The sequence below is a fragment of the Cyprinus carpio genome, chromosome A14, assembly GCF_018340385.1.
Source record: "Cyprinus carpio isolate SPL01 chromosome A14, ASM1834038v1, whole genome shotgun sequence".
Classification (NCBI taxonomy): domain Eukaryota; kingdom Metazoa; phylum Chordata; class Actinopteri; order Cypriniformes; family Cyprinidae; genus Cyprinus; species Cyprinus carpio.
Window position 1 is genome coordinate 15,170,476 of NC_056585.1, and position 72,089 is coordinate 15,242,564.

At 38.7% G+C, this 72,089-nt stretch overlaps 1 long non-coding RNA gene and 1 pseudogene across 1 annotated transcript; both read right to left on the minus strand.

The window, feature by feature from the left end:
- Nucleotides 1-41,351: 41,351 nt before the first annotated feature.
- LOC122147515 lies at nucleotides 41,352-42,663 on the minus strand (annotated as a pseudogene).
- A 7,012-nt stretch (nucleotides 42,664-49,675) lies between these two features.
- On the minus strand, nucleotides 49,676-56,837 carry LOC122147430. Its single transcript, XR_006161618.1, has 4 exons — nucleotides 56,299-56,837; nucleotides 54,622-54,707; nucleotides 53,746-53,883; nucleotides 49,676-49,791 (listed from the first exon to the last, which is right to left on the minus strand). It is a non-coding gene; the product is annotated as an uncharacterized LOC122147430 (long non-coding RNA).
- Between the last annotated feature and the right edge of the window lie 15,252 nt (nucleotides 56,838-72,089).

Genomic DNA, 72,089 nt, shown 5'->3' on the forward strand with positions numbered 1-72,089 from the left:
ATTGCTTCCATGACTATTCTTTAGAGATTACTGTTTGAGAAGATTGACACTAAATTTGAGAGAGAGATTTCTTGGACATTTGGTGTAATGAATGTGCATAGAGACGAGAGAGATGAGGAGAGAGAGAGAGAAATAAATATAAAGAAATCCCATGAAGCCCTGAGCTTCTTTCTCTTCCTCAGCAGGAACTGGAAAAAAAAGGATGAAAAGGTACAAAACAAAAGAAAAATTAAACACATCAGTGCACATCTCTCCCATTACTTTCAAGAGGTCATATGCAATGCAATGTTGTCATGCTCACCGAGGGAGAAGAGAGCAGATGGAATGGGCCTATCCATGACAATTCATCAGTAAATCTTTTATTTAACCACCTGCTTAACCAAAACTCACTTGCCCAGGGCTTGTATTGATTTTTGTGATGTTAGATGCTAATGTGCTTTAAAAGAAATAACGCTGGATGCTTCCGATCCCATAGGGCAATGGACGTCATCTAAAATTTGATATAAAAACTAATATGCTACACAGCCAAAGGTCAGGTTCAAGTGCTCTACACTATCATTTACATATTAGATGCCTTATTCTAAAATATTAGCTAATGCACAAAAGTCGTGTATAAAAGAAAAGAAAATAGATGTAGGCATATGGGACTGTGGGCGTTGAGTCATCCACAGTGAAAACAGCTGATTACAAATGTAATCACTGATCAGTTGGTCCATGTTCTTAAATTAAATATTTTAAAGTTGTTGTTTTTTTTGTCTACATAAACTAAAAAATCCTGTTAATCAATGAATCAAAAAAAAAAAAATAAAAAATCAAGATTATCCAATAAAAATAGTTCGAGCTCTAGTTTAATTAGGTACTAAGAATTAACCTAGGAATTTGGAATCAGACATCAGACAATACATTTATACACCTCATTATCACAGGAACTGAGGAGTTCTAAATAGCATTTCCACAGCCAGACACAAACGTTTTGTGATGCCTTTTAAATTCAACATGCTTTGAAATGAGTAAAACACCCTCATTTGGAAACATCACTGTTTGTGACTTTTATCCTGCACCACCCAAATAGACACTTTTGATGGTATTTTCAACTGGTTTTAGAGCACTGCCAGTTTACCCAAGGCTAAACTTCTAGGGTTAAATGATAATTCTATTATCATTTTCGCAGTTTTTGAACTACATGATTTTCCAAAAGCCATGGAAAACAAATAGTTTTATACAGAATGACAAAAGCTGCTCTTTTTCAAATTAAAAACTGATTTTTAATGGCAGGCTCTAAAAATGATGGAAAATTACAAAAGACCATAAAAAGTACCATAAATGTGGTGCAGTCTTCTTTTGTGCTATATTCAAAGCCTTCTGAAGCCCATATAATTATGTCAACAGACTATTTGCCCACCATCTGGCTTAGAGCCATTTGGGTCACTTTTAATGTGCTTTTCAGCTATACATTAAATTATAATGACTGTACAGTCAGAGGAACAAAAATATCTCTAAAGCAGTATATTTAAAATATGAATACAATAAAACATCAGGTTTGAAGCAACTTTCCAATTTTGTGTCCTTCACCACCAATGTATTGGTGGCACTGGATAACAGCTGCTACAGCAACGCTTTCTTTATGAAACTACCTTTTAATGACATTGAAATATCAGGAAAACAAGAATGATAATATCACGCAAGTAGTAATTAAAAGGTGTGCATGCTGGCGTTTCTGTGTAACTTGTTAATAACGTGTTTTGGTAGACAATGTGTTAAATTGAGGGAAAGAAAGAAAAAGAATGATTAATCTTAGAGAGGATCAGGCCTCACATGAAGTCAATCCCTTCCCCTCCACATCGCTCAACAGGAAGCCACCATAATGTGATATAACACTTCAAAGAAAATGTTACTGCCTCAAAATTCAATTCTAGTCCAAGGGAACACTTTCAAGCTAAGAGCACTGAAGCTCAAGGTTTTTTTTTCTTTCTCACAAGATAGATTCATGCTGAGAACCAGAGTCCCACAGAGATGAGCAGTGTCAAACATGAATGAACATGACCCTTCGACCTGTGCCTGAGAAAAAGTTTCTTCCTTCAGCACTAAGCTGCTTTAAAATGTTTTCTTAAAGGCACAGGTCACCAATAGTTTCTTCTGTATAACACAAAAGCAGAAGTTCTGTAGAATATCCTGGCCAATCATTCAAAATAATGAAAGTTAAAAAAGGACTGGAGATGTGAAGTTCACCACAGTAGTCATCATGTCTATTTGGTTAACCAGGTGATCCGATTCACAAACCCAGTCTGAATGATTCCTTTATAAACCAAACCTAATGATCCAGTTGCAAAGGTTTTATCAGTAAAAAAACAACTAAAAATGTGGTCTGTTCATCACACACTGTTATCATAAGTATATTTAATTATAGTAATTATAGTAACACTTAATTATAGTCTGCTTGTATCACACTATTATGGCGCTTTTGCATCCTACATAAGTTTGACATCCCCAGTTCCCATTCACTTTAACTATTTAAAAACAAGCATGTTCCAAGTAAAAAGAGAGAGATAGAGAGAGAGAGAGAGAGAGAGAGAGAGAGAGAGAGAGCCATACAGGTTTGAAACCCACAAATTCAGTTTTTTGTACAAACAGCCCAATTCCAGCTGAAATAAATTGTATCTCAACAAAGCAAACCAAAGCATCCAAAATATGATGTGCTGCTGCCTGTTACTGACTGAACCGAAGGCTATATCAATATATATTGATTTTTGTCATCAGAACTGTTCCTTCAGCTAAAATATGATTGATTGTGTGTCAAATTATGTTGATAATATAACACTAGAGGGCAAGACATAACCCCTGGCAATTCAGAGTGAAAAATCAGGCAAATACAGCTCTTAATTTAATGAGTACAGAATGAAATGTCTGTATTTGTTTTTTAATGTGTACTTTTAAATAATTTTAAGCAGCAGGTTATGGCTCTGTCAAAAGATAATTGGCTCTTTTCACTGTAAGACAACTGCCATATTGAGCATTATGATTTCTCCAAATTAATTTTTTAGACAACTGGATAAATGAATAAAATGACAGAAGCATCATGAAAAAACAAAACAAAACAGACTATCTGTTCACTGTGGATAGGTAGTTATCAATCTTATTCACAACGTATCACTGATGAGTGGACTTGGATCAATTTAGCTCTCAAATGCTAGTAGCAGCAATTCTTTTAGATGAGCTACTGAACGGTCAGAGAGAAGATTCATTAAAAGCATCTGGAGCAGCAAAGTGTAAGGACCTAAAGCTCTTAGAAAGAGGCCTTGCTGCACCCAAACAAAGCACTAGGACATACGTAATACCTTCTTTCACTTCATAATTAAGCCTGTTCTCACCTCGCTTGACACAACAACCTTCTGAGTAATATCTCTGCTTAAGTGAGACAATTTCATACAAACTTTAGCATTTGGATAAAAGGCTGCTGAACTTGAATATGCCAACCTTTCATAAGACATTCTTTGAGTCCATTTTATCATCCCTGTTGAAAAGACCAGTAGGGTCATTCCGTGTCAACTCAACCAGAGGTCCCTGGTTCAAAATTTAGATTTTGCTAATATTTTTTTCTGAAAAAAGATAAGCATGTATAGTCATGAAAGCCAAAATATTAAATGCCTATTTTTTACTAAATAGGGGGTCAATATGGATTTTTTTTTTACCTGTGATTCAGAGCCAAATTACAAGGGTGTAAAAATAACTTCAGAAAGGTGGCAGCATCATAATGTTATTTTTAGATAGAGATTGGTAGGTTTGTTAAATAATGTTGAAATTAGAATTTTTAATTTTTTTTTCTCTTTCAAAACAATATGCATAGATATGCATAGTGCTAAAAAATGCACTGAATTGGTCAAGTTGAGGCATATTATACCTTGCTCTCACTTAAGATTCTATTTTTTAATCAGTTTCAGGGAAGTTTGGAAGAAGGGATTTTGTTCATTTTAACAGCTTCTGAAGCTACTGTTATTAAAATTTATTTTTCTTTTTTCTTGTTATAAAGGTGAAGCATAGTAATAGATCAGGTAGTATCTACTGCTAAAGTGCATATTTTGGCAGAATCACTGAAAGCACCTCAAACATTTAAGGTCTCTCACACTTGAAATAATTAACACAGGGTAATTCTAAATGCCAGGTAAATGGGATCCTGGGTAATCTTATTTTAACTAGAGTTAACAGTTAATCCTAGTCATTCATAATCAGATTTTTCACACTGTACATTCCTAAACCCTGAGTTATTGTTGTTATTTGCATTTGTATTGTCAACAGAGATGACTTTGGTTTTTGACCATTGCAAATGGGTAGGATACAACAATTTGGACATGGAGCTGCACTGAGATCTCGATATCTCTGAGACTAAACCATACAGAGCCTTAAAAATGAACATTCCAAAAGAAAACTTTCTTAGGAACCAGATTTTAAAATCATATTAAAGGGTTACTGCACCACAAAATGAAAATTTTGTCCTTAATCACTTACCCCCATGTCGTTCCAAACCCGTAAAAGCTTTGATCATCTTCGGAACACAATTAAGATATTTTGGATGAAAACCAGGAGGCTTGAGACTGTCCCATAGACTGCCAAGTAAATAACAGTGTCAAGGTCCAGGAAAGTATGAAAGTCATCGTCAGAATACTCTATCTGCCATCAGACGTGCAATCTGGGTTATATGAAGCGACAGAAACACTTTTTGTAGCGAATAAAACAAAAATAACGACTTTATTCAACAATTCCTTTGTCAACGGTCTCCTCTGTGTCTCTCTATATCACCGTATGCTGCGTTTGCTCTTCTGTGTCATCTGCGCCACAAGGATACGCTGTTTTCTTTCAAATCAAAGCTAAATACACATAGAAACAGCGCATCCTTGTGGCACGGATGATACAGAATTTTCATTTTGGGGTGGAGTATCCCTTTAATCAGATTATTACCATCGTGTAGGACTTCTCGCCAAATTTTGCCAACAGCATACACGCATGGCAGTGTTCAACCGTTTGACGGCAAATAAAAGAGCTTCAACATCGCCATCACCTGTATGCACATACAAATAATTAACTGCACTTGAAGCTTTCATAAAATAAAAAATGAAACACCCAAAACTGTACATGGCATCATCACAAAGACGAACTATATGTTTATACGTGAAATTCCAGAGGGGACGTCGGATGGTGTCACGTGGGACATAATGAAGTGTGCCATTTATCGAACTATGTACTGTAACATATAAAACAGGAACATGAAAGGAATATTCTAAAAGCAACTCATGTAAACACCATAATCATAATATTGGCTTATTTAGAATAAGGTAAATAATTAGATTACTGATGTCCATGTAAACGTAGTCATTTTGTCGTCATCTTGCTTGTTCACAGGTGTGTCTTGTTAGGTCATTATTGTTTGGCATATATAGCCCTTATGTTTCGTTGTCTCTTGCTTTTTTTGTGCAACTGCTGTTGGTAAGTTTATGTCCATGTAAAGTCAAGTATTTTGTTTATTATCTATTTAGTTTAAATAAAACTGCTCTTGGGTTCTCACTTTGCTCGCCTTCAGTGGACTCATTACAGAAGGCTAGACCAAACATGAACCCAGCAATTTCTCTTGTCGAGCCATTGAAGCTTATGTTGAGGATTTTTGTGAATTTTCTCACCGGGTGGACTTTAATGAGGTGGTGTTAAAGGACATTTTTGAGGTGGGTCCAATTGAGCCCATCTGCTCCCAGCTTCCTGTGGGAAAAATCCACTGGTCCCTTTCCGTATGTATAGACTATGCCTTACTGCTGAGTGGATCACCATTTACTGTGGTCGATGTTACCCATAATCCTGGCAGCACCTATTAAGCCAGAGCCTACTCACATCATGCCTGCCATCCCAAAGTCTCATCACATTATGACTGCCACATCAGAGTTGAGTTCCACATCCGAAACCGTCATGTCAGAATTTATTCATGCCATGTGAATAAATGTGTGTTTGGGCTACACAACACTCTCCAGTCCATGAGTTCACTCCAGAGCCTGCTGTAGTCCATGAATCTGCTCCAAAGCCAGTTCAAGCCCTAGAGCTCAGTCCTGTGTTGATGCCAGCCTGTGAGTTTCCTGCCTGTCCTGTTTTGACCACAGTGGTCACACACGAACCCTCCGCCAGTCCTGTCACGACCAAAGAGGTGGTCTCTGAACTCACAGTCTGCCCTGTCATGGCCAAGGAGGCCATCCCTGAACTCTCTTCCTGTCCTGTTAAAGCCATGGAGGCCATCTCTGAATACCCGGTCTTGTCAAAGAGGCAGTTCTTGAACTCCCTGTCTGCCCTGTTACGGCCACAGGGCCCATTACTAACCTCTCTGTGCTCACTTTGTCAGTTCCAACTGAACCTCCGTGGTGGTCGTCTGCTCTGCCCTAGGGTGCTTCTCATTTATTTGGTGTATCCTCGTTTCCATTCCTTGCATCCTTTTTCCTCGTGTCTTTAGCTCCACCCCTTTAGGATGCGAGGGAAGGACGCAAAGAAAAGTGAGGATGGAGGAACTGAATCAAGTGAAGTGATATCCTCGCTCCTTTTAGTGTCACTTCAAAGTGTCGTCAATTAATGATTACTCTATACCGCTGGATTTAGCTTGCACGTCGGGATTCTTTAACATTAAAGAGAATTTATATTGTAATAGTTTCAACCTCCACAAAATACCACTTATTTTAGCATATATATAGCATATATATTAGCAGTTGGTTTAACAATTAATTATTCCCAGTGATTAACTGTTATTTTTCTTGTTTTATTGTATTGTATTTTTTTTTTTAATTTTCTTGTGCTTTGATGTAATTCTGCACTCTCCTACATTAAAGTCATTCTCTATTAACCAATAAAAGAGGCATTCATTTAAAAATTAAAAGCAGTAAGCCATTAAAATCAAGAGACATAATTAAAACTGTGCTGAAAAGTACATTATACTGTACATCAAAATTAAAGGCACTGTCAAAACATTACCCACATTTACAATAACTTCATGCTTAATACTCACATTTATGTGTGTTTGTATTTTTTTTCTGCCATGATTAGCACTTGGTGTAGATGTGAAGGAGGGGGGACAATTTATATGTGCGTCATGTTTAGTTGATAAAACACTTCTGTAAAGGATACACCTGTGTATCCTCGCAGTGCAATTATAGAATTGATATGTCAAACAAGATAGCTGAGCTCAGTCGGTTTCCAGGTCATAGGAAGGAGGACGGAGGAGCGAGGAAATGAGGAGGGATCTTGAGAAGCACCCTTGATCTCTGGCTCTGCACTGGGTTGCCACTTTCACCTTATTCTCAAGATCCATCCTGGGTGTGTTTTTCCCAAAACCATAGTTGCTAACTAAGTTAGCAACTTTGTTGGTTGCAATGCAATTTCCCATTGCCAACCAACTAAGTTGCTAACAGGTTAGCAACTATGGTTTTGGGAAACGCACCCCTGGTTGATCCACAGTCCATGGTTTCTTTTTTTTTTTTTTTTGCTGCTCAGTCCATTGCTCCACAGACAAGGTCCACCACTGCTCCAAGGGGAATGGTCTTGCCCTCTGCTCCACGACCCAGGTCCTGTGTTCTCATTGGGTCTTTGTCTTGATTGTTCACAGGTGTGTCTTGTTAGACCATTATTGTTTGCCATATAGCCCTCCATGTTTCATTGTCCTGTCTAGGTTTGTGTAACTGCTGTTGGTGAGTTTGTCCATGCTTATGGTCATGTTTATTCCATGTCAAGCCGAGTATTTGTGTAGTATCCATTCAGTTAATTTCTGTTAAACAAAACTGCGTTTTAGATGCTTTCTGAAAGCTTTTGCCTATCAGTTAGACTGGCCCTATAATATGTCTGTCTCGAAATTTTGTTGATATGTTTAATGCGTTGCACTCAGCAAACTGTTGAGCGTGGATGTTTACAGAGACTCAAAATGTCACAGAAAGTACAAGCAGATTATACCCACATTCACACCGTGTTGTCTATCAAGAGCAAACAGAGAGAAGGGCAGATTAAATATGGGGCTGAATCTTGAATTAACACACTACAGCTTGAATCTATCATGTGTTCATTCAAAGACCTATCTCTGTTCCTGAAGCTAATCGAACCTCGCTTACCATCTTCTGGCATGTTTTTGATAAAAACACCAGAATCCTCTGCCGCTGGAGCTCTGCTGTAATCTGTGTAGTCAAGGAGAAACTCTTTTCTCACTTGAAGTGGGCTAATCTGATGCATGACCTTATTGCAGGGGTCAACTGTAGATCAGAAAAATAAGAGTTCATTTGCATGCTTACATGTGCATTTTCGTCATAAAGATGCCTTTTATCTTCATTATGACATTCCCTAGAAAGTGTTTCTGAAGACAAATGGCGTGTAAAAACGGGACTTTAGTGTTTTAGTCAAATATTCCCCACCACCCAAGTATTCCATTAATTCCCTCCCAAACCATAGATCTGGATCAACTCCATCACCGTAAAAAGCACTTTGCCTTGTTTCAAAACCAAGAAAGCAAGGTATCTACATGGTATTGAAGCGGTTTGGCATAAGGCTCTGTCACATCACAGAATGGCGCAGGGCCTAATTTGAAAATGTAAAGCGCAGAAGCGCTTAAGTTAACAATCTCTGTACTGATTACAAATATATTTTTAGTAGGACACATATATGTTTCCTCTGAGACACTTAAAAAATGTTATCCACACAAATGATAAAGCACCTTCAGGGTAACATGACACTAAAATAATGCAATAAATATTAAATTAAACAACATAAATGTTATTAAAAACACCTACAGTACATAATTGATTACAAAAACGATTGAAAGTCAGAAGTGTATAATTTAGCATGACAAAACACAACAGCATATGAACAAACAGGTTTTTCAGAAAAAAATGACTTTTCTAAACAACACTGTCCGTCTTTGATTTGCTTTAAGTAATCTTATTATCTTGTTTGATGTCACACAGAAACCTTGAAGCTCTTCAGTGCAAATTACAAGATTACTCAAACTATGTACTTGAAATAAATTGCATTCACACAGTGTGTTACTGAAAGTGAATACATTTTATAATCAATTTTGACTTTAATAAGGGTATTATTATATTGCTGTATGAATTTACGAATAAAGCTAATAGAAAAATGAACTAAGACAATACATTTTGCTTCCAAAAAATATTTTTACAGTATTTTACAGTAGAACACATGCATTGTCTTTTTTTTATGGTGATCAAAATTAAGCCACAAATGCTGTTGATTGATCTTAACCTGTATCAATCACCCGCGAAAACAATTCTTGCATTTTTAAAGTAATGTTTTTGAACCATGCACCACAGAAGTGCCATTGTATTGTCTGAAGTCCTTTAAGCTAGACTAAAGTCATAGGTTTGTTTCCCATGGAATGTATAAATGTAAAGAAATACATGACACATGACTTAATTCCGTACATGGTATATATCAAAATACCATTGAATTATTATCTGATTCCACCACAGTAGAGTGTTTGTAAGGCCGGGCATAGAGCAAAGCTCATCACAGAGCCTAGTTAAAAGAGAAAAAGCCATAATAGGTGAGATCACATTTGCATGCTTAGGGCCTCCATATAAAACAGACATTACATTCAATGCACAGGCTGTGAACATGAGCCAATGTGTGTAACGTTGCATGTGAAAATATTTCAGAGGTAATAAAAGCGTGTGATAAAAGAGGGGTAATTAGAGATGTGAGAGCAACACTTAACCAAAAGGGAACATTTTTAATGGAAGTTTATGAGAGTGCTGAATCACAACCCGATTACAAATCCAGATATTATGCATGCAGTTTTGTATAATCATGCTCAATTCACATCTTTCATAATTTCTTAGCTAATTTTTAAAACTAAAAAAGGGACAGAAGCACGCATAGGATGGGCATTTCTATAAATTAAAGCTCCTAAATTTGTTGTCGGATAGAAGTGCCAACATACTGTATATATCAACAGGCTCTTGTTTTTTTTTTTTTTTGTACATTCAGATTGAGCATCATTCTGTGAAGCATCATCACCCTACTGAAAATAAGAATATGTTAAGAACAGCAAACTTCTCAATCGCATTAACTAATCTTCCCATAAATTGATCAGCCCTCTGGTTCATTTTTTTTTTAAAGCTTCCTGGCAGCCACTGGATTCCAATCTGATTACACAATCATCCAATCAATCCATTATGAGCAATAAATGACATGAACTTTCTGCTGGATGGAGGCATCTCACAGCCACTTGCCATGGGACAAGATGATGGATAAATGGATGATTTGGTAAGAAGCCAGAATTAGCTTTGGAAAGTGTGGGAGATATGTATCAGTTTCGAGTCATTTGCAGAACTTCACATGGAGGGAAAGCGAAAAGCGAACCATTTGGAGAATTCCCAATTCTCCACATGAGGCACCTTCCCTGTTGGGCTTTATTTGAGTCACGCAGCGATGAAAAGGCCTTGTGCCCTCGGACATCAATTTGCTCTCAAAATCCCTTCAAGTTTCACCCAGATCAGAGTAAAACAGTTTGATTCTGTTGCACAATTGTGTGCTGAACATGGCTGACACCTGTTCTCTTTATTAGCTTGGTCAGAGGAAAGCCACCAAACAAAAACACATTATGTTTTTAAGATGCATTCATTCCCTCTTGCCGGGCAGTGTCGAAAACACAAGTACATCTCCCCTTCTGGGCGGTAACGCAGCTGAAAGAGTCTCTCATATAGCAGCCACATGAAACGACAAGCAACTAAGAAGCTTCATGTGATGGTCGCCTAGTTTCTAGTCAAGTGACGCAAGTTTGACGGCATCACTGGCTGAATGGAAGCCTTTGAAACTGCCAAACTAACATGGCTCACACAGCCCATAAAATAAACGGCTGATTTAAGTAGAAGCATTTCAAAGATGAAACACTGGTCTCCATCATTATCTCTGCCCAATGGATAGATCTTTCCTTTCAAATGAAAATAACACTGCTCTGTTGAATTTCACACGTCCAAATATTTTATGTCTGCAGCCACTCTGTTCTCATTGTTTTTAGAGAAGAGTCATGAGGTTTGAAGATGAATCAGTTCACTGCAGCAAAAACTAACAACAAAAAACGAATTTACAGTATTTTATTTGCCACATTTTATGCTCCTCCCCCTTCCTAACTTTTAGTTTTGTCATTATGTTGTTCTCCTTGTTCTTTTGTAAATACCTGTACATACTGCACATTTAAGAAAACTACACAGTTAGTTGAAACTAGTAATTGATAATACAGTGATTTCTTCGAGAAATAAAGTAGATGAAAAATGAATCACTGTCAAAAAGTGTAGCACGTTGAAACTGAGGTGCCGGGCCTGTTTCTGAAGGTAATCTCTCAATTAAAACCAGGTAATTTTCTTTAAAGGGATGACACCCAAAAATGAAAATTTGATGGTTTAGATCTGCCTACCCCCAGGGCATCCAAGATGTAGGTGACTTTGTTTTCTTCAGTAGAACACAACCCAGAGATTTTTAACTCAAACCGTTGCAGTCTGTCAGTCATATAATGTAAGTGGATGGGAATCACGGCTAAAACATACAATAATAAAAAAAATAATAAAAAAATAAAACATACAACAAACAAAACCAAATTAAAAATCCTGCGGCTCGTGACGATACATTGATGATTAAAGACACAAAACGATCAGTCTGTGCAAGAAACTGAACAGTATTTATGTTTTTTTTTTTTTTTTTTTTTTTTTTTTACCTCTGATTCATGCAATGTCCGAACTGTTAGGACACTCCTGAGTGCGTCCTCCTATGCGCATTCTCAACAGCAGGCGCTCCAGTCAAGGTTCAGCCTAATGTTGAAAGGGCACAGGGCACATTGGGGGGGGGAAAAACACGATCAGAAGTTTTCCAAATGAAAAAGCTACAAGGAATCTCCCTGCCTTTTAGGCAATGCTGTGATGCACCTCCAATCTGCTGATCATATCGGAAACATGCTCTCTGGAAAATATCAAAAATGCAGGGCCTTGGACTGTAAAAGGGACACATCGACAGAAATAATGCCCTCCATTCATATATTGCTCTATTTCATCATTATTTTGATTTGAACTGGTGGAGCATGCTCGAAAAGCAGTATGAATCTAATTGAGTCTGTTTTCTCTGCGGGAAACATCATTTTAAGGATGTGGTCTTGATAATGTCACTGTACTGTTTATTGACATGCCACAACATGACAGCAACCTTCAAAACACTTCAAAAGAGGGTTAGCAAGTAATTACCGAGAGCTTCACAACTAAAACATTCTGTACTGAAAACCATTCAATATTGAAGGAGTAGCAAATAAGCAAAGAAACCACAAACAAATATGCTAAATGAAAACCAGCAGGTGGTGGCCCCAGTATTTAATGCTGCATGTGCAGAGAGACCGTGTCAAAAAGCATGTAAGCACATTAAAGCATCTGGTAAATGGCGCTCATGCAGTGCTTCTGGATTACTTGTGTCAGCATTACACAGTATTGTGCAATAGAAAGATGAGATAATAAAGAAGAAAATGCTTTTACGTGAACTTACAGGATTTGCTGCTTTTAGAAACTGTGAAGGTTTGTCACCATCTAGTGGTCCTAGTGAAAATGACATCAGTGTAAATCCTCATTGTTTTAATGCGATATTGGTGTCATTCAGCAGTTGCAGATGCTGTCCGTCACTCACTTACAAATGGCTATAATTCAAACTGCAATGCCAAAATTCCTGTTTTACAACAGTTTTTAATAGTAATAATTTCTAATGGCATAAATGACATTCACTATTAAAGAAATAGCTCACCCCAAAATTAATTTGCTGAAAATTTACTCCCATTCAGCCCATACAAGATGTGGATGAGTTTTTGAACAGATTTGGATACAATTTTAGCATTACTTTACTTGCATCAATGGATCCTCTTCAGTGAATGGGTGCCGTCAGAATGAGAGTCCAAACAGCTGATAAAAACATCACAATAAAATCCCCAAGTAAGATACAAATTGAAAGTTTAAGAAACAAATCCTTGTGAAAAAATATTAACTTTAATCATCGGCTTTGGCGAAATGACCAGTTCATAATCCATAATAATAACGCTAATGGTGGATTTTTTCTTACTAATGTTTTCGTTTACATGTATTATATTTTTATTTACATAAATTTTTACATTGTGTTTTATTACCTTTTTTCTACTTTTTCTAAAGTTGAAAAATCTCACAACAGTGAGATGATATCTATTTCCAAACGGTGCCAGAGATTTAAAATATTAAAGGAAAAGCTTGTGCAAAAAATTTATATTTGCTGAAAATGTACTCATGGGGGGGGGCAGGCCATCCAAGATGAAAATGATTTTTGTTATATTATTTATTTATATTATATATTTATATATATTATATTATATATATATTATATATATTATATATATATATATATATATATAGATATATATATATATATATGGTATATAAACACACACATTTATAGAGAGATCGAGAGATACATATTTTGTCATAAATCCATTTTAGTATGAAAAAAGAAAAAGAATATCTCATATCATAGTATACAGTGTAACAGACCATCTCCCACAAGAAAAGTCCATTGTGGATACCACCAATAAATGAACTTTGAACAAGAATTTAAAATAAAAATAACATCAAATAAACCAAAGCTGGACAGTGGTATTGCTAAGATGTTTCCAAATACGATCCTAAATTTCTATAGGTTTTTCTTTTTAATAAAGAGAGGTGAAAATCCCACATAAGTGTTAATTTAAGATATAGGTTAGTGCAATCGTTGACTCATATAATGGAGAGCACACAGGAAATGCTTTAGGTCTGCAAGTGCAATAATTCACTGGTTCATTATCCAGTTTAAGAGGGTATTTTGAGTTATGCGAATATGAAATTATTGGATAATGAACACTAAAGTCAATAAACTAATTAACAGAGGAACATCTAATTACAGCTGAGAATTGATTTCGTTTGCAGAGTCCTGAAAGTAGTGCTGCACATAATGGAACTGGATAAGTATAAAACAATACAGGTAGGTGTTCAAAAAAAACAAAAGTGTCACCTCTCACCATTCAAAATAACAAATCCACATTATATTCCTTGCATTCCATGACTTATAACCAAAATGATTATTTGCCCGTAAAGTGGTCCTAAAGAAAAGCTGAGACTGATGTGAGAGAAGACCTGCTACCATTATTTGTGTTGAAGATTCTTAAAGTTGGGTTTAAAACGTTTTTTTGTTGCAACTCTTCTAAAAATGCTCACTAAGGGTTGAATTAGAGTTATGACTCCCCAAATAACCACGTTTAAAGTCATGTCACCATGATGAGGTAGAATCCACACATTTCTATAGAAGACACTTTGAAAATGAGTATGGGAATGTAAACAAAAACAAACAAACAAACAAAAATTCTTGAAGGCTTTCTCAATTCTTTTTTCAAAGCACATAAAAGTGACAAGTGTGATGTCAAGACTCATGTTGGGGTAAAAGATCAGACATCTTGTAAATCATGGAACAACTATCCTGATACGCATTCACACTCACAAAATGTTTTCCATCCACGCAGTACTGTTCATTGTACAACTGTTCGCGATTGGTTCGACAGAACTCCAGCTTCTCTGATAAGGAAAACTGTGCTTAAAGATTTGCAAAAATTTCGAATGACTGTAATGTACAAACTAATCACAGCTGGTACAGAGAAATGCCAGCAAAAAGGCTCAATGGTTTTAATACTAATTAGTTCAAAACTGTTTCTGATGAACCAGCACAGAAAAAAAACCACTGAAATGCCAAATGGCACTTCATAAAAAAATGTAGCCAACGCATGCACAAGGAATGTCTAATGTCACTACACGAAACACGGATTTGTGATGTTTTTCAGTTGTGTGCCTACAGTCAGAGACAAACATTAATTTTATTCCACGTTTGCTGCATTGCGCTTTGAAAGGGAAAGATGATGTCTATGACACAACATTAGTAAGAGATGATCTTTACATTCATTATAATGCAAGAGGCTCCCCCTGAAAAGGGAATGTTCAGAGTTTCTTTGTTTAAAGAAAAAACAAGGAGAAAAGACAGAAAAGGCCATTGCATGATGAAGAAAATGAGACGGGAGAATATATAATAAACACTATATTTTGGGGTGAATCTCACACCAAAAAACATGCCCAGGTTGCAGTTCACCCCAGAATATATGTTATTCTGCATAAAGAAAATGAAGCTTATATCAAGCTTATAGATTTTTTTTGCAATATTTTCATCACATTATCATCGTATAAATTCTTATTACAATATTGCCTCGGGATTTACTTTTGAAAATGAATTCTCTTTATTCTGATTCATTCATTTCTTGCTACTTTAATACAGTTTTTTCCTGTATTCCAGTATGCCCAGTAAAACAACGATTTTTAAAATTAAAATCAATGCAGTACAACAATATATTGTTACATGTATAAAGATTTTATCAATTAAATAATATATCTTTATATTTATATTGTTTGTTTGTTTTTCATTATGTTAATGAGAATTTAGAAAGTAAATATGCTTTATTTTCTTAAAGCAAACTATATTCTTCCACTTTTTTTTTTTATGTACAATCCTGAAATGCAACCTGGACATGTTCTTGATAGCTTTTCATGTATAGGGACATCAATTTGGGGTGCACGAAAACATGGGGGGCTTAACATCATCTTTCGCACAGACATCTTGTATCGTGCCGTAAAAGATTTGCCTCTGTATAATACACAATATACCGAAATCTGTCCCAAAAAAGACCACACCGAAGAGAAATCTCACATTTAATATTCGCTCTGATAACACAGGTTATATAGAGCCTTGAAACAGAGCAAAGCGTTGCTTAAACACATGAATCAGAAGCAGTCTTAGCTGACATGACACACTTCCACTGCTATAACCCTCCAGGCCACGTTCTACATACGCAGGTGGCAGTACATCATTTATCTTACTTGCACATTATCAGCGTTAAGGTCAGGACTCAAAGCAGAAACCTTGTGAACACGAGGGATTAACACCAGCGTAGGTGAAAACGCACTGGATATGTTGGTATTCACAATGGGATGGAACACAGTCCACACACATATGTATGTGTGTGTGCATGCTTTAAAAGAGGTCTGCAATTGCCTGTATGCATGCATATTTTAAATAGATGATTGGCATGCATCTGTGTTCGAGCCAGAGGAGACTGAATCAGTGTAAAAAACCCCCCTTCCTAAACGTCTGCGTGCTGTGTAACTTGTCATGGGCATTCGGCTACCATCTCTATAGTGCGCCATATGAATGTGCTCGTAACGCATGGCTAATTCAATCTGTCCGCCAAAAACCCCTTCATGGGCACCCTTCGTGATCTAAAGTGTGTTGTCCCAGAGGGATGTAAGTTACAAGTTCAGTGGTTAGTATAGCGATGCTATATCTTCTATGAGTTAAAGCAGCATCATATTTATAAGAATACCTAACATAATGTCACTATAGCACTCATCTAGTTAGCAGAGTAAGCGAGAACAAAAGATTCATATGCATGTCATGGGACAGCGGTTGAGTCGGTTTACACTTATTTGCACACAGAGCAACCAAAAAAAAAACAAAGAAAATTACATACAACATAGCGGTACATACAAATAACAGACTACTTCTCCACCTACCCAACAGTATTGGTAGAACTCACCAAAGATAAATGCATTATGCGTAATTCATCAAGTATGTCCTTTCTGATTGGCTACCCTCGTGCAACAGAGAGCCAATCAGAGGTACGAGTCCAACTGTTCCATCGGCTCGAATGCACCTGACAGGACAGAATATTGTGTAAAAAATCTGAAACCCACGACAATTGTTAGAGTGAAACCCCCACTGCTCTAAGGCTCTTGTTTAGCTTATGGCTCCTTGTTTGTGAATTCCCAGTGGTTGATTGGTGTGTTTTGCTATAAGAAAATCATCCACAGGTTAATGAAAAACCCCCTCCCCCAACTTCACCAACATGGAGGAGAGTCTGGTGAACTTTATTAAGGGCCCAAACGAAAATAGCATTTCAATCAAGAGACAGCTGCGGGAGATTGCAGAGTAGCTTGATCTCGATGTGCACATTCACAGTTAAGCTCCTTCTTGATAGTCTCCATAAGAGACTTGTTTTCAGATAAGGGAACCACAAAAAAAAAGAGAGAAAACATAGATGGACAGGCCACTTGTGTAAAGTCAGCTAATCTACCAAAGTCTGTAGGTTAAAAGGGTGGAATTTACCAGCCTCAGTGGTGTGGTAAACGTGCGTTTTGCAATTAGCTCCTCTGACAGTATTGAGTCACTGTCACCTGTCTCTCTCTGCAAAGGGTCACCATTGGCTTTGACTGCTCGATGTCACTCACCAGGTTTTTGCGCTGACATATCCCAAATTACGAACACCGCCTAAAAAGAAAGCGTCACAGAGGAGGTAAAATTACAATTTCACATTCAACATGCTCCCACTTTAGCTGACATACCCTAGAACCTACAGTTTTGTATTATAAAAAACAGTCAAGAAATATCGGGGTAATATATAAATTAATTTACACAAGAAATATAAATAATAATCAATAAATATAATACATTTTTATTGGTAACATATTGTTGTTGTACCATGAATACAAAACTCTAGAACTTTCGGCAACAACACACAAAAAAATTAATTGCATTATTTTAATTAAAAAACAAGCAACGCGTGGCTTTGCATTATTGTATAACAGTTTGTTATACAGCAATAATAAAATTGGCGAAGAAAATGTACTGCGGTATAAAAATACCACAATACACACTTAAAGCTAGATTTTAAGGTTTTACCAGAAGGTGGCAGCATTAAATAACTCCATTCACGTGGGGACAATTTTACATTCAGGCCATCATTTCAAGCAAATCTGTTTCAGTCTTCACTACATCTTTTAAAGCAATTTTTGCATGCTGTTTAAAGCGCATTTCGCGCATTAGCATTGTCCTTACCTGTACATGAATGACTAATCCCCAAACAAAAAATCTCGCACTATTGCAACGATGATCAAGGAGGAATTACTCCTGAGCCACTTTTTCCAACATGCACCCCACACAGCCCATTTGTATAAATGGACTTCTGCTGAGCCAACTACCTGTTAAAAAAAACACTTATTCAAAAATAGAACAGCACTTTAATGGAAAATGTCAGATCTAAATACAGAAAATCAAAACCAAACTCTTCATTCAAGTAGCTACCAGTATTCAAGCATATTAGTCGTCGCTCCTGCTGACTTGACCTTTAATGCTTTACTCAAGGTCACAAGGATAAACAATTAGTGCCTTCACCTGGGTGGACCTGCGCTTTAATCTATTGAGAGCAAATATCCTCTCTAGAAAGCCTAAGTAGACGAAATGTCACACAGCTCACCAACATATAACCTAGAACAGGGAAGATCCAGTTTGTATTACACAGCCATAACAGGAATGTCTTATCTACTGTCTATCGAATTCTAGGGAAGTAAGGGAGATGAAAAACGTGTAATTTGGGAGTGTCCCAGTGACCATGTTGAAGGTTTGGAAGAAAGAGAAATCCAGCCACAATTCAGCTTTTGTGAAACCATACAAACACGTTCTTCCAAATGACTCTTTTGCTCCCACCATGGAAAGACAACACAAAAGACTTTAGAAAGGTATCAGAACTCTGAGGATTTCAGAGAAAGGCCAGTGAAAGGCTGTAATGACACAGTTACCATCTGTCCCCTGCGCCTGTATTCTCATCCGCAAGATCTTCTGAGTTAAACTCTTCGTCTTTGTCTGGTGCGTTTCTTTCTCCTCCAAGGCCTTCCCTCCAGCGGTTCTCGCGATGAACAAAAGAAGTAGCAAAATATTTGAAAGCATGCATTCTTTGTGAGCAAACATTTATTATATGTTCAATACTTGCTCACAACACTAAATCAATTAAAACACTACAAAAGCAAATAAAACGGCAGGAAACCTTTTTCCTCCACCGCTAAGCTCGTCCCTGTTGGAGAGAAAAGTTATAACATGGCCTCGCATACACAAAGCGTATCTCCGTACCAGGCAGATGAGACCGATGGTGAACCGTGGGTGCAGTGTCACTCCACCCATACCTGCAAGGCCACAGGGCTGGCATGAGCGGCCTTTCCAATTAACTGACTTCAACAAATTCCCGTGGCTACAACTAGAAGCGATTAATCACTTTTAAAGGCGTCACTTAACCTGTTATTAATGAGAGCGACAAACAAGACGACGTCAAATGCTCTTAGAATCTCCGTGCGCTTAACCCTTCTTGGGCTCCTTCGAGGAGGTCAGGTCTGACACAGATTTCATCAGTATGAAATAGAATGAATGGATTCTGCGCACCACTGCATCATTTTCTAACTAGTAATAAAAAACGCCTCACCCCTTGAAGCCGCAAATCATAGCCCACATTGTGTAATTCAGGACATCCTCCTAGAGAGCGAACAAAAGAACATGCTCAATTTATTTCTATGCAAGCTGTAAAACAAAGATTACTGGGGTACACCCTTAAAAGAAAACACAATTTTAGTCTTAATTTCAGTATTTTTGTGTTTAATTTCATGTTTTCAAATGTTCCCATTTCTTTGTAATAATTTATGAAATTTCCAAACCAATTGTCTGAGTGAAATGTTGTTTTTTTCCCTTGTTTTTCCCCACCTGTCTTTAATGAATATCTAGAGAACACACAAACAAACACACAACGACATATATATATATATATATATATATATATATATAATATATATATATATATATAACATATATATCCTATGAATTCAGTCACTACATAAAATACAGGGGGTGCGACACAAGGGGAAAAAATGTTTCCTCGGGACACATCCCTAGATACACCCCACATCACAGACCCACACAGCACCCAAATGCCATCTCCACATGTGCTGCACCACTTTCTGTTAGCCCGTAAAACAGACAGCAAATTAACTAAACCTCCATAGACTAACCCCATTAGATTTTGGAATGAGCTCTATGAACAAAACTTAAAAACCAAAGAGTGGCTGGCACAGATTGTGCAGGAATACAGAAGCAGGGAAGTGCTAAGTGTAACAGATGAATGATTTTTGTTTCTGGCACTCACAAGCGGGGTCGCTTGAAACACAACAGGATAAGGGACCCCACACTTTCTCATCGGCTGGTGTATGGAGTCGGTGCAGTTGTTCTCAACTAGATGTTCAGGTTCCAGTCATTCGTGGCCCATGACACCAACACATGACCACTGTGTGCCATATGACATCAGAGGTGATACCTTCCTATTATTATCTATCAAGCACAACTTTACATCATACAGCTATATTTACAGTAATGTTTTTTCACATCAGTTTAATGACTCATATTTTCAAGCGATATGCTTTAACATTGTTGTGATGAAAAAGTTCAGCTGGTCTTTGATCCAATCTTAAAAAACAAAAGCTAAATGCCAGCTGTGAGCTCCAGGAAAAAGAGAGGCCCAAAACACCGAAACTAGAAGAGAATCACATAGATAGTGGAGTCAGACTTTTTTTTAAGGGAAATATCATATCATAAAAAAATCATTCTTATACACCGAATTTAGTCAATTATTTTTGGGTGTATGCTTGAGTAATGGCCAATTCATTTCATTAAACGACAAATAAACAAATAACCCTTGAAATATGCAAAGAGAGAAAACAGGTTGCAGAAAAAGGAGGCAGGCCTTGTAGGCTGGATGCAAGGGTGGAACTCACAAATTTTAGCAGGAATGTGTTCCCCGGAGTGCACCGATGCATCCGGCAAATCCGAGGATGAACATCACCCCTCCTACAACAATGAAGAGCCAGACAGGGTCGAAGCGCCCAGATCTGTTTATGGAGGAAATGTTTGACAGCCATCCCTGTGGGCCCAAAATATCAGATAGAGTTGCTGTAAATTCACCCTCTCCACCACCTGCCAGGCCGCCACAACGGGCATGTTTGGGCAACTATTGCAGTGATTCATGCCACCAAACCCCCGAACCAACTGCAGGTTTTTGACCACGCTGACAGTGAATATAAACAAGGTTTCCTTTGTGTGTGGGTGTGTTCTTGCCTGGTTGTTATGATGGGAGTAAGAAAGAAGGATCTGAAATCCTCCTGAACAGAATTCCACCAGTCAATCAACACCCTTAGTTCGATTCTTAATGTTTTTTTCTGTGATTAACATTTAGCAAATTAAACGAACCACTTATTATTATTTACATCATGTTACGAGATGTTTCCCTTTAAACAGCTGCATAATACAAAGTGGGCCCTATGGCCTACACGGGTCTTTTAACCCGAACAATCAACAGCTGAAATGGAGCAATTTCCAGGTTATTAATCAGCCAATTGACTTCATTAAGTTTTCCTCAAATTAGAGTGAAGAAATTACATCACCTTTCATGCAGAATACATAACAGACAGGGGAACCTTTTCAGAGAGGGATGGGCAAATCAGAGAGAAATAGTCACAATAATACAAAGCCTTACTGAGCTGTGCGATACTGTTACAATAAAAGATTGAAAATTACAAACATGGAAAAAAAGAAAAGATGCCACCCATATTTCTCAAATGTCATGGGTTTTATGATGATTTAAAAGGGAGACTACAGACATCAAAAGAGGAAAAAGCAACATGGCGGATTCACAGAAGAGCTTTCAGCAAAAAGAGGGACCTCAGAACATTTCATAAAAAAACATGAAGTCCAACAGGATAAAATGCTAAATATTAATTTGGGGGCTTTAACTCACAGACTGAATAGACAACAGGGGATTTGTAGGTAAATTGTACTGTTAAAGTGTTCCGTTGTCTCTATTTACATCTTGGGTTATGTTGCTAAGGCAACCACATATTAGGAATCTGAGGGATGTCAATGATCATTGTGTTACTCTGTATTTGTGTTTCCAACTTGCCTTTTCTGCCCAGGCCCAAAGTCCCTACTCAGGAATGCAGCTCCCAGCAACGCAACACACAAGCACACAACAGAATTCATCACATTTCGCCACTTATTCAATTCATTCCTGTCCCACAATGGGAGGAGTTTAGTACTTATGCAGACGCACTGATCTCTTATCTGAGGGCAACTCATCTGAGAAAAAAAAAAAAAAACCCGTCTTGGCTGAGATTCAATCAAAGATCCGGAAGCCAAGACTTGTTTTTACCTGAATGAAGAAATCACTTGGGTACTACTGTTACAGGTAAAAAGTTTTTTTTCTATAGACATTTATGGTACAATAATGTTTCTGGTTTGGCAGTGTATATCCCCCCGACTCTAGTCAACATCAAGCTCCTAAATTGACTTATCAAACTTGAAGCAAGGCAGTTTTTTATATAGCACAGTTCAATATACAATGGCGTTACATAAGAAAAGAAAATAATCTACAAAATCACAACAATAAACAACCAAGTAATTTCAAAAACTGTATAAACTGATTTTAAAAATTGATGGATAGAGGTTTAAAATTAGGTTAAAACAGTTAAGTAAGTGGAAGGTGATGAGACAGAAATATAGGCAATCATGAACATCAGAGGCCATTCAGTGAGTGCACAGCTAACAGATAGTTTTAGTCTGCATTAAAATGTGACTTTGTTTTAAGCACAACTCTTGATCTCTTCTGGAAGCCTGAATTTCAACGCAGCGGCAAGAATAACGAAAAGCAGACGCCCTTGTTTTGGGTGAACCCTTGGGAATTTCTACGGTCGTCGAATGCAGAATATCTGATAGGTTCGGTTAGGTTTAGATTCAGTGAAAACCTATCTGTGTCAAGCTGATATTATCGCTGATTGGAGATCCCAGGCTGTTACACAGCTTTCTGTATCTTGTAGGATACAGTTCATAATGTCTGCATTCTCTCTTGAGGCTAACACAACAGCCAGGGTTTCTTTACTGAATGAATCGAATTGGAAATGATTCAATATACCATTCATAAAGACAGTCAGTCACTTTCAATTCTGAAGATGAATTCATTCATGTTGAAAAAATTGTCAAATATCACCACTAGGGCTGGTTCCGAATAACATTTTTTGACCTTCGGTAGTAATCAACAACCGAATATTCGAACGGGAGCTGGAGGGGGCTGAAACATATTGCTTATCTCTTTATACCGTTGAGTACACCGGACGCGCGCCGCAACCTATATGCTAGTCTAACACTGGATACGGCTTGACCAAATTCCCGACAGTAAACGCCGCCCTGTGTTCTAAGTTATGGACATCCTGACACATATTTTCAATGATTTTCAAACGGTCAGCTTTGGTCGCGTCCAGGTTGGTTAGACAGACTTTAGGCTGTTGCGGAGCGCAGGCGACACAATTGTCACGGACGGTGTAGACACGATGCAATCAGGCAGGCAGGATCTCTGTGTGTCTGTTTTGCATTTTTTATTACGTCGAAAAACCGTTCATAGTGTGGCTGACCGTAGCGGCGGCCAGGATTTTTATGTTTAGGTGGGCCCATCCCGATATAACTGCGACTGGCAGCCAGTTTTATAAATAAGAACCCCCCCCCCCCCCCACCCCCCACACCCCCCCCCCCCTCCCCACCCCCCCCCCCACCCCCCCCACACCCCCCCACCCAAAAAAAGAGGTTATCCGCTTCATCGCCCGATTCCAGCGCCCTTTTCTGCGGCATCTGCTGGAGGAGACAGCAACTTGTATCGCTGTCCTCGACGCTTCAGTTGGCTGAAGGCAGCCGGACAAATAAAATACACCGGAAATTGTTCGGCAGTAAGCTAAATGCATTTATCTCCTATGACACGTGTAATACACAAAAAGACTGAAACGGAAATTATATCTTTGGATGGTTCTGTTTCTCCTCCCATTTTATTTAACAACACGGCGGCAGGGAACTGGTCCACAAGGATTGGAAGTGTGTCTTATAAATTCATAATGCCAAGAAGGAACAATATATTCGGTCAGGAAAGAACATGCTAGCATTGAATCTGACACAGCTGCGGAAACACAAACAGCAGGATAATCGTGCAGACCTCTGAAGAGTATCGTTATCCGACTAACTTTATACAGACTATTAACTTCGTGCGGGTGAGGGTGTGCCTACGACGGGAGGCGACTATGATGGGTGAAGAGGAAGCAGCCCGAGCAGAGAGTGGAAGTAAGTCTGACGAAGGAAAGCAGGGGGCAGAGTTCACTCCGCCGTTGCTGTTTCCGCAGAGTCGCATGTCTTACGCGGAAGTATAAAGATAAATAAGACTGCTTGGGTTTGTGGTTTGAAACGTTTCATATCGGCAAAACTGAATCGCGGGGTGGTTATCGGGACTGGAACAAGGACGGTCCGCCTCTAATGTGTTTCCACGCATTCACATTTGGATCCTGTGCTGGGTGTGGTAGAAGCCGCTGATTGAGCTGTAGAATATTTAAACTGCAAAGCGTTCCCCTATGGGGCTGGTTATTGGATGAACACCGCGAGAATGAAAAGTTTCACGCACATACTCATAGTGCCTGGCACAAAATGGGTGGGCCCGGACCTTAATGGGGTGGCCCACAGGCCTCCCAACGGCCGCAATTAGCGCCGCGCTGGGTGCTGCCCTGACCGTGCAACCTCCCACTCTCTCGCGTGAGCACAAGGAATGAGTTAAAACTGTAGCGTAGCACTTACAAACTGACCTACGGCTCTGTGTATTAAAGGGATAGTTCACTGTACCCAAAAATGAAAATTTAGGTGCTGTACTGGCTCACCCGCATGCCGTTTCCTAACCCGTACAGACCCGCTCTGTTCATCTTCGGAACACAGTATAATCTAAGTTAGATTGAGGTCAGGAAGCTTTCTGTCCCGCCAGTGATAGGAAGGTATGGATACGGTATACTTGTCCACGTCCAGAAAGGGAATAAAAACATCGGTCAAAAGCGTGGTCCAGAGTATGACAGGCAGAGGGTCGCTTAGAATTTATTTGGGGGTCAAACGGCCAGAAATTACATTGCGAAATCAGGGACCCAGTATTACTTTTATGCGAGACTTCGACCCCGAAGATCATTTGAGCGAAAAAAATAACGGACCACTGGGTACGGTTGCAAAACGGCTACTTACGTATGGCGGATGCTTAATTATGATATTGTGGGGTGCATCAGCATAGATGGATCAGACATCAGGGTAATAGTCGTCCAGTGGCTCATATGGCAGGCAGCGATGAGAAATACATCCTCATAGGTGTAAGGTTAGGCCGTGTGTCCGGCTGTCCATCAAGCCGAGTTTTTTTTTCTAAAAAATTTAAGAAGGGAGCTCTGCGACATATTGCTAGCTAGCAATTTGCAATCAAAATTATATTTTTGTATGCGCGCAAAGATTCGGGGAGCACGGGTCACATCAGCTGCTTTTTGTGTTTGGGTTTGGTAGCCGAATGTGGGGCAGATTTTTTTTAACGAAAAAATTTTAAATGTAAAAAATTTAAAAATTTTGAGCATTTGAACCATATATTGGATTTTTTTTTTCTGTGCCCGAGAGTAGTTTTTAAAATTTTCAGTGGCGTCACAGAAGCCAGTTTAAAACTGTTTTCGCGCGAGGCTGGCGCTGACCCAAGCGGGCTCGCGCTTATCATATAACAATTCAATAACTAATATGCAGTGTTTTAAACCACAAAAGTTTTTTTTAGGTTTCATACTTTTAAATATACATATCATGTAAAACCCAATACATTGGTGTTTAAAAAAAACCATGATGTCTAGGGAAGCAGTAAAAACTATCTTTTTTAAAGTAATTTTGCCGTGGTTTTTTTCAATATCAGACACACAAGCAAAACAAAAAATTTTACTCTATTCTCACAGTTCAACAGCCCTTCTTTCATGTATTGGGGAAACGGGGGAATTAAATGTGTACCAGAGACTTTTGGCTGTAGTAAAACCCGGGCTGCAGGACTCTAAACTGCAGGCTCTCTCTTTAGACAAGAAAATTTAAAAAGGGTTTTAAAACGAAAAATGGGAAAATATCAAATATTTACAGGGGAAGGGTTTTAAATTTTTGGAAATTTTTTTTTAATAAAAAATAAAAACGAAAAAAAACGAATAGCGATAACTGTTTGTTTTTGTGGCCGCGGTGTGTCACGTGACAATCAGACGCGTCGCCATGGAAACAAGGGTCGTTAAAAAATTTGTAGCTAACTTATGCGTGAAAGGGTGATTTTAAAAAAATTTTTAAGTAAAAACAATAGTTTGAAAAATGTTTTATTGGACTATAAAAAAAATTCTGCACTATTTTAGGGGGGCCAGTGCCACTGGCCCCCATGCCACTGTTGAATGTACATAAATGTGATTTTAAACCTACGGAATAGGGCAATTTTTCAAGAAAAACAAAACCCAAATTCACAAATGCTATTGTACAAGCTTCATATTAAAACTTGTACAATGTATTCCATATTATCTCTTGGCCCTCTTTAAAGTAAAAAAAAAAATATCTAACACAGTCTTAAGCACATGGCCACCAACCACGAGCCATGGCCCCACTGAATCCAAGTTTTCTGTGGACTTAACCATTGCACTAAAGATGGTTCTCGGTGAGTCTTATTTACGGGTGCGGACCTTCTTTCTCTAATGTTGTATCAAAATCTTACAGGATCCCTGGCAAACTCCACTGGGCTCTCACCGGTGTGTGTTTGACGGCAGGTCTAGAGCAATACCAGCAGGAGGGGAAGGAATGTGAGAGCGGGAAAGTGCTGAGTCACGAGTCGGGTATCATCAGCCGCCAATCTAACCCATATATCCCCATTTCTCCCATGGGTATCGGCTTAACTCCCATGGATGGCTGGTGACATGAGTCTTGGGCCATCATATCTCACTGCACACACTGTCTCACGTCAAATACATACCATCTGACTTCCCACGCGTCCCGATATGAAGACATCCCATCCCTCCGTCCAAGCCGCGCAGTCCTGAGCCGGGAGCCATGGACGTGGATATAGTGTATTAGAATCCGACAGCAAGCATTACAGAGCACTTAAACAGCAATCTTTAGTTATCCTAGCCAATCAGACGTACAGCTGCGACTCACTTCAGATGTGGATGAATATACTTACCAGGATCACGTGTATAGCACGAACGGCAGGCAGCCAAAGCTCTTGTATTGAAACCTCTCAGCACTGGTGAATCACGTGGAACAGAACCACCTGGCTGCTACATCCCATAATGACAGCTTTGTGCTTTTTCTCTCGCCAGGAGCACAGCTTCTGATTATCTGTGTTCTAGTGAACTAGAACGGCTGGGCATTCGTAAGACATGGCAGTTACGGATCACTTTTGGAAAGTCTGACTCAGGAAATAGTAGTATTTCCGGCTTTATTATGGCTGTCGGCTAAAGCAAGAATCAATAATCGAGTAAGTGGTGCTCACAGTATGCAAGGATCTGGATAAGCGGCTAACCCTCTCGTGTGCACGGAGCCTATTAGTTAGGGTTGAATGCACTAATCACTGAGTGTCGGGGTGCTCAACAACTAAAACAGGATAAAAAAACTGTTTTTGGTAATTTGCCTGAAATAAAAAATATAAAAAAATCATTGTGCAGAAGAAAAAGAACAACAATAAAAAGAATTAAATAAAAAGCAAATAAATAAGTTTGTTGATGGACAAGGAAAGTTGCTACAGCAGACTGAAAGAAGAAAATCTTAAATCTAAAGTGAAATGTGGAAAAAATATAAAAATGACAAAAGCAACAAAGTTTTTTTAAAAGTATTTTTAATTTTAAACAAATTCTAATAGGATAATAAAAACATAACCCAGGATAGAGACGAAGCTGTGCAAAATTTTGTTACCAGTTGTCAAATGAACACCAGGTCAAACAGAAATAATAATGTACTATGGTTTGTCTGAACTATCTGACTTTTTGATTTGATATGCACTTGCATCTAGTGAGAATTCGCACCCTCACATTGTTTTCAAATCTGTCTGACTTTGTTGCATCTATGGGAACACCAAAGACGATATTCTGAAGACCTGTTTTTTGCCCCACTATTATGAAAAGGCAATGGAGGTCCAAAACAACTTTTCATTGTATGGGCGAAAGTAAACACTAAGATAAAGTCATACAGGGTTGGAACAACAAGAGGGAGCATATAATGACAGATTTTTCATTTTTGGTTGCACACCATTCCGTTAAGCAAGTACCCTAGCAACCGCATAGCAACAAATTAAGCAACAAAATTAAAAAAAAAAAGCTCAGAAAACCTTAGCAACTGCCGTAGCAGCATTTTTCAACATTTTTTTTTTTTTTTTTTTGCAATGGCAAAGATATTATTTATTGAAAACTTTAGAAACCTTGTTCAGAAATCATCCTCATCAGTTTAAGATTTAACACTTACAATGATATTCTGGTTCTTGGGGTTCTAAATGGTTAGAAAATATCGTGCCCTGGCCTAGAATTATGAAAACATCTGACAAGTTTACTGTGTGTGGGGTCTATCAAGAACCACCGAACATTGACACTTCTACTAGCTCAGCAAGGGTACAAATCTCACTTCACATGAGCTTTAGTCCTATTTTCCAAACAACAACAAAAACCATAAAACGGCAAAGAACCGCCATTTGTTATTACCACATAATTGCTGAATATCAGCAGGGGCTCAAATATCAACTTAACGTTACAAGCGGTCATTTGTTAATAATTGATGGGACGTTCTGAGAGTGACTCTAGCTGTATTCATATGTGTTTGAGTGTAGACTGTGGAGCTCAATATTAATGCGAGACAGAGTAAGGGCCTGCTGGGAAGCGGTCATGGAAATAAACTCCTTCCAGAGCAACAGAGGAAGAAGGGGGAACTGACGTGTGGTTCCCATCACCAACATGAGCTTGGAGGGGGATCACGAAAGGAAACACATGCAAGAGCTCAAGCAAGGACAAAAAAACCACGACACTAGAACACGTTCGGGAAATCAGAAAGGTAGACTACTTTATTGCACAATACCACTAGCCACACACATTACAGGTGTGCAACAAACACAGCAGTCAATGCTTTTTGTTGCATCAGGGGCAGTGTGTTGTGATCCAATAGGCATCATCACGGCCCCATCAGCTCCCATAAAGCAAGAGACTGAATGGGGTTCCTGAGACACACAGGGCCATGGCTTGCACTTTCGGGCCCCTCAGACGGCTGTGGGAATGTGCATGTCCCCTCTCATCGCACACCATTTGCTCACACCCCCAAACATCTTCATTTTGAATAAAGACAAAGAGGGGCTGGGGAGGCTCACCAATGTAAAGGAGGAGGAGAATTTGGAGAGGAGGAATTAAAGATTGCTAGGGGTGGGCGTCTGACAGTGGGAACGTTAAGATGTCCTTTTAAAAGGCCCGCCTGGGTAACATGTTCAGACTGTGATTACAGAGCAAGGTGTCTATAATTACTGGCCATCAGCTGTTTGTCAGCCAGGTTGAGGAGCTGTAAAAGTATGTGAGTTGCTCTGTAGGGATCAGGCCCAGGTTGCTGGCCGATCGGGGAGCTGTCTTCCACGCTCAGCCAATCAGACCTGGTCATATAGTATGGGTGCACAGAGGGGTCACATCCATGATCTGTCTAAGACCAAAAAGAGGTCGATAGACAATAAAAGAGCACTTGCAGGACATGACGAGGGACAATAAGATGACAAGAAGAAGTATGGTGACGATTAGACGCTTAATTATTGATCTGCTTAGTGGTCATATTAGGGGTTCGGGATTTGAATCCTTACACAAGTACGTAACTTAATCCTGATGGTCACCCATAAACACCAGTTCCATGTTTACTAAGACAAATGTTAGAAAATCAAGTTCAAATACACTTTCTTCTTCCAAACAGTAGTCAACCATGTATAGATCCTTTTTTATTTCTTAGGGTAAAGTTGAAAATGTAAAACGCAGTTTTTACACTCTATCACAAACCTGACATTGTTTATTTTAGTATTATTTATAATTTTAAAGTATATTTCAGTTATATTTTATTTCTATATTTTCAATTTAATTTTACCTTTAAAGTTTCAGCTTTAAATTTTTTTTTTTTTACATTTTAAAATTTCCTATTTTCTGTTCGTTTCAGTTTAGTCATTTAAGTACTTCAACTTATTTGATATAACTAATTTTATTTCATGCATTTTTTTTAAGTTTTAAAGCATTAACCATTTTTGTCCATACAAAGTAAGTCAAAATAACACTTGACGCTCATTGCATGTACAAAAAACACTTCTCAAAATATTTTTCCCAAAATATCTTCTTTTGTGTTCCACAGAAGAAAGGACCGTGAGGGTGAGTAAATGATGACAGAACTTTCATTTTTAGGTGAATATTAAAGGGTAAGATTTCACCCAAATATAAAAATTCTGTCATTAATTACCCTTGTGTGGTTTCAAACCCATAAGACCTTCATTCATCTTCGGAAACATAAATTAAGATTTTTTTCACTGGAATCTGAGCTTCTGGAACCCTGCATAACAGCATGCAACGGAAATTGTTCCCAAGCCGAAACGAAAATAATCCAGGTGACATCCAGTGGTTATCGCACTACATACGAGCTACGAGACAATAGTTTTTTCGTGCGCAAAAGAAAAAAAATACGACTTGATTCAACAATTTGTCTCCTCCCGCATCACCCTTGTAGCACATTTTTGGACAGAATATCTCAGCTTCGCTCACGCGAAAAAAACTTGTGTTTCCTACGTTGGTGCGGGGGGAGGGGGGGAGGGGGGGTGGGGGGGTGGGCGGGGGGGGGCGGGGGCTGGGGGGGGGGGGGGGGGTGGGGGGGGGAGGGGGGGGGGGGGGGGGGGGGGGGGGTGGGGGGGTGGGGCGGGGGGGGATTTGATCTGAATGACACAGAGCATATCGCGTTGACGCAGCTTTTGTAACAAAAGTATTCTCGTTGCTGCTCGTATAATTGTTTGGATAAACCACTGATGTCACATGGATTATGTTTACAGATACTCCTTGCTACGTTTATGGACATGGGCAAAACATTTTCAGTGTGCATTGCTGCTATGCAGGGTCAGACTAGGTCCAGAGATTCCATCGAAAAAAAACTCTTAGATTGTAGTTAACGACAACTGAACGCAAGGTCTTCCGTGTTTGTGAACCACATGAGGGTGCGTAATTCACTTGACAGAATTTTCCTATTTGGTAGTGAACCTACCCTTTAAGTATCAGATTTGACTTTGTTTTAATTGCTCCTGAAACGCCAATTCATAGGGTTTAATTTAAGATACAGCAGGGTTGATTTCAGTTTCCATGAATATTATGCTGACAGTCTGGCCATGGATTTGGTTGTGAAAAACATCAGGCGTCTAAGTTTTCCAACAAAACACAACAGCGCTCTCGATAACATGGGAACATATGGTCGAGGGAGGGTTAGACTGTCTACAGAGGCAACAGCCACTCTAAAGCACGCCAATAACCCCCACACCCTCCAGACGGGTCTGTCACTACACCATCAATACTAGTAACATTGGAAGGCCGGGAATTTACGACATCAAGAAACTTAACGGTAGAATCACGCTTCACAGGCGAAATGTTCACAGGTCCAGAAATGGGAACTCATGGGAGATTTGTTCACTTTATCTCAACAATTTACTCGAGAATATCTTACCATGGAACATCATATGATGGAAAAAACATGAGGCAACATTATTGCGTTACCTGCATTGAGGATGTAAGTGGCAGAAAAACGGCTATATCCATAAGGGGCTTCAGAGTCACGTTAAGCGAGACGGCACCCCAAAATAAAGAGTTGGTTTTTGGTTTGGCATTTGAGGCTACGCAAGGTTTGTTCTGAACCCTATGTTGGTGTAGTCAACGGCATAGAAAACTGGATACTATTTTCCATACAATTACTGAACACACGTCTAAGAAAGCCCCATAAAGGACACATACTAACAAGCCCAATAACAGTTTGGTCCATTATGGTTCCTTGGCTTATGCCACAAGTCTCCATGAGCCATAGAAATTTAACTTCAATATAGCGCACAAGCTTTATGGGATTACGTTAATGGGGCTTTGTTACTCGGTTTTCGTAATATTGACCTCAGGCCCTTTCGTCAAATAGTGTACTGTCATAGTATGGAATAGCATTTAAGTGGAAGATTCTTAAAAAAAAAAAGTACTATTAAATTTTCTATATATATATATATATCTATATATATATAGATATAGATATATAATATATATATATATATAGTAGATATATACTATATATATACACTCCTTTGTAATTAAACAAAAGACCTTTTAAAAAACTGGATAAAATATCTAATTTCATGACTAAAATTTGGGCTGGGGCGGTCATTTGAAAACTCAAATACACACTAAAATCAGGACACACTAAAAGAATTCTGTCTCTGTTCTTACAGGACATATTCAGATAAGGAGATAGTCCAGTTCAGCCATCTGGAGAAAACACCAAGACAGGACACACTTTTTTGTGTACAAACTAAAGTCCCCATCAATAACTCAATGGGATGTATTCCGTCAGTGATCCTGAATCGGTTTTAATACTGAGAAAAACTAAATATTTCTACTAATTCCAATTCCCTGGGAACACGAAATTTATTTTATCTTTATTTTTATTATTTTACCTGGCTGAGTATTTTGAGAATGTAATCCAACATAATTAACTCATCAGGAGAGGATCATGTAAATAACCAGTACAAATCAATAACTAAATACATAGCACTGTTACAGGGCACTATATACATAAAAAAACACATTCATAAAGTTCACATGCTGTTTGGAATAAATAAGACAAAAAAGTCCGATCCTAACTTGTTTTGCCATTCCCAGTATGAATGGAAACACACAATGAAAAGCTATGAAAGGCCAATTCATAGGAGTTGGCGAGAAAGATTACACGCAACAAATGAAACCTCAGATCACACAAACGTCCCCAAACATAGTAGTGTTGAATCCGGAACAAACAAGTCCACTTAACACAGGCAGCTGACCTCTGCTCCCTTGAAAATGATGCTGTTTTCTGCCTCATTTTGTCCATGCCCAGCAACACTGTTGTGTTGATTCAACGGATTCAATCTGCGAAAAACTCTAAAAAAAACGGAGCGGCAAAAATACCGCCTCAAAGGAGATTTCCTGTATCTATTATTTTTAAAGCCGCAGAGGCTGCGAACCAGCAAACACATCGGCGAAAACCACCAACAAACCACCCGCACCCAAACGCTTTCTGCCTCTGGAAAGGAATCTCTTTCATTCCGTTTTTCAACTATATAAACACCGGTGTAGAGGAGTTTAATTGGTTGGGAAAATTAATTTTACCGGGATTCGCCCCTGATAAAACACCCGCGCCGCTGTGGAGTGGTGTCATGAGATGTGTTGCATATCTGTAACCTGTGTGTGAATGGTCCCGAGGAACACATTCCACACCATCCAGAAAGAACTGAGAAAAAGGCGTGACACGCGCGCAAGCCGCGGACACCGAGCTTTCCCGGTCAAACACTGAACAAGCTGTCCATAATAAACAAGTTCCGGTCAGCGCCCCCCCCCCCCGTAGCCCCTGTAATTGATGATTTATATTTCACCAACAAGGTCCAAGCATGTCTTTCACACCTATACACACGTCTTTCACCAAGTATTTCCTATATTATTGTTTAAGGTAATTTTCCCAACAAACACCGTCTTAATGAATTATGTAAACACGATGTTGGTTTATATACAATATAAATAAATAAAAAAATCAATTAATATACTTACTATGGAGGTGTTGTAGATTATTTAACCCCTTCCCCTATCCCACCCAAACCCTTGTCACACCCTGCAAGAGACTGGCATTTACCTTTTTCATAAGTTCTATGCAAACTCTTTTTTATTTATTTTTTTCTTTTACTTTGTTCCTTTCCTTTGATTGACCCTTTAGTTGTCATATTTCTGTATTTACATTCCTCATCGCCTTTTATTGTCCGATACATGCTTGCAAGTGGTAATACTTTGGGCAGTATATTAAACGCTGCCACTAATCATGCCATTTTAAATATGTAAAATCAATACAATTTTACCAGACCAGCTAAGAGTTTTATTGTCTTTTTGTCACTTACCGGTTGTTGTTGTAATTCATCAGTGCTGCCATTGGAGCTGTTCTTTCTTCAGCATCTGTCCTCTGGAGAATGAGAAGCATGTTAACATAAGTCAATGTATCTAAACGGGAAAAAAATATATTAACATGCTATGGACAGCTCATAGTAGCTCATGGACAATCCATCCTTTATTTCTCTCATTTTTAATTCTCGCATATCATAAAACGGGCTTTGCGTTTACCAAACAGAAAGAGTCAAACTGTTCTACTCTCTTGCGACGTGCACTGGGGACCATGTGTTGCAGACTCGTTCCTGGATGAAGACATACAAACAATTACTAATCTAATTAATAATTACTTTTAGAGTACTATATTTTGAGGCATACTGCTACATTTGAATACTAAAGTACATCTAGGTGTTATTATATAGTTATTCAATAATCTCGCCATCAATAATGACTAATTTATATTTGTGAAGATTAATATTTTACATTCTTTTCGATATTTGTCGTATCCGTGCCAGCGATGTGATACGCAGTTGATGAAAACCAGTTGATCACTTTGGTCCTAGAGGTGGCGGTATTGCCCCAAGCATCTGTAGTCCTTTCTAATGCCGTTTATCTGCTCAAGAAATATCCACACTTTTTTTTGATTAAAGAATTTGTACTTAATTCTAGTTTATGAATGCAATGCACCAGACGAGATTAACTGATATTAAGTATAATTTTCTGATCCTGTCCCAATTCTGAAAATAGTAAGTAGCAGGATAATAAAAAAATAATAATCACCAATAATACCAATATCAACATAGCATCTTGATTAATTTTCTCAAATCTCAAATCATAATAATTCCCTACAGTTTTTTTGATGTAAATAGTTCTCCACCATGTCCTATCACAGTATCAGTAAAAGAGGTCAGAATATAAACTACAGACTAACATACCTTTTCCCTCACAGCGTACTATAATATACTATCTGTTATAAAAAATTAAAAAAATCTTTTTTTTTTTTTTGGCCCCAAAAAAATAAAAAGGTGTTTGTCTACATAGTGATGGAAATCAGTAGGGTACGAAACACTGTGTGCATTTGTTATTAAGACAGGTTCCCAGGTTTGTGCTTTCATCATCAAAATAGTAGCAAGAAAACGAAAACATTTGTATCAAGAATATGACAAATTGTGTAGTGTGTGTTTATTCACTTAATTTAAAACAACGTGAACAGACAGAGAAATATGATCGCTCGGTTATTTCTGAGACATGAATGTTTGTAATGAACAGTGAATATGTAAGTTGAATCAAGCAAGAATGCAAATGAAGGATCTCACCAGTACATCAGGGGCGGTAAACATCCGTGGAGTTGATAACAGTATTCTCACCAAAGTCCCGCGAGGTCCACTTTACAGCTGCTGCTCCTGTCAATCAAAATTCCCCCTATGAGCAAACTACTCAAAAATCTGCTGATGGCAACCAACTCAGAGAATGATCTTTTCCTCAATCGTGTTGAGTGATCGTCAGTATGGAGTCGCAGGCTAACATGAGTCCACTTGGTAAGCATGAACCCTTGATAGACGCAATCCCTTAACAATGTGATGTCTATTGTCGGATGAAGCTCTTCAGACCGATTTCAAGATGGTAAGTTCAGAACTAAGACATACAAACATTGGGTTTGTTAAGTAGTGTGAATTACACATCTACCACGCATTAGACAGTGTGTAATGGCAGCAAATTATCCTAGCATGTGAAAATGCATGCTGTAGACAGTCTGACACGTGTAAGAGGTGATGCTTACATAAATTATAAACCTTACAAGTGCCACATGAAATAGATTTAGTTGTGGAAATGGGCTAAACAGTCAAGCCATTATTCAGAATTCACCTTCCTCTACCATACAGACGCTCTCATGTCACCTTAACCCAGAATGACTTCAGTCCCTTTTTATGTGACATACTGAAATGTCATGTGGGAGTCTTCTTTAACAAATTATTATAAAGCTCAGCCCTAATTCTGTCTATCCCCTCCTTTGTGAGGAGTTTTGCCCTCTTTGGAAATATAACTAATTGCCATCTAAGCAAGGTGCATTCATGAACACACTGAACAAACCTCCTAATGCTTAATTTTTTCACCATTGCCTGTTTGTGCATAAGACCAATTTTATTTCCATCCCCATATGTTCAGCACTAAAACTAATATGAAACCCGCATTGGCTTCCAAAGCACCAGCAGCTTCCAGTTATAGTAATACGTTTATGTAAGAAGTTTCCCCCCGTTAAAACCATTCTCCCGCATCATAAAAAACTTTGCTCGTGGTCGCACTTCTGTCAGTACAGCTCAATCAATGCAGCAATAGCACAGTCAGAAGTCGGGGCAAGTTGGCCCGCCAAGTGCCGAACCTACGTATATTAGGGACGTGGCAATACTTCTAAACACATTGTCAAAAAAGCATACTGAGACAAAAAAAGTGAAAAGGGACCATACGCTTTTAGAGTTGAACAAATGAGGTGAATAACTCCAGACGTACTTGAGAAAATCCGTGCAAAAGAGAAAAGGGTGGATGTAGTAAGACCCAGCAACCGCTTCTTTGGGGGACAAAACTGGTGCGGAGGCATGTAAAGAGGGCCCTACGTCATGGGTGACTCATAGAAAGGAGACAAAATTGGAACGTGCCAGGAACCAGGTCACGGTAAAAGAAAAATGTAGTCGGCAGTGTGATTGCACACGGTATGTGGTGGCAAAGCAGGGACCGTGAATTAGATCTAATCTGGACGATGCAGTCAGCTCCAACCAACCACAACAACAGAGAGTCCAGGGGAGGGAGGGGACAGGGGAGAGGGCGCATTCAGCCAGCATAGGGACGTTTGTTGCGAAAAATGGGGAGATGCACCTCGCAGTGGGGGGCCAGGATCAGAAAGGCAGGCAGACTCGGGGGGAGTAAAACATTGAGGGGAGGACATGGAGGACACAGGGGCGGGCGGGGGGGATGCAAGTGGCACACCAACAGGACCGTTCCCAATAACGGAGGGTTAGGTAAAAGATGGGGAAGGGGTTGGGGGACAGAAGCCCACGAACAGCTGCAGGGAAGCACAAGACAGTAAACAATGGACACGTTTTAAAGAACGGGGAGAGGCCTAAAGGGAAGGGAGTCCGGACACAGCAAAGCGGAGAAGGGCAGGCATCCAGGACGGCAGGCATCAGTGGGCACATTGGGCCTGCCGAGGGGGGGCGTAAGAACATGCCGGAGGATTACTGGTGGGGGGGGGGGGGGGGGAAAACAGGCGGTGGAAGAGTTTTTGGGGAAACCATGAGACATGGGGGGGGAAAGGCGGGGGGATGCAAGGAAAAGAACAACAAATTTCTTATCGGGACTTTTAGAGGGATTTTTTGGGGGGGTACGACTATAAACACGATTGTTGGGCACGGAAAAAAGGAAACCGGGGAAATGCATCACCGGCGTGGAGATAAAAAAACAACAACGTACGGACTCCAAACGGTGGGGAACGACCAAGGAAGGGCGGTGACTACGAACAGAGTGCCATCACAATCAGTCCAACATAGTCAACATCCAGGCAATGTACTAGAAAAACTCCCAAATGCTTTACATGCAATATTGAAGGGTACACTTTGGGTCTACAACGAAAGCAGGCGGACAGGATATCGCTTACCCTAAGTGGCTTCCGACAATCTTCAGGCACCACTCCCCTCTTCTTCCACTGCAAGACTGCTGCGTCCCAATGCCCACGGGGGCAGGTATCTAGTAGCTAGTCTTCACTTAAACTCCAGGAAGAGCGTCAGACCTGAATCCCCAAGAACTCCACCGTAGGCAAGCAGAGTCCAGTTCATCGAGACGAGTGTTGACTACAACACTGCACCGGAGAGTGGATCATGGCGTGTGGGAGAGGGACTGGTAAGGGTGGGCGAATTGGAGCCCCCCCCTATCCGTGAGCTGAATGGATGGACTGGTTTGTGGTCGTAAGGCATGGATCTGGCCACGCACTGGGGAGATGGGTTAGATTGCGGCTGCTCATTCGCCCCGGGAGATAGACTGTTTTTTCCGCTTGGCGCCATTGAATGATGTTTTGTTTGGCCAAATATTGCGTGGGTTTTGCTTTTGTTGATCCTGGCTGACAGCTGCTGGTACTGGCACCACTGTTTTCCCAGATGTGGAGACACAGGAGAGGTGGCGGTCGACACCCTAGAACCGGGTACCTGCAGATTGCAGTGGGTTGCAATGGGCTTTTGGATACGGCGTGGGGAGGGCATGTCTCTGAACGGAGACTTATGGGATGGGCCTGGGGTGAAGGGGACGATGAGTGTGGCTTGTAGATTGGCTGGTTGATGTAGAGGTCACTAGATGGCTGGCTGCTGGGGCCTCGTCTCGACCCTGTGCTGGATAACACCTCAGGGCTTGTGAAGCGTCAGTGGAGGTTGTTGGCGTCTCTTTGAGGTTGGTGGGTGGTGGAGCCGAGGGCTATTGCTTGTTGTGCCGGGTCCTCCTGCCGTAATCTGATAAGACAAAAGTTAAGAAACGATGACTGTTAGGCGCGTGAGACATCCCTTTAATTTCTTTTCTCTATCACTAAATACACGCAAATAACGCACAGCACTGAATAATAGCATGGCTTCAAAGAAAGGTATTTTTCTGGTGGCCATAGTGCAAAATGTCTTTTAGCTTTGCGCCGAAGATTCTTACTACTGACCTCAACAGAAAGAAATGTGGTAAGTGATCAGTTTATATATACATTTTTATAATTTGTATTTACATATTATTATTTAAAAGTTCATATTAAAAATGTACGCCCCCTTATTTAATGTTTATTTTAAAAATTATATTGTATTTTATAGACAACGTTTTGATGCTTTATACCGTTTAAAGTATTTTAATTTTATAATATATTAAAAAAATACTTTTTTAACATGTATTATTATATATCTTTTTGCCATAAACATATTGTAATAGAACTGTTTTACAAGCAGAAGTTTAAATTTGTCCCACATTTGGAGTTTTTACCTCATTGATTCTGTTTCATGTTTATTACTGTGTGAAGCTGCTTTAAAAAAAATTTGTATAAAGTGCTATCAAATAAAGTCTAAAGTAAAATGATCAGTAATTTCTAGATTTTTTTACAAACAAAAATGGTAGCTTTACATATCTAACTAGCTGAAACTTTATTATATGCACAACCAGAGTGAATCAAAAGTCACTACGTTTTACTTTTCAAACTGGGCAGATAATCGTCAGGCAGGACATCAATGTTGCCATATTAGGTGTTATTCATCTGGCATCATCATGCTAACAAATTCCAATAAGGATAACTTTGCGACAAGCATAAGGCTGGCTGAGGAGAATAGTTCCAAACGAGGCAATAAAGCAAACCACGACTTTTTTTCCGCAGTGGTATCAAAAATAATGCAACAATTTCAAATACATAGACATGCATAAGAGAGACTCATTATATTATATATTGTCATCACTCTATATCGATTATCAGACTATTCTTATATTTATTATAAAATACATAGTTATATACATTATATAGCTGGTTGATCCAGTTAGCTCACACTTACCGCCAGCTGTCACATCCTTATTATTGAGCCATTTTATGATTCATTTTTTTTATGCAACGTTTGTTATAAATCTAGATAGTGCGTGAATGCACTGGAACAGTACATCTTTTCTCATTCACACGGGAGTCTGTACCAGAGTACAGAACAATCGCCTGGATCCAAACGTCATTCAAGAACCAGTAAAAATCCCAACCTTTAAAGTTCCAATCTAGCAGTGCAAATGCCACGCTTTCTCTTAAGCCCACGTTGGTTAACGATAGCCTTTATAACACGCCACTGAAGCATCTAAAACACTCCGCCTGCACGCACTGCCTGCAACGTCAGTACTGTGATGTGGTCGATATCACGCCATTCTCATGACACCCTGTGAGTGACACGGAGGTGGTGTTTATTTCCTGCGTGCGTCCCATGTCCTGAGTAGTTGTAACCCAGCCCACACCAAGGATATCATTGAACATCCCTTCAGATCGCTTTTGCATACACGCTGGCCGTAGGACCACTAACCGTTGACTGGAGATATGGCATTTTGCATCCCTGCCGAGACTGCTGGGGTAATGTTTTCACCTCCAGCAAATGTGTTTTTTCCAAGCATGAGCGAGGCCAGCGGTCAAGGCCGCTAGCCTAAAGCTCAAGCCCACAGGGGCCTGTTTTTGGCTCAGATGTGCATTTTCAGCAGGCAGACCAGGAATGTTGCGGGGCACATACATATTCAGTCAGCGTTAAAAATCTTTTTTAGAATTGCATTGTGGGTCAGAGCACCACACGAGCGGGTGGGCTCTGATATGCATTTCTTTGATTTGTTGGTACAGATAAAAACGACTCGGGAAAGCCAGCCTGGGATTCTTATCGCTGAAGAGAAGGACAGACACTAACAAAAACTGAAACTGATTAGAGGGGATGCTGAAAATAGAAGAAGAAATCCAAACAGGAAATTCAGCAAATTAGTCAACAGAAGAAGATAATAAAGTATGAAAACCAGAGACAGAAAAGAAACTGTGCTTTAATGAAACAGAGTAGACCAAAGCATTTGAAAGAGAAGAAGCCAGAATGAAACAATTTGTTTGGAAACAATCAGAATAAAAATAGGTAGGGTATGTGGTGATAAAAATAAAAGCTAGAATGACATTAACTCAATCATGCTTTGTTTAAATCAGATGCCTGCAGTAGCACATAGAGGAGTGTATGCCCACTACATTAAGTACATACTGTTTGTGCAGTATGCAAGTTGTAAACTAGAACTATTAATCAAAGAAAAGCACACAGAACTAATTAAGATAAAGAACAGTACAGGTGTCATAATAGGAAGAGGCTCTCATATCATCCTACTTTATATTAAATTGTATATTTGGTACATCATAAAAATGCAAAACACCATCTGCTAAACTGCTTATGAGCTTTGTACCAACTCCAACCTGAAAACTTGGAGGCATGTGGTTGGAAAATGACACACTGGTTTTGTACCTAAAATATATCTGGCATCAGCACAAAAATGAATAAACTGTAGTTCTGAAACTCAAAGCTGCATTCAATTACAATGTCTTAATTAAAACATAAGTAAGGTTCAATTTATGGCCCTCTGGTGGCCAGTTTTATGAATTACAATTTAAGTCAGTTTTATAGGCAAATGGATTTATTTATTGACCAAAAGTGCTAGATTTCGTGTTTCCTGCAGAGCTACTTTTTTGTACCTTACCTGCTCTCTTGTTACTTCTAAGTGGACAGTCAGTCTGATATGTATCTCTTTTACTTTACTTCCATTATACTTTGGTCTGAAGAGTACATAAAGACAGAGAAGAAGAGCAGAATTTGAAAAGGTTCAAAAGAATGAAGAGGGTTTCCACACCTGTGGGCTGATACCAGCTTTTTTGGTGGAGAACGTGGGACGTGGCATGCTTGGACGCCAGAGCGAGGTGAAGCCACACGTTCTGGAGCTAAAGGTGACACTGGGGAACTGACACTGCCTGCTGTGATGGGACTAAGAGGCGTCATAGGAGGTGAAAAGCAATGGGCTGACCGATAGGCGGCAGATGGGCTGTACGGAGATGGCAACGAGCTTGTTGGAAGGGATGATTGTCTGGAGAAGGAGTGAGCGGTCACGGCAGATTTAGGAGCTGGGGCAGCTCTGGGAAGAGTGCTGTAGGGATCTTTTGTTGGGTTGAAGATGAAGAGGGATGAGTTGAGCTGGTATGGCTGATGTTTTGGACAGCTCCATCTCGATTTTAGTGCAGCCGTTTCGGTTTCCAAGGGTATTTCTGGAGGTGGAGCTGGAACAGGTGGATGCCGTTTTGGCAGGGACAGTCTTTTTCTGAGTTTTGCCTGCTGAGCTTGAAGTGTTTTTGAAATTTGTGTACTTATATTGGAGGAGTTTTACTATGGCCTTCACTCGACCGGGCATGTTGGATGGATACACCCACGAAGGAGGCAAGGACATGGTAGGAGAGGGCGATCTCGGGTCCTTGCTGCCATGGACATACCTTTCCATCCTCGACTGGCGTTTGGCAAACAGTTCGGCTCCTTTTCCTGAAGCATCGGTCAGGGTTTGCTCAGGCTTGTGCTCTATCCTGGCACGTGTCCTGGAGCTTTTCAAACTCGAAGCCCCCCACTCTGGCACCGTGCAGCTTCCCTCGTGAATATCCTCATCCTTGGCCCAGGAAGTTTGAGGCTTCAGCCCCAAGAGCCAGTAGCTCCTCTTCCTGCCCTGCATCTGGCTGGGGGTTTTTTTCTTCTTTTTCATCTCCACACTGCACTAAGGACAGGAGTTCGGGAAAATTCGGAGCAACTTTTGGCTTCTCCTGAAATGTGAACAATCGACTTGCGGGTCGCTCTGCGAGCCTGCCCTCGTCAGGATGCCAGTTCTGATGGGAGTGACAGATCTCTCTTCTCACTCAAGAGGTTTGGGACAAATGTGGCCTGGGGGCATATGGGCGGATGTAGTAAGAAGAAGGCTTAGGTGAGGGAGCATGGGCTGTGTTAGGTGGAGGAGGGGCTGGAGAAGCTTGGGAGAGGAGGAGTTGGATATGAAGGTGGAGGTGGTGGTGGCGAGAGAAAACAGGTCTTGGGTGCACTTGGTAAGTTGAAGGTTCAAAGTGTGCTGTAGAGTCATAAGATGGGGCTGGAGGGACGTCCATGACTTCAGAGGATCCTACTGTTGTTGGGGAGAAAAATGGGCGAGCTGTTCTGTTCATGATGGTGGGCTGTTTTAGGTCACTGTCTTATCTGCTTTTCCATTGCATTGTGCACTGTAATCCATTGGGATTTCTTTATTGTTGTGCTCCATTGTCTTCAGCTTCATCTTGTCCAGTTCTGTCCATAACAGCAGGGGTATTATCACTTCTAAGAGTAACCTCATCCTTCACATGCTCTGAGAGGTCTTCTGAAGCTCCTCATCCTTCTCGTTGACAGGGAGAAAGTGTCTGTCTTGGCCACTTTCTTCTGCTACATCCTCCCGTGTAACCTCACTAGCATCTTCCATGTCACTCCCAGTACTGCAGATTCTGCCGGCCGGACCACGTGAGGTTTTCTACGATTCAACTCTTTGTCCTGGTCCTCAGTCGAGTGATGTTTGTCCCATGTCCCGTGGACTTTCAAAAGATGAATCAATTACATTCTTGGATGCTTTCCACTCTCCCTCCTGCAACGCTTACGAGTGTGAAAGCGTTCACTCTCTGTCTGCGCCGGTTGAAAAGTTGGACGCCTTTAGAGTTTGGAATTGGCCTGGAGCTGAGCAGCAATGATCTGACCTCTTGGTCCGTGCCTCCTTCAGCTCCTTCTCCGACAAACTGGCACTTCTGCTGAGGTCTGTAATGGTAGAAAAACACAACAATCACTCGAGAGACAATTGAAAATTATACAACACATTCACAGCTATGCCATTTGCAGTGCTTTTTCAGTTCACAAAGCAAGTATTGCTCAACCTAGGTTATAATTGTAAAATTTAGCACAACCCACAAAGTATTCCCACAATTATGAGGGTTTATTTTAAAAGTGCACTTAATTGTTTTTCAGCCTAACAAACAAAAGGTTGCTGCATATAATATGACATGCCTTTTTTATTAGACAGAATAATTGGACAGGTTTTGGCAAATATTAGCCTGATTTGTATTTTATTTCATGATCTCACCATTGCTGTCACAATCATTTGGTTGCTTTTTAAATTTCAGCTATAGTAGCAATGTGCTCAAATGGGAGTATATAATTATTTTAAAAGTCAAGAGTATTATATGTCTTTCAAGTAATTCTAGCTTTCATGAGTCCCCTGTTAAAAAAATGAGTCATATTAGTTTTTTTTTTGTCGTCGTTTTTTTTGCGCACAGACTTATAAAAGAAATCCTATATATAAAGTTCAAGGATTTGTGGTCAAAATTATTCTTTTCACAGTTTGCTGTGATTTACAGAGCCTGCGGGCAAACTTTTGTAGACCGTACAATGCTTTCACACATTTATAGTTCTAAAAACCTCCTGTAAATAAATCTTAATGCTGATATTGTGCAGTTCTAGCCGCCATAGTTTGGCAAAGATGGATGTTAAAACAGTCATGTTGTTGAAAAATGGGCAAAGGTTTATTGACTGGGCTAAAAAAGCCCCATTCCGAGCTGCAGAAAGTATTTCCTTCACCATGGGGCTCTAGTCCCTCCCCTTAGCATTCCTCAAACAGCCGAGAAAATTCCTTGCTTGAGACTGCAGCATGCCTTGAGAAATCTCTCTGAGGCACAGGAGCCATTGGGTTTATATGCTGACAGGTTCATTTCTTTCCATCATCACTTACGAGACAATGTCTACATTTAAATGCTTAAACTTTGACCCACAGTGATATACTGTGCCATCAAAGTTTCAGTAAATAAAACAAGTGTGTTTGAAAATCCTGGATACAAAATAAATGAAAGGAACAGAACTCTTAACATCTTATACCAGAACATTACATTCTGAGGAACAGACTGCTAACAATTACATCACTGGCTGAACGGCTTGACTCTCTTAATATGAGTCTGGTTAACCTGTGCAACATAAACACAATCTGTTTCCCAAATAGACCTCTTGAATAACTAACCCACTCCAGGTTTCCCTGAGGTAGTTCTTAGCTTATATACTCAAACTCAGACGTTGGCAGCAAACCTGAAAACAATTTTTTGAGTTTTTTTTTTTTCTCTATCCAAGCAGGTAGGTTTTTTTGTCTTGACAGAGCCCCAATGGGAGTAAAAAAAAAAAAAAAGGTAGTAAAAAAAGGCAAGAGTGTTCTACATCTATCCCGTTTGTCTTATGTGCAAGTTTGCCAGACTCAAAGGAGCTTTGCAAAATTTTTATATCACATGGCATGTAAAATTATAATAGAGCATGAATAATGTGCATCTGCCTTTCATTCCACAAGTAAAAATGCCTCTTTATTTAGTGCATGCAACACAACATCTAGCACTGTGATAAAAAAGCTTTTCCATTTATCTTTACGGTGTTTAAAAAAAAAAATAATAATTTATAAACCTGGAGCAAAAATCTGATAATTATAAAAACATACATGCAGCTTTTTTCTCTTAATTTTCCTTTTATTTTTTATTTTTCTCTTTCTTTTCTTTTAATTTAATGTACATGTTTTCCCCACCCACCATAGTACTTTCAAGAAGAAGTTTAAAATAATAATAATAATAATTAATTACAAAATTACCTGATGCAGTTTTAATTTCTTCCTTATTCTTATAAATTTCCCTGTCATATCTGAATACAAGTTAATTTAATACAGTTATGGCTTTACTCACCGAATGCATTCTAATTTTTAAATAAATAAATACACTATAAATACACTTTCCTAGAAATAACCAGTTAATTTAGATGTTACCACATGAAGCACATTTTAGATTATAAGTTTTTTTTTTTTATTATTATTTTATTTTTTTACAGTTAAAAAAAAAAAAATGTCTGAAATCCACAAAGAGCAATTTGTCACTTTAACTTTCCCACAAAGTTCATTCCTTCATTCAGAAACTTTCTGTCTATTGTCTGTCTATGCCTAAAGACAACCCAAAGTGGCTGGCAACAAGTCTGTAATGTGTTCTTTTAAAACAGCATGCATTCAATCAAAAGTAAAATATTGCTCTCTTCTCGCTTTAAAGAAGATGCATTACATTATATAATTTAAACGATCTATGTCATCAAACCTCAGAGCTTAAACATGACTTCAGCACATGCCTTTCACAAATCTAAGCGTTTTTTTTTTATTGTTGTTTTTTAAAGTTTCAGAAGCACCGTGTCAAACTAAACTTCTCTTACCTTAATTAACTCTGCATACAGTCTCTTTTGTTGCTGCTTCTCGAGCTTTTCTAATTTAACTTCATGTGTTTTCATCCACTCTCCCCCTCCCCCTTAGCAGCGCGAGCCTGGATCGGATTTCGTAAAGTTTGCGAATGATGATCTCTCGTGCGCTCCAAATGCGCATCGAGTATGAGGCGGGCAGGCTGGGGCACTGGACGAGGTTTGCGCTTCCCTTTTGCTTTTTTTTAAAAAAAAAGGGTGGCTATGCTGTGCAATGTTCCTGGCAGACGTCTGGTACACTCCAAATTCAACAGCGAAGAACCAGGATACAGAATAGATCTGGAGAGAGTGGCTTTAGCTGTCACGCGGGGAGGTTGTCACAAGGGCTATAGTCAGAAACTGTTTGAGCCCAAAAGTCAAATTAGACAAATGTTTTCTCTAGCAATTTTTTTTAAAGCTGTAGTTACCTCTTAAGTATATATTTTATTATATATCACCCTCATGTTTCCAAACCTTTATGACCCTTAAACCATTTCTTTCTGATGAGGAACACTAAAGTAGAAGCAGAATGATGGCTTCAGTCACCATTTCACTTTCATTTAATGGGACAAAACATGCAATGAAAGATAATGGTGACTGAGGCTGTCAGTTCCTGACTTCATTTGTGTTCTACAGAAGAAAGAAAATCACGTGGATTTCAAACTACATGAGGGTGAGCAAATAATGAAAAACATTTACGCAACCTTTTGCTTAACCACTGTTTTCATTACCAGAGATTTATGACTTTTAACGGCCTTGTATGTATTTACATAATCACATACAGAGGCTGTAAGTTCGCACATTCTGTTTTCACGCCAAATTAAGTGGCCACATTTCATCAGTGTCAGGTATAGAATCAATGTGTCAGCTCTTTCAGAGGATTGGGTGTCAGGGGAGAGAGTCGTCCGGCAAACACGCTCGCTTGGTTGGACGGACACCTGAGCCTCAAGGGTGGAGTTCAATTTAGACCGCAGAGGTTTTGCTTGCTTAGCTGATCCATCCTACCTGAATCATAACCCTCATGCTTAACTTCTCATTAACATGAAGGGAAAGACAAGAACTTCCTCAAACCAAGAAGTATTGGTAGGAATTCAGGGAAATAAATAATGTTCCCATGCTGTGTATGATATGTGGGCTCACAGTTTGGACAGATGAGGGAACCTCCCTTACAGCTTGAGGATTTGGGGACCTAGCAGGCCTAGGATTGTATATCAAAGGTCAGATTCCCCTGTCGGATGTTATGGTTCACTGGGAGGATGGGATAAAATGACAGTTTTCCTCTGGGAAATGTTTGCAGGTGTGGAGTGATGAGATCAGAGAGATTTAAGAACTTTCAAACCATGAATGTGCAATTACACATCACTGTCCACAAAACCTGTACTAAACCTGTACTTAAATTGTACTAATCCTAAAACATTCTTAGAAGAAAAAAACTGCTCTCAGACTTTTGGACCACACTGTATCATTTTCCAATTTCATGCTATCAGCATCTGGAAATGCAAGAAAGAAAAGCATTCTGCATCTCATCAAATCATGCTGCTGTGTGGAGACATCAATCCCATACAAGGAGAGAGAGAACGAAAGAAAAACAGAGAAAATGCTGACATTTAGTTCAGCGTCTCTTCCTAGGAATGGTATGAAACCGTGACTGAATTAACTGTTCCATCTCAGCCTTTCCACAACCTCCTCTCTCGCCATTTTACACACTCCAAAGCTGTAAGAACACCATAGCAACCTCTTAAATTCTGCAAAAACAGTTTTGGACCATCTGAAATGGGTCTGAATTGTCATCAGCAGGGCTGTAAAACCAATCTATCTCACAGTCACTGGTGTGAACTGCCACTTACTGCACTTGCAATGGTGTGCCTGGTCATCTGGAAACCTTATTATGCATTTTTTTCCAGCTAACATTATCCACAACTTGAGCATTACGGTCAGTGGGTATGAACTGAAGAGCTATTACTGTATGGCTCATCTGTGTCTGTGAGGGAAACAAATGTGTCACTGAGGGTTTAGTAAGAACTGATGTCTGGGGATGGCAGCTACATCTATACAGTTCTTATGTCGCCCTGTCTGTAAAAGCATTAATCTTTTAAAGAATAAATTTGTCTTGACTTGTGTATCTTTGCAGTAATTAGACATTGTATGATGACACTTAACTGTATAATTAACCATTGCCCCAGTTTACAACCATTGCAATCAATTTCCTACATAGTTTTTGCAGTTTCATGTCTGTCATCGCTCCTTATCCTCTCTTTTTTTTTAATCATATAATATAGGTATTCCCAAACTTTTTTGTCAGTTAAACCCTTTGATCTAAAATATTTACTTTATAAATATTCAAATAATTTAACAACAACCACAACAAGTTCTCTGATGTTGGTCTATGATCACATGATGTCTTAGCAAGTGTTGTAATTTAATTGCTTTAATGTTATTTTTATTCGTTTGTTTTAATTATTAGCTTTTTAACTTTACACTTTTAAAAACTCGAAATTTGAACTGACTTTCAACTGAATTATGAAATATTTTATTTATTAGCTTTTCAATCAAATCACAAACCCCAGTATGGGAAAACCCTTATATAAACAACAAAAATTAAAACTCTGTGTTTTGCATTCATTTATTTATTTTTTTAGAAAGCAGGCTGTAATATACTATAATATATCATGTTCTTCAGATTCAAAGCTGTAAACAAGATATGGAAGAAAATATTTACTTGTTTTTCCGCTCCATCTGGCAGGAGGTCAAGCCTGGCATTGTTTTGACCCTGCAGTGGTCATCCTTCTCCATGATGTTAGTACTGTGCCTCTCCAGGGATGTGTTTGCTCCTGTCTTGTTGAGGGTGGAGGATGTTGTAGTTGTAGGCCCACCCCAGCTGTCTCCTCTTCTAGCAGGCTCATGCTTGCACTCCATCCCAGCCCGCCTCACTTCGTCCTTGCCTAAGAGACTCTCTTCTTTCGCTGAGCCCCCTTTTAGCCGGCACGCTTGCCTGGGTATGACAAAAGCTTTCTTTTTCCTCAGCTGGGGCGCAAGTTTGGCTTGTAAGAGGTGGTTTCGGGATCCGCTGACTGTTTTATGCTTCCCGACTTGTGAAGAAACAAACAGGATCAAAGTTTAACTAAAGCTCTACATTTTGCTGGACATTTTTCTTCCTTCAGAGTAGACGTGCCGCCGCCCAGAGATGAGCTGAGAAATGTACTTTTGGTTTCAATCCACACAATATTATTCAAACACTAACAAGACCTCCCTGGAAGTACTTCTCAATGCACTCTGGATCAGTTCCCATGGAAAAGTGCCAAGAAAATTTCACAACTGGGATATGCTCTTTTGCAAATGCGGCAAAGGCTGGAAGGCTGTCCTCTGTTCTATTTGTGTCTGTTTTCAATGTCTTATCCAGATATTTGTCTTTCTTTTTGAGTCAAAGTCACTAAAACATGTCCCTCGAGTTTATCACAGTCTCCCTGAGGCAGACTGTTTCTTTAAAGGCACGCGTAGCCCTTGCTTTCAAAATGTTTCAACAATGTTAAGATGAAGGTGAGTGCTTGGTGCTTTTTCCTGTCGTTTCATTAGCATATGAACAAACACATTCAGCTGAAAGGTTGTCCAAATGTTCTGACTGCAGCTATTGTTATCGCTAAACTTTCAAGAAAGGCTTTATTGTGCGCAGTCCATATGTTTGGATTTTAATCAAATGGTTTCTGTAGTTTTCATTCTTTATCCCTGAATTACTGATCAAGTCTCTCTGGGTGGCTTAAGCCCAGTGATATGATCTCTAACTCATCATCACAGTGGCATAGTTCATTTGCTTGTTTCAGATTAGGTCCAAAAAGACTCCTCAGGCAAGTATATGGTATATCCAGACAGGGCTTAATGTTTAACCTCTAGTTGTGTGGTTGAAATGAAAGGCCACTGGATGAACCTCCACTGCTGCCAGGGTACGATGAGTCAGTGATCTTCCTCTCAACTGCTGCTTCCTGAAACATATAAGGTGCAGACTTTCAGTCAAAATATATACAAAAACATTCACTTTTTTTCGAAAACATTTTTAATCTGAACTATTTGAATTCAGAAACCTCATGAAGGAAATATTCCTCTGTTTTGAAGGAGAGGTATTTCCTCTGGCACTGTGCACTTGATATCATTTGTGAAAATGACACCCCACCCATTGTCAAATCAGTGGGAGGAATGAACTGCATTTCCTACACGTGAAGTTGAAACATCTCATTTTCCTCCTGACTTGTATCAAGGAGACATGATAATGAAAGGAACACGTTTGGAACACAATTAGGAATTTTTATTTTATAAAAGCACTATAAAAGGAAGGAAGGTCAATATTTTTCAAAGCTAGAACACGTGAAATATATGCCACAAAACTAAACAGAAAGACTCACAGATTTTTTATATATATATATATTATTCAGAATACAACATAGATGACATATCAAATGTTTAAACTGAGAAAATGTATCATTTTAAGGGAAAAATAAGTTGATTTTAAATTTCATGGCATCGACACATCTCAAAAAAGTTGGGACAAGGCCATGTTTACCACTGTGTGGCATCCCCTCTTCTTTTTATAACAGTCTGCAAATGTCTGGGGACTGAGGACACAAGTTGCTCAAGTTTAGGAATAGGAATGTTGTCCCATTCTTGTCTAATACAGACTTCTAGTTGCTCAACTTTCTTAGGTCTTTTTTGTCGCATCTTCCTCTTTATGATGCGCCAAATGTTTTCTATGGGTGAAAGATCTGGACTGCAGTCTGGCCATTTCAGTACCCGGATCCTTCTTCTACGCAGTCATGATGTTGTAATTGATGCAGTATGTGGGTCTGGCATTGTCATGTTGGAAAATGCAAGGTCTTCCCTGAAAGAGACGACGTCTGGATGGGGAGCATATGTTGTTCTAGAACTTGGATATACCTTTCAGCATTGATGGTGCCTTTCCAGATGTGTAAGCTGCCCATGCCACACGCACTCATGCAACCCCATACCATCAGAGATGCAGGCTTCTGAACTGAGCGCTGATAACAACTTGGGTTGTCTTTGTCCTCTTTAGTCCGGATGACATGGCGTCCCAGTTTTCCAAAAAGAACTTCAAATTTTGATTCCTCTGACTACAGAACAGTTTTCCACTTTGCCACAGTCCATTTTAAATGAGCCTTGGCCCAGAGAAAATGCCTGCGGTTCTGGATCATGTTTAGATATGGCTTCTTTTTTGACCTATATAGTTTTATGCAGGGCCGGCAACAGCGAATGGCACGGTGGATTGTGTTCACTGACAATGTTTTCTGGAAGTATTCCTGAGTCTCACTTTCAACATTTGATATGTTATCTATATTCTATTATGAATAAAATATAAGTTTATGAGATTTGTAAATAATTCCATTCCTTTTTTACTCACAATTTGTACAGTGTCCCAACTTTTTTGGAATCGGGTTTGTAAATTACTGACTAAGCTATGCTTGTTATAAGAATTACCTACAAAAAAGCTTAAAGTAATTTTTTTTTTTTTTTTCTTTTTTTCTGGTGAGCTATCCCTTTAAAAAGTCATGATTTTTAAAAATTTAGGGGTGGAGTCACTATATAAAATCATTTGGTTTCATGAAGGCTTTTTTGCAGCAACACAGCCAAATATCTGTCAGTTTCGTCAATTAAGGAAATTTCTGTAATAGGAAAGGCTTTGACTCAAATGTGAGTCTATGCATGATCTCGGATGACTTGTAAAGAAGTTGCATGCTGAAACAGGACAGTGTGTTAATTGGCAGTTGTACAAATAGCATAGTCTAGTCTCAATAACACTGAATCACCCTGTCAGCTGAGTGTTGTCTCTCTCACATCCTGCAGGCTACAACAAGGCCATGGGTCACATGAGGTAATAAGACCCTATTAGTCTTCATCACCCCCTTTCAAACACTGTTTTAACTAATAACACCTATGACAAATGAGCGGTCAGTTTCACTCTTCCAGTGATTAGTTCGCCCCTGTGCGTTTATGTTTGGGAGTTAACATCCCAACCACTCCAACAGTTGACTCAAAGTGGCCACAAAAACAACACCCACTGTTCATGCCCTCCATGCCATCCTCCACAATCAACTCAACAAAACAAACACTCTTGCCCACAAAAGCCTCTCACAAGTTCTCTGCCTTTCTCTGCTTTGGACGAAACATAAAGAGCAGTTGCTTTGTTTTGTAATGCTTTTGAGTAATGTGACCTCTGACAACGCTCTGACAAACACATTTTCGTTTTTACCACACTGGCAGATAAAAATGTAATATTTCAATATTACATACTAGGCAATAAAGATATTTTTTTAAATTCAATATACATTGTTCCAGATATATTTAGATTTTGTTCCTCAGACTTTTGTATGTTGTTTAATGTAAAGAATTTTCCATTTAATTTCTTACATTAAGCATGTTACATCTCACTGAATCATACATCAGGGAAGCTCAGACTATCATTCTTCATCTCCATCTCCATCAATTCAGTTTTTTACATGCATGCTAGAATGTTGTGGTTCCTTATAAAATTACCAGCTAATCAGCAATCAACTAATTCCTTTACACACCAAAACATCTTGAAGGCTGAAAGCTGGTTGAAAGACGGTTGATTTGTCTAATGATAAATCTTTGTGTCTTAAGGTGTCAAAGTATGCTTATCTTATCTGATTTCACTTTCCTGGTATTTATATTACAACATTAACTTACCAGCCTACCTGCATGGCTCTCTCACATAACTCTTAACGATTTGCCATCATTTGATTTATGAGTCATTCCAATCCAGTGAGGGCATTCTTGTGTTCATCATACACCAATCTAATGAGCTGTATTGAGTTCTACCCATCACATTCCATACGTTATCCGTCCCAAGGCACCGGATGCAGGTACTGGGAGATAGTATTTGTGTGTGTTTTGGGCTGTATCCTTTACAGTGCATAATATGAGCAGTAATAGTACGTAACAGTGTTTTGATAGACCTCTGGGGCCCTACAGGTCTCTCTAATCTTCCAGATCCATTACAGCCCTCCAAGATCCTTGATAAGGCACCTGTGAGTGGCCTGAAAAATAATTTGGGGGTTGCACTCTACATTTGGCATTTTTGAGAGTAATTCTCTGAGAGTAATAATGATACTACTGTCTTTTTTTATACCTGCTTTACAGCAGAATTTGTCTAATATTTGAAGTCCACTGATTCTGTTATTTTCTGATATATGTATTGTATAAAATGCTATATAAAGGTGACTTGACAAAGCCTGCAGAGAATCAATGAGAAGACAAAAATAACAAAACCAGGTGCTTTGGGATAAAGTGCAAATACTGTAACCGTTTTAATTTAATTTTAAATGGCTCATTAAAGATCCATAAACACATAAAAAGAAAAACTAGCCTTTTTGGACTCTGACAGAGCAATTACTCCAACACTAACTTATCTAGCAGATCCAAATAGCAGATAAAACTTCAGTACCATTAAAAAGTCCTGCAAATTATGCCACCAATGGTCAGTGACAGATGCTCAGCATGACGTCTCTGCTAAACAGAGCCCCTGCCTAATGTATAAGTCATTACTGTCGCTAAGAAACTCCAGCACCAGATATTCATTCTACTGTTACTGCACGCTGCTCAAATTTATCATTATAAGAACCACACGCAAGCAAGACAAAGGAGAGCCAAACAGGGAACACATGAAGCCCATTGCCAGTTAGATTATCCCTCCACCGGGAGGAGAATAAAGTTAACGTCCTCAATTATTCAACCCAAATATTTAGATAGATCGACTTCAAACACATTCTTCCAGGTTGCAGCTGGCTACCTCACAAAGTAGGTTCTTCAAGGAAGCAGTTTGCAATTCAACAGGTGATAAAGCTGTTCATTGATAACACAACGCCAAGAGAAACTCAATGAAAGTCTGGAGCTGATGGTAGACTCACCTGTACTTCCAAGTGCTTCGGTGTGTATGTTATGGCTAGTTTGTACAGCCCCTTTTCAGGTCCTCCTTGTGTTCACCTCCCCCTCTGTCTCACATGGAGTTACGCTATCGTTCTCACTCTCTCTTTCTCTCTAGCAGACTGAAAGAAGGGAAAAGGGGGTGTGGACGAACAGGAGTTGGAACACAGAGAGTTCTTTGTCTGCCTTCTTCATATGGTTTCCTTCAAGTATGCATACTGAACACATTATACCATTATATATTTTCATATTTAAAGTATGGGTGTTTGGGGATCGGTGTGCACTTTGGTCTTTGTCACGCTCAGATTTTTACACGGGACAGAGGAATAAAAGATACACAGTCTATGCATGCTATAAAACTGCCAATATGTGCTTGTTTCTGATTGCTATGAGTTATAAAAAGTAACCAGTGTCAAGTGTTTTCTCTTGAGAAGAATAAAGTGTAACACAAAAGGGCCTCGCAGATTGGTTTCACAGACATGGAGAACCCCTGCAATGATTCTTGAGCTGCGTGTTGAAGCAAAGTAAGACACTTAAAGTCTCAATGGGATGGGATCTGAAGTACACGGATCTCCCGACAGAGATGTCTGTCTAAGAACAGACATGCAAGATGGAAAACAAGGTATCTGTGGCAGGACAAATACTACAGACTTCAGAGCATGGTTTCCCTAATTTTAGGGAAAATTATCTTTATGATAGCTCAGTGTTGTATGCAACTGTGTAAGCTAAGCTCTGATCTATATCATCTCTAAGTGCTTTCTCACAGTTGAAATAACACCCACAGGTAATCGTTCTTGTCTAAAACATTGAGCTCCTTTGTAAACCCATCATATATTAGCTTCTGTTTTGAAATGTAATACCTGGGTGATATTTGAGGCCATCAGCCATATTCAAACCACCGTCTCGATCATACCCAGAATAAAGGCTTTGACAGCAAAAACTGGGTCTATGATGAAAAGTATCAAAAAACAATGCAATTAAATAATAATAATTAATAAATGAATAATACTAATAATAATTATTTAAACTATTAAAATGATTAAAATCAGTGCAATTAATCATGCAGCCTGACTAATATGCAAATTCCTAGAGAAAAAGTTTATAGGAATCTCATGGCATGTCTTTCAAAGTTTCAAAAATGAAACAAACAGACATGGATGATTCAAAGCAATAAATAAAGAAAAGCTTTTGGTGCATAAAGATCTGTAAAGTTGCAGAGACTAAAGTCTCAAATCCAAAGAGATATTCTTTATAAAAGTTAAGAGTCAACCACACACCCCTAAAACGGCTCGTTCTTACACGCCCCTACATCTCTACGTCATTATTTAGGAAGATTTGCATAACGCCGCCCAAATGTTCACGCAAAGAAAGAAGGCGTAACTTTTTTCTCTCTGTTGCCACCGCTGCCATGTTGTGGAGTCGCTGTGTTTCGTTGTGAAAGTGAAACTAAAAGGCCTTCCAAAAGAGGACATGACTAGAAATCAGTGGTTAAGTTGTGTTTCAACACTGTTCCAGAACAGTCCAACCCATATATTCCGATGTGTGCTGCACATTTTATGGAGGATGAGGACTGTTTCCTGAACCAGTAGCCTGCAATGTGTCTGTGGCACAACTGCTGTTTCTATAAAGTTGGACAGTTCAAACTTTGCAAGGACAGTCTGGCGCTTCTGACGCAGCCTGTAAGTACATTTATTATATTTAAATAATTTGCAAATGATGATTCAAACACGATTTTTGAGCAGTAGTGTATGTTTGTTGTTTGTTGTTTCTCAGATCACAAATGCAGGCATGGTTTTATGTTTATGCGGCGTGATACGCAATGCAATGCGTAAAAAGACAGTATAAGTCTTTATAATCTGTGATTATGTCCCCACTGGATGCAACAAATGACTTGTTTGTAATGGGGTTTATTGTTTTTGTCTTGTCTAGTGATGACGCGTATGAATTTTTATATTTTATTTCTATTTAACCGGATACCGGTCAAACCAGTTCACCAAATCGAACTGAATCGCTTGAAACTGTTCGCGTCTACAGTACGCACTAATCCACAAATTACTTATGTTATTCAGTTTATAAACATGCCTTACACTCCCTCTGATGCGAAATAAACCAGTATCCTAAGTTATTCAGTTACTCCTAACAGTACATTGACTGAACTGCTAAAAGAGAACCGATGATGGGATGTGCACAAGCAGGGAAGCTGGACTGGGTCTCGTGCTGCTGGCCTGGGAGACGGCATAGTATGTTAAAGGGTGTTACATTTCCGTCACACTCTTGAGGCATTCGGCCAAACACAATGCACTGGATAGCTGGCCAATCAGAGCGCACCTCACTTTTTCAGAATGATTAGCTTTGTAAAAATAGATCCTTTTCAGAAGGTGGGGCATAGAGGAGAAACAATAATGTACATTATATGGAAAATAATGTGTTTTTTAACATTAAACCGCATAAACACATTGCATTACACCAAATACACAAAATAAAGTAATTTTTTGCAGCATCATATGACCCCTTTAAGTGTTCTGGTTTACATTCACCTCTTTTGAGTATGTTGTCTGTTACTGAGAGAAGGCCATAGCAGAGTAGTCATTTGATTGGAGTCATTCATAGCCTGTAAGTGAACCTTTCCGTCCCCCTCTTCCTGGAGACCACCAAAACCCTGTTGAGAGATGAAACTGAATCCAACCGAGTTAAAAAAAAAAAAATGTGATTATGGTCCACTGGCAATTGCAAAAGCCCCACGGGTGTCCAGAACTTCAAGAAGGTCAATGACAACAATGTTATCCAGATACCATAGACTCCTGTAGCCAGACTACGTGACTTAACAGCAAAAGTTCTAGTCTACATCCCAAGTTACGGCCAAAAACTGCCAATTTATACAGGAAGAAACCATCTTACTGACATTTAAAGTGACAACCTTAATATTTCAGTGGGGTGTTTTTTATTTATTTATTTTTAATTTTTTTGGCATTTAGGATTCTGATACGGATTATGCCAAAAAAAAAAAAAAAAACAGAGATGGTTTCAGGGTCGAAGTGAAATATAACATTGAGAAATATGGTGATTTCTCATTCTCAAAGCAAAAAAAAAAAAAAAAAAAACACACACACACATTGCAAAAAGTCAGATTACAGGTTACCTGATCAAGAAATGCTTTCCAGTGTGCAATTATAATCAGACGAAGATCAAACAAACTCTTGCCAGCCCAAGGGTATGACATCTGAGGTTGAGACCATCAGACCCTGAAATAAATGAAATGAAATGATGTGAAATGACAAAGTCAAAATCTTTCAGAGCAAGCTACTAGGCGTCTTCATGTGGTCAGAGTTCCTCTGCTGCCATCCAAAACCTCAACTCCATGCCTCTGCACCCCACTCCCCATCCCATCTTAAAAAGCACTGCAACGTCTTTGTTTTATGGAGCATTTCTTGGCCTCTGGAGGTGTTTTAAAGAGTTCCTAAAACAAATGCTTTCACTGCTTAATGTGTATTTATGTCATTTGTCAAGAGGGAAGTACAAATCAAGCCCAATCCCTCTTTAGTCTACAGGGCTCCTGTGCTGATAAGGATCTATCCAGACCACAAACAAACCCGGAGGTGAGAGTGGTTGACGATAGATCTGCCAGCAGAGTCAGAAAAAACTCCTAAAAGATATGAATCAGCATTACAAGTCTGGATTAATCATAAAACACACTTGGAAACAATCACTGCTATTTGGTTTCTTACCTAGTGCGGTTTTGATAGCTTGCATAATATGACACATACTGGCTCCATTGTGTAATCCATCAATACACGAGATATGATTTTACACGGGCCAACGCAAACAAATGGCAGATATGGCAATGAAATCATTTGCGCAATAAATGGAGACTGAGAGTCGGGCCTTCTATGGGTGCAGCAATGTTATTCCAGACATCTCGCCAATCTCAGCTGTGTTTGCCAGTCTCCAGGTGAATGCACCTGAAAAAAAGATGGTGTTAATGCTCTAGAGAGATTTTTCCACCACACTATAGAGTCAGTACCTGGAAACTCTGAAACATCTCACATCGAACACTTCCTCCCACCAATCGATAAATCTCCATGACACAAAGATCTATCTTTGAAGACACTCCAGGCTTTTAAACTTAAGTTGCACTTCCAACCACTGATAGATTCCTTGTCCATGCACAGCTTTCAAATTCAAAATCCAGAATGGATTCTTATTCTCTTAACTAAGGCCAAGTGCTCATTTAGAGGGGTCATGACAGGGGTGTCCAAACTTGGTCCTAGAGGGCTGTTGTCCTGCAGGGTTTAGCTCCAACTTGCCTCAACACACCTGCCTGGGAATTTCTAGTATGCCAAGTAAGACCTTGATTAGCTGGTCCAGATGTGTTTAATTGAGGTTGGAGCTAAACTCTGCAGTACATCGGTCCTCCAGGACCAAGTTTGGACATCCCTTATATTAGAGGTATTCGTATCATAAAATCATCATAGAAGTTTTATATCTTAAATCATCCTCCTCAGTACAAAAAAGCAAAAGCAAAAGAGCAAAATCCGTGTTGCACCATAAGCAAGTGGAGCCCATCATAATCACTGACACTGTCTACAATGAATACAGCATACAGATGCACATAATGATGTACATAATGTTTGTCTGTAAATTTAAAGGTTTTAAATGGATAATGTTTTCATAATTTTTACTCGCATGAAATAGCGGGGTTTTGATACTTTTTACCATGCAATGATGTTTACTGACAAGACTTACGGCAGACGCCATCCAAAATAGATAATTTCAGACAGAGTCAGAATGAGGGCTGAAAATAATCATTTTGGCAAATATGTGACAGTTTTTTTTGTTTTTGCTTTTTTGTGCAAAAAGTAAATAAAATTGTGCAAACTTTCTTTACAATTTCACTTATAAAGGAATAGTTTACCCAAAAATGAAATTTCTGTCATTACAAATCAATAAAGACATTCTTAGCAAGCAAAATTAATTATCTAGAAAACACACATTCACAGATTAACTGTAGATTCAGACAGACTTGTTTTTACACTAAATTTTGCACAGAAAGAAAGAAAAAACCTAAAGAGGCTTAAAATATAAAAAAGAGGGTGGTTGGGGAAAAGTTTCAACTAGTCCTGTGCTCTTTCACTATTTCATTGGCTGTTGCTCACTGCTGGTCTCTGGCTAGTCAAGATTGTGTGCACTCCTGACGACTGGTCACCCAGATTTAAAACCGGCTTATTTTCCTTAAAGGTGACATATTATGCCCCTTTTTACATTATGTAACATACGTCTCTGGTGTCCCCAGAATGTGTCTGTAATGTTTCAGCTCAAAATCATTTTTTTACATCCTTTTAAAAATGCCTGTTTTGAGTGGAAGTAGAAACACGCTGTTTTTAAATGCTGTCTCTTTAAATGCAAATTAGCTGCTGTTCCCCGCCGCCTTTTCCAGAATAGAGCTGCATCATTACAGCTCACCTGCTAAACACATCTGTTTTGGTTCTGATTATCATGTTTATAGCGCTGAAATCATGTGTTTTAAACCATGAGTTTAAACTTCTGATATAGGGTTTTCTGAGAGCACACATCTGAAGCACATGGACAGAAAGCGGCTGTCACAGCAGAGTACTAAACTAAGTTCTCAGTCACACACAAGCTTATGTTAAAAACACACATGAGTTACAAAAGCAGTCGGTTATGTCTGTGAAGGTCTTAGATCTGTGTGGCAGCAGCAATATACATACATATAGCAATAATTCCGCTGCTCTGTTGTGTCTTCTGAGGCTGGGTCTCTAAACAGTGTTCTGTTCTCATCTGTGCAGACAAAGACAGAACAGTTAGCATGTTTTGCTCAAACTCTCCAACTTTCGCCATGGCATTAGAGCTCATACACCATTGTCGCTTGCAAAAATCTAAATGATGGTGCCATGGATGGAAGCTTACAGATTAAGGGGAGTTAATATTATAATGAGATCCCTTTGCCACGTCACCAAGGGAGCGAATCCAATAGTATGTTTTTTTTTCTCACAGGCTTACAGTAAAAGGCTTACCAAAACAAAGTTACTGGGTTAACCTATTTCACGTTTCCTTGGTTGGTAGATGCACCGGGGACCTGATTATACTGTAGCACTTAAAACCTGGAAAAGTCCGATTTTCATGATATATCTCCTTTAAAATGCCAAGAAAATATTCAGGCGGGACATGATGATCAAAACTATAACGATGAACGGATTATACAACCTTGCATTAAGGCAATTACACATCTGATTTATGAAATAGAAGATTATTGTGCATTCAAGTCATACTGCAATTCCACCCAGCACACAGCATTACAGGGCCTTGAGGAGCAGCTGCCAGCACTGTTATACATCTTAATGATGCTACAAGAAAGAATGACAGGAAATGGGTGGGAGCTTTTCCTCAGAATGGCACAGACACTTCTGAATTCTTGGTATAACACTCATATTGACTCGGCATAGATCACCATTAAGTAACCAATGGCTGCATACTGCTCATACAGCCTGTAATGAAATACGTTTGGGTATTAGAAATCATATTTATTTATACTGGTGTTGTATACACCTGTTTTAATTATTGTAAATGCTTAGGTGATGATGGTTAGGCACAGGGTAAGCAAAAATCTCTGGATGAACTGGAAGAAACAGAAAAATTGATGGGTTGTTTTTAAACATGCCCTGGGAAAGGACTGAAGCACAGATGAGAAGCAGAGTGGGACAGCATTTCCCTCTCTGTCTGTTTTGATCCCCATTCCCTAGATTGTAATCAAAATCATTCCAAGATGCAAATAAACAAAATATCTCAGGAACAAGCTGGCTTGTTGTGAATTTGAGCTCAGAGACCTCGGGTGACTTCACTAAACAGTTGCAAACCATATTTCACCCTGTATCTTATTCACCAAGCGCCTGCAATACAGGGGTCAGCATATTTTATGGGGTAATATAATTTGCATAATTCCTCTAGTCATTCAGAAGTACAGACAAGTAGACAGTGCCTGCAAATAAACAATGCTATAAAGAGTCATTCATTCTTAGCAAAATCCCCCTTAGTCTGTGATACAAAGCAATAAAAATTCGTATAGAATTTAACAGCACTGGTTCTAATTTTTCTTTATAATTCCAGTGAACTGATTTACTGAAAAAGAAACAACTCATTAGAAACATTCATTTGGGAATCAGATTACACTGTAGATTTATCATTCACTAAAATAACAAATGCATAAGGTTTGTTCAGATGTTGGACTACACTGAATGGGGTTTCTGATTCACTAAAAAGAACTGATTTACTAGAATCTCTTATTTGAGAATCAAGCTACATTTTTGTACTGTAAGTTTTTAATCCACTATAAAGAACTGACTCATAATATTCATATGTTTGGATGTCAGACTACTTATCTTCCTCCCAATCTTTGCATTCCACGCAAATGACGTTAGGCTGATAAGGCTGAAATATCAGAACTCCGCTTGTCTCTTTCACTCTCAATTCTCTCTCTCTCTCTCTCTCTCCCTCTCTCTCTCACACACACACACACACACACACACACACACACACACACACACACACACACACACACACACACACACACACACACACACCCTTTCCCTAACTGGTGATGAGTAATTCAGCATTCCAGGGACTCAGTGGCCCCCAATGTGATTGTGCTGCACTGTGTGTTTCATTATATAAGCCAGTGCTGCTGTAATGAGCAGGGGCTCATGTCCTTTGTATGGAGGCCTCTATCTTTTTTATTTGGTCACTGGAGACCGGCAGCAATTAGGGGCAGATCAGATACGCCAGGCTATGTCAACATTTACTAAGAAATCCATTGCCTTTCTCCAACGTACGTCAATAAACGAATCTATACCTCTCTGTTAATGCTCCGCTCGGCCTCCAGGTTTTTAATTAAGCTGTTTTGATGGTTTTCAAATGTCCAGACAACTCAGCTTTTCAGCTTTTCAGACTGCCCAAATATGGTGCTTGTGTCTGATAGCCTCTTAGGAAAAATATGAATCCCATGATTCATAGCGTTATTTGTACAGCTACCTCTCTTTCCTCCTTTTGCAACAGGCCTGGGAGCAATTACACTCTATGACTCCAGCCATATGTGCTCGGGCTTCTCAAATTCTTATTCTCTGATTTAACAACCCCCCTTCATATCTTTTCCATTCAATGACTTGAAGCATTTTCATTCTTTGGACAAAAGAACAATACTTGAATGCTTTTTTTTCTCCTTACAATCTTTCTTTTCCATCACCAGCTTGTCTGGCTTTCAGCAATCATCTCATGTAATTGCTTTTGTTGTACAGTCAAAGGGGAAATGAATATTGAATAATTACATAATGATCTAACCTTATGTGTGAATTGAGCTACCAATGAAAGCTTCCTTCCTGGCTCAGCCAGATCGTTTTTAATACGCTCAAAGAGTGTATTATTACTCTTTGACCTATGGTCAAACTTGACCATAAGACTGATCGGAGAACAGTTTTGTGGTTTCTCTCATAAAAGATGATCCCGGGATTCTGGGAAAGCCCTGATGTTTCACACTCCTTTTTTACTCCATACTATATGCGTTATTTAACCACATAGTTCTCAATTAGCACCTGCTGTGGACAACAGAACATTTTGAGCAAGGCAAAGTGCCTCAGGTCGCGGACACAAAACCAAGCCTTTCAACAGACAGAAAGGGCTCATTCAAGTTCACTGCCTCCACAGAAGAGCTCCAGGTTAGGCAGATACCTTGACTGTGGGCCTTGGGATGACCCCACTTCTCACGATGGTCCAGGGGAGCAGATAAACAGATCTACAGTACATTGCCTCTTACACCCGGTCAAACAAGATAAGATGAAAGGAGAAAGTCAAGTCGCTGATGTCGTGCCTCAGAGTTGTAGATCAATGTCAGGCTGTATATTTTTTCACACACAGCTTTTCCTTGACCTTATTTCATGCTACTTTTGAGTTTGAAATGAGTTTGTGCTCATCGGATTATATCTCTGTCTTTTCCTGAATCTAAGTCTTTGTGCTGAAACATAAGCAGCTGTCTGTGCTGACAGCATGTCAGAAGCGGGTTCAAGCTCAAACTTGTGTTTGACAGTAATTTTTGGAGTACTGTGACACCTGTGTTCTTTAATCGGTTTCACCACTAGTTAAAGGATCAGTTGACCCAAACATGAAAACTGTATCATTATTTACCCTCACCCTAAATCATCTGAAATAAATATATAAAGAAAGTATAATTTGAACTACAGTACAGTGGCGAGGCTACACGAGTGCCAGGGTGCACTGGCCCACTCAGATTGATTATGTAAAGAATAATTAATAAGATCCCATGGATGAGTCCTGATCTTCCAGTTGTGCGCTTCTATTTTATGGCAAATGGTAAATGCAAGAGCTGTCAATCTGCTATGATTTGCTAATGTTTGGTGAAGCTACAAACGAAAATACTGGTATTGATTGGTCTACTGAAACAATTATGCTTGTATTCTACTAGCTGAGACCTTTTTCAATGACATATGACAAAACTATGTATTCTGTAATGATAATGCCATTTTAAGATGTTGGAATTAGCTTGCTTGTTTTATCTCAATAATTGTAAAATTATGTACTTTAATTTTAGTGTAGGCATTGAGGTCCAACATATTTCAATAAAGTCTACTTACCGAAATCTAATTTCTGGCCTCGCCATTCCTTTAACAATATCAGAACGCCGCCATCTAGAAAGGCCTCTAGGGCTTTGATGCTGCAATGTTCACTAACATTCTCTCAACTTAACAGTGACCTCCCTTTCCAAGTAAACAGACATCCAAAAACAAAGATAAGTAGAAAAAATACTAAACAGGGTTTTTTTTTGTGGAGGGTTTATGTTAGTTTATTCCCTCTCACGCTTTTGCGCTTTATCCTCCGCAATTTTCTCTTTTTTCTGGAAGCTGGATTTTGATGCTTATTCCATGCAGAATTTCCTGTGGCTTTACTGGCCCTCTCGTCTACTTGACGGGGTTAAAAGTCAACTATCGGTGTGTGTCCTATTAGTCTAGCCCCAAAAGAAAGGTTTATTGTTTTAATGGAGGGTCTGTTGTGTGTTGTTAACAGCCTCACGTACAGTCATTCAGGTGTTTAAGAGGGCGGAAGTCGATAGTGCACTATTTTCAGAACATAACTGTGTCTTTGAGATATGATGCATGGACCAGATGGAGCTGGGAAAAGAATTTCCTTTGTTTTAAAGGAAACGGGAGGTGATAGAAAGGGAGGTATGGCCAATTTGACATTACCTTTTTAGTTAGACAGCCTTTTCTAAAATCAGCGTGATTCATTGGGGTGTGTGACCTCACTGAAACTACATTTCTTCTGCGCTGGGTTATTGTTGTGTGATTTTATGTACTGTAGTCATGTAAGTCACGGAGATTGATTTCAAAGCCTTGTTATTCTTTGTTTTACAGTGCAATTCCCATAGTCCAGCCCTGCATTGTGGTGCACAAACTATTTCTTCTTTTATTGAAAAATGCTATATAACTGACGCAACATTTTCCTCTGCCAAAGCACTAAGTTTCTCAGGATTTGTCTTCAGTAAATACACCCAGAGTCATTAAAAGACAAACTATAAAATAACAAACCACAGCAGACATGTTAAATTTGTTCACATAAAAAACAAAAACTATTTAAACAGCCTAGCATCCGAAAGTTGACAATAATTTAGCATGTTATAAGAAGACAGTAATGTTTTTTGCAGAGGACACAATTTCCAGTTCCTTTACAGTGCATAAACTCAAAACTGTTTTTGCTCAGCTTGGTAAAGCAAAATGTCAAGGTCAAGTTTTATTATTATGGATGAATAATTCAATCAAGAAGGGACACAAAACTGTCAACATGTCTTTGGAGAGACTTCTACCTCCATTTTTTGTATTAAAAAGTCCATCTACGGAAGAAGAAAAAACTCTTCTGGGAATATCCCACTATGAAAATATTTCCTTCTCTCTATCATAACACAGGCCTTGCAATCAGGTGCGTTTTGTGTGAGTTAGGTGTGTTTTAACTAGGCCTTCTTCTATCCAGCATTTGTGAACACAAAAGGAAGACCGCAGACGTGCCCTCACCCGGGATGGCTGGACCAGACATGCCCTTTGAGGTTTTGATATGTCATCACTTCCCAAAAGGCTGGGTAAAAACATCACCCCACCCCCAACAATTCTCTAATGCTGCATTCCAGACAACTTGGAATTCTCCCACCTCTTACTTTAAAACAACCACTGGAATGGTGCTCGAGGTCAGACATCTGGCATCATTTGATGTAATTTTCAAGATAGCAGCCATTTAAAAGAACAATAAGTAAATAAAATAAATTCTGTTCTTTTGAACTTTCTATACAAAGAATCCTGAAAGAAAAAAAGTATCAGTGAGTTAATGTGCCATCTTGTTCTTGTTTTTTTTTTTTTTTTTTTTACATTTGACCATGATTTATGATTCACTGGAACCTTATTCAACTCAGAAATGTCTTGCTTTCAGTATTTTAAGCAAAAAAAAATTTTTGTATTTATAGTCTATAATTACATCTAAAATATCTCCAAGATTTCAATAAAATATTATACTGCACTACATTAATCACACAGTGAACCATGAGTGGCTTGTTATCAGCAGACTCTGAAAGGGATTTGGCTTCATCTGAGATGAACAGGGCAGTCCGATCTCTGTGAGAAATGTGGAATCATTAAATTACCAATAAACATATGTTAAGAATAATCCATATTCTTGGACGAAACTCTTACATTTCATACACTCATACAACAAAAACTTACATTTCACTATTGTTATGCATTAGATTAATTATCAGAGGTGGACAAAGTACACAATTCTATTACTTGAGTGAAAGTATAGATTCTGCTAGTCAAATATTACTCCCTTACAACTGAAAGTTGTAAGAACAGATTTTTACTTAAGTACAGAAGTACTTGCTTTTAAAAGTAATTAACTACCAAAATTAAATTTCTTTTTTTATGTCAATACACTGTTTTATTATTGTTGTATGTAATACTTGCAATACCTTATGCTTCTGAAGCAACAATAAATTATGCCTAGTTTTACATTATGAATAGCTTTTACAATGTTAAGAGCCTATAGAAACCAAACAAGTGAGTTTATAATAAGAATAAAATAATAAAATAATATTTAAAACCCCTACCCACCTGCACAGAAGCAGCATGGTAGTGATCTCACACAGCTTCGGCAGTGTGTGCACACATCTATACGTGTAGCCATTCATCCACATCTGTAAATACAGACTGATATGAAAGAAAAAAAAATCAAACATGCTTTAAAACCCAGCAACACAACTGTAGCTGTATAACAGCAACACTGCTTTAACACAAAAATAAAACAGCAAGAAGACATCAAAACAAAAATTTCAAAAATGCTCTCTAATCGCTTTCTAAAACTCACTTGTGGTAATTTGATGTCATACACAAAAGTCATACACCTATTGTGTTTTGTTAGGAGATGAATAGTTTTTATGTGGCTTTAATATATTTTTGTTTACACAGTTTAGCAAAATCAGGCAATATTGTGTCTAATATATACCACAATATTAACTTCTTATTATTGAATAGTTGTAAATAAATATCACATTTGCAACTGGTCAGTGTTAAAAAAATGCTGGGAAATCACTTCACGTAACCTTGCAAGAGTGATTACTAAACTGCCTAAATTTTTTTTTAAAAAAGACGAAGAAGAAATAAAAAAAGTCACGTTTTAGAGAAAATTTTCAAAGCTGCTTCAAAGTAAAGAGCCTAGTGAAAAGTATGATATTTGTCTTTCAAATGAAGTGTAGTTTCCAGAAAAAAAATAATACTCAAGTAAAGTACAGATACTTAAAACGTGTACTTAAGTACAGTAATTAAGTAAATGTACTTTGTTACTGTCTACCTCTGTTAATTATACCTGAAAGAAACAATATTTTGAAAAATTTCTTGAATGTATCATATTTAAAAAAAAAAAAAAAAAAAAAAAAAAATTACATTTCCAGCTGACTGGATGTTTTCTGGCACTGATGGAAAAAAAAATATTCCAGAGAGAATGTCACTGAATGTCAGTGAAACCAAATCTTAAAGTCCCTGCTATTTGCATTCAAAACTGAATAAAGCCAAATACTTTCCTTCCATTTGTCACTGTAATATTATTTCCGTGCTTTCAGGAAGACTGAAAACTTTCAGCAAACAAGAGGTCTAGATTTGCAAAAAACTGAATATCCCCTCATGCACATGTCCAACACCCTGTAAACGATAGCCAAATTACTCCCTCTCCCAAACAGGTTTATTACTATTTTATTATTATTATTATTATTATTATTATTATGTATTTTTGGTGTTTGAGACTAAGCTGGTTGCTGTGGTATAACTGAGTGTTTTTGACTGCTAGTAACAGGTCTTGAGGTTTAAAAGAGATAAAAACAGACCACAATACTCTTATGAGGAACATTTGTTACTATTTATCTTCGACACATCTATACCATTATACCTGACAAAGAGTTGCTTGTCTTCTGAAGATACAAAAAACAGACATTCTCTCTCTGTTTTGTCTTTATATTTAGCACATGGTATTTGCAAAGTATTAATAATAACCTAATGACATTCAGTCATTTTAATTTTTCTGAAAAAATTTTTAACGCCAATTTTTAGTCAATTTTTCTGAAAAAAAATCAGTTTCTAACTGGAGCCAAACTGTTTTTACGGAGTGTTTTTCTTGGCATAGACTGAAAGAGGTTGTGCAATGTTACTTCACTTTTTCACACAAGCAGCATTCTGTTTGTTCATGATTAATGTTTGTGTCATAAACTTTTCATAAACAAAACAAAATTACTCAGAAATGTCTTTCTATCAGTATACAAAGAACATACATTTTTTTTTTTATTAAGTGTATTAACCCCAGATGTCAGCTTTTGCAAGCTTCAGCTACCGTACTGTCCAAAAGATTTACTAGCTATAGCATATTTTTCATGCATTTACTGACTGCCAAAAAATAATAATGGATCAATGGTTTGGATGCACATTAAGTCTATGTCATGCAGTGATATTTCAGATAGTGAGTGGTCATACAGATGTCAAGTTGGTATGTGTCTGAGGGGTGAATGGATACTGTAGGCCTGCTTACCATTATGCCTCCCCTGTAATGAACAATTCCATGCTGCAGCCAAAGTGATGCCCACCATGAAAGTCCAACATATGGTACAACCCACTGTCAGACTTTTTTCCCAACATGTCTAAAATAACAACAGGCGAAATTAATGAGACTATTGGTAGTCTGAGCAGTATGGGAAGTCTCGGTCATAGCCAAGTTATTTGGGTCTGAAGTCTGTATCGTTTCCAGGTCTCCTTGTAAGCTTTTTTTCCCCCTTTTCTATCAACCACAGACAGAGATCACAGACTGAACAGAAACGGCCTGATTGAAGGTCTGTTTAAAAACAGTCTTCTGTAGCTTTTGAGCTATCTTGCTTCAGCTTTGTTACACTTCCTGTCATCTTCCTTTGATTACAACCACAGCTGAATCCCATTAGGCATGGAAAGCTTTATTTTTTCCATTGGCCAACTGTCATATTTTATCTCTTTTTAGACAAAGAAGTGTCTGTTTCACTGCAAAGACCAAAGGAAGAAATAATGTTCTTGTTAACACTTGCCATGTGGATGATATTTATGTCATCGACAAGAGTTCTTTGAGCAGATACCAAAGTGAATTTAATGCAAACCGTAGGGAAAACGTTGAGCTGCAAGTGTTCTAATCCAGTGTTAGTTCTAGCCTCAGACAGGACCGCACACAGTCCGTTTGCTGGATGTCTGATGCATACTGCACACACAACTATAAACTTTCATGACTGAGCTACTCCAAAATCAGATTTTTCACAATGTCTGGAGGGCCCATTTTCTTGGTGTTTATGTATAGCAGTATGTTATTTTGTAATGATGATGCCAAAAGATGCTTTCTATGAATACTGCACAAAATAAAGACAAAATAAAACACTTAAAAATGTATTTTTTATCAGTTACTGGTCAATTAGAAGAGAAAACTTCAATTAGAAAAATAAACTTATGTATGTCTATTCTCAACATCAGGATATCAAATTAAATATATTTATTTTTCCCAAAAAAAAAAAAAAAAAAGTATAAGTAAAAGAGTAAAAAAAAAAAGTTAAAATAAAGCAAAAGATTATGGAAGCTTGTTTCCGCCATGAGAAAAATGAAATAAATGATTGTCATTTTTGTCATTATCATTTATTATTTTTTATTCTGTGGCTGAAAAAAATACAAAAAAAAAACAGAATAGTGAGATGTTAAATTCAGAATTCAGAGAAACAAAAGAATAAACTGCATGCTATAGGTTTGCAAGATGTAAACTCAGAATTCCAAGGGGGGGAAATATCGGAATTTAAAATATCAGAATTTATTTTTCAATTTAAAGTCATAATTTCCTTTTTTTTATTATTTTTTTTTATCCTCTGGTGGAAACAACCTTACATAAGAGATAAAGCAAGAGTTTAAAAAATTATTAAAAATAAAATAAAATATTTCTTTCTAAGCATGAAGTATAAGTCACAATGTGTTGGAGTGTCTTTTGGGGGGAAAAAAGTTCATACTTTAAATACAGGTGCATTGAAATAAAACTCCCTGCAATGTGTTGCTCGGGCCTTGCAGATTCCTCTTTCCATATAAATTCTGCTATATAACATTGCCTGTTGCACAGATCATGAGTCACATCTGCATGCCTGAGACTAAAGTAAAGTGTTTTTACAAGCCTCTGTACAGAGAACGATACGCGCTAATTACAGGGAGCAAAATCGTATTCACAGGGGATGATGTCCATCTTTGTTATGTCATCTCCGCTTGAAAGCTACCTGTACTGCAGATGCTCTGACATAAAAATCCTCACTGTCTCCATTCACTCTTTTCACAGAGAGCACCTCTAGTATGGGAACAAACTCTCTGGCAAACAGGAGAAGCTTATAGGTGGAAACTGGGAGGAGGAAGGGCAGTTGTTGGCAAACCAATAGGAAGTGCCATGATTCTCTTTGACCTTGGGAGGAAATGACACAGTGGAAATTGCAGCGAGTTGTTGAAGCCAAGAGAAACCCAAGCCTCTGTGCTGTAGACTCCCGCTGCGTGGGCCCGTCCTGGCACTCAAATTCCATGGATATGGATGTGTTCCGGAAAGAAAGGGTTGGTTAAATGCCTGTCTCAGAATATGGTGAGAATAGGAGAAGTTAGTTTTCCTCTAGAGATTGGCTGCAGGGTGCTGCATTGTGAAGTAAAACCCCTTCTAGCAGCACTCTCTGTCTTTAAATACTATATTACTATATGTTAAATAGTACTGGTTAAGTAATGACGTCTGTTAGAAAGGCACAGCAGAAGAGAGATTGATCCAAAGCATAAAGGGACATATGGGTTGTATTACCACCTAAACCCAGTTTCCAACAAGCTCACTGACCATATACTGTATATAAATGCTTAGCTGAAATAGAGACGTCTACTCTATTTTCGCCTCATCAAGCAGGCCACAACAGCTCATGCATGTTGTAATTTCAGCCTTTCGCCAAGCCTTAATTGTCTGGTTAGACAGTAAACATAAATTAGTTGCTTGCATCTTTTCAATAGAGCGCTCTACTCTGCAGACAGAATCATTTGTGTTGCTTAGTGAGAAAACAACTTGTAACCAACCTTTGTGTTTAAAATGTGGCAAACTCTGTGTGGTGGGAAAGAAAGCCATTTTTGACAAAAAAATGGTTGGGTCATTGACATCTACATTGTTGCATGAGGCATGTACGTTATGTATACAGTTTGTGTTGGCTATAACTTCTGCATATGGAACAAGTATGCACTAAAAATCCACAAGAGAAGCTTACATCCATCAGCTCATGATGGACGATACCACAGCTTTTCTAAATACTATCAGGTAAGATATCAATACCAATTCAAAGGATAAAATGGTATTATAGCCATTAATACGTTATATTTAAAAGCTGTCATAAACAATTACTAAACTTTGAAGTCTACATATATTTTACATAAAGTGTTAATTTTTTCATCACTAATAGCAAAATTGTTATTTTTTCCACACAAAAGAAAATAAAGAGCTAAAACAAAAAATTAAATTAAATGAAATCTATCTTTCTATCCAGGCAGGATAAATCACAATGTGCTTTTATAGTCAAAAGTCCAGCTATGCAAGACTATTTCAGACTTGGAATGTCTTTTGAGGGGAAAGATCATACTGCATTGCAGTAAATATCAAAATGCATTGCAGTTAAAACCTCCTGCAGTTGTTGTTTTGATCTTGCAGATTCTTCCTTCCATATAAATTCTGCAAATATAGGCAAATTTAGCTTCATGCTATTCAGTTAAAAACTTTGAATGACGATGTTACATTGAGTGGAGGGAGAAAGACTTACAATTGTAACAGAATTATTTGTTAACACACATTTATTTTTCCACACCAATAACTCTTAAAATCCTGACAGTCTTTTATCAGACTTGTGATTAACTAGGCTATGCAAGGCACTGACTTTTAAGTATTAAGTCATTCCTTGCATTCTGTTTAAAAGTAGCCCATAAATATTTCATTGTACACCCACCTACAGGAGAACGTGTGCACTTTGCTTGTCAAATAAGATATTAAACACTCTTTAGCGAAGAATTGACCATAATAACTTTAAGGAATTTTCTTTTTTCAGCAGGATGCTTGTTTTTGCAAGTCCCCTCTTCCTGGATGTCTATGTTCTTGGACTAGCCAAGTGTTTGCCGGGTCCAAATAAAACGCAGTTGACGTCACCAACTCAATCTAAAGCATGATCTCAGAGCGAGATCCTGTCCAGACAATGCCCCACTTCCCTTTACACCAATGCAAACAGGTCTGGCCATGGAGCACTCACAGTAAATACAGGCTGACAAAGAGCTGGGGCTGAATGGGGTAGAGGAGCCAATGTCTGGGATTAGTTAGCACAGGGTTGACGGGGTCCGTGCAGCACAGACGTGAACTTCAAAGGCCTGACCTCTCAGAGCACAGGCACACAGAGTGATGGGAGTGATAGATGCTGTAATCGGAGCTCTTTTTCTTCTGTTGGACTGCATCGGTCATCCTGGGGGAATTTATAGGATGGCATTTCGTACTAATGTTGCTGAAAGACACTTGCAATGGATAGGCTAAAAAATAGATAATAAATTCTCAAAATAATGAAGCGTTTTTTAGTAAATGGGCAATGTTTTTAGAAAATATTGATTGCAAACTTTAAGTTTAAACTCAACGTAATTTATTTTACATTTTATGTGAGGTTTGCCATTTTCCAACCCTAAATACAATT